General features: G+C 44.0%; 1 protein-coding gene and 2 pseudogenes across 1 annotated transcript; 2 read left to right on the top strand and 1 right to left on the bottom strand.

The window, feature by feature from the left end:
* The first annotated feature begins 1,274 nt into the window (after positions 1-1,274).
* On the top strand, positions 1,275-11,021 carry LOC110304483 (small ribosomal subunit protein uS5 pseudogene; annotated as a pseudogene).
* A 3,269-nt stretch (positions 11,022-14,290) lies between these two features.
* Positions 14,291-68,754, bottom strand: Rad50 (RAD50 double strand break repair protein). Its single transcript, XM_021177827.3, has 25 exons — positions 68,388-68,754; positions 67,462-67,545; positions 63,604-63,755; positions 60,519-60,704; positions 59,825-60,029; positions 56,780-56,908; positions 56,398-56,563; positions 54,043-54,236; positions 53,455-53,661; positions 52,021-52,203; positions 50,050-50,207; positions 48,036-48,211; positions 47,117-47,354; positions 43,712-43,901; positions 43,059-43,185; positions 42,533-42,726; positions 39,860-39,970; positions 38,848-38,940; positions 38,632-38,745; positions 35,287-35,414; positions 33,693-33,917; positions 20,348-20,433; positions 19,694-19,836; positions 17,091-17,224; positions 14,291-15,509 (listed from the first exon to the last, which is right to left on the bottom strand). The coding sequence occupies exons 1-25, from the start codon at positions 68,514-68,516 to the stop codon at positions 15,323-15,325; spliced, it is 3,939 nt and encodes a 1,312-aa protein (XP_021033486.1). The 5' UTR covers positions 68,517-68,754; the 3' UTR covers positions 14,291-15,322.
* On the top strand, positions 25,527-26,070 carry LOC110305745 (small ribosomal subunit protein eS10 pseudogene; annotated as a pseudogene).
* Positions 68,755-71,653: the final 2,899 nt, after the last annotated feature.

Genomic DNA, 71,653 nt, shown 5'->3' with positions numbered 1-71,653 from the left:
CTGGGCAGCCAGCCCAATACTGACCCCTTGGTCACTAAGTACTTGTCACCCTCTGGGCAGGTGAGTATCAGTCTATTAGCTGTGAGAATTGGGGAAGTTTTCTCCTTTCTTTCTTCCTTTCTTCCTCCCTTCCTTCCTCCCTTCCTTCCTTCCTTCCTTCCTTCCTTCCTTCCTTCCTTCCTTCCTTCTTTCTTTTCTTTTTTTCTTCTTAATTTCAACAAACGTATCTGATAAATCACCAAAGCAATGCATGGTTTGGATACAAAATTTAAATAGGACAGAGAGACTAAGAAGTCACTTCCGACCACACTATTGTTCCTCAGCTGCACGAGTGGGAGGGATATAGACGTTTGTACTGCCCAAAGGTTGGCTGAAATGCAGCCGGCTCAGGTATTCCCCTGACCTTTAAGGAGTACATCTCTTCTGATGCTAATTCTGCCAGTAGGCAGCTTGAACACGGGCCCACCAGTGTCTTCTCTTGATCCTTTTGTTGGGACACTATACCTGGGTTGGGCCAGCAGCAGGCTGCCCAAACTCCAGCCCAGGCCAAAGAGCATTAATGCTGTTGATAAGTCCGAGACCGTGGCCATCACACTTCCCCAACTCCCACCCCTACCCCAACCTCCACGTCTCCGCAAAAGCTGCGCAGGTCCTGCAAGGGCCTCAAATTTCCCAGAATGTTGAAAATGATTGGAGCTGCAGCATCTCTGCTGCTGGGACACCCGCACATAGCCTTTTCCCTACTCTTTCCTCATACTGAGCCACCCACCCTCTGCAGAGGCCGCAGCATTTGCCTATTGGGTAGTGATGTCAAGATGCACCCTCACCCACTTCCTCCCTCAGGCCAGCAGCGGCCCCTCCATGGCCCCTCTTCTTTCTCAGACTCTTTCCCCACCCGTTTCTTCTCCTCAGCCAGACTCCATCTTCTCACAAATTTCCTGACGCCCTCACTCTTGCAGGGCCTAGTCCTGCCCAGCTCCCTTCCCACTGGGCACAGCATGACAGCTTTCTGTCCACAGTGGAGGTGCCCCCCTCCCCGACCCTCTACAGATCTGGGAACTGGAAATCTGTGTCTGTCCCTTGTGCCCTCCCGGGATTTGAAGTGCCTTGCCCAGCCAAGTGACCCCTGTGGGGCCTCAGTTTCTCAATCTGGAGGACAGGGCAAGGTGGCAGATCCCTTGGAGGTCTCCTGGGGTGAGGAAAGGCTTGGGGAAACACCTTGGGCGCTGCATGGGTGAGTCAACCGCCCCTGCCCCTCAAGACAAGCAGAAGGCATGCGGGGAGCAGTAGGTAGGCGCCCCCCCCCCCCGCGCGTGGGAGAAGGCGCACTGGCGCGGCGATGGCCCGCGGAGATAGGGGCGCGGCCTTATGTAACGGGAGATGGGGTCGATAAGAGGACGCCCGCGCCGCCTCCTCCTTGGTCTCCGGGAAGGCGCGGCCAGAGCTGTCCCCTGGGGAAGTGGCCACCACCCCGTGTGCGAAACGGGACGGTCCCGGCTGGACCGCTGGATCAGTGTCCCAAGCGCCTTTGCGCACCCTCGAACATCGCGCGCCTGCATCTGCCCCTTGCCTCTGCCACCAACACGCCACCAGGAGAGGGGCCACCGCCCCGCTGCAGTGGGAGAATTGAGAACTCCCCTACCCCCGAGGTAGAGTTTCCCTGTGTAGCCCCGAGTATCCTAGAACTCGCTCTGTAGATCAGGCCGGTCTTGAACTCAGATCCACCTGCCTCTGTGTTCCAAGTGCTGGGATTAAAGGCAAATGCCACCACTATTCAGCTTACCCCACCCCACCCCACCCCCACCCCACCCCCGCCTTTGATTTTTTTTTTTTTTTTTTGAGACAAAAGCTAGATTTGCTTAGCTTGCTGGCCTGCAGTTTTAGTATGTCCAACTTGAAGCTACAAAAGCAGCCATGCACACAATCTTAAACATACTGAAACGTGACGATTTAAACACAAGACCCCCCACCCTGTGTGTGTGTGTGTGTGTGTATGTGTGTGTGTGTGTCTGTCTGTCCGTCTGTCTGTCTGTCTTTCTCTGTGTGTGTGTGTGTGTGTGTGTGTGTAAAACTTCATTTTTGTTCTTGAATGTGAACTTTGTAGATGACAATGTCAAAAGGTTGGATGCCCTAAAGTTGGGGCCAGCCTGCTCCAATTATCTATTACACCACAGGAAACCAATATACACAAACTATTGGTGGGCGTGGCCTGGGCTCAGGACACTCATGAGCCCACAGCCTGCAGCTGGGCAGTTTGCAGGTTTCCAAAAGTAACTTGATCGGGAGAATGTTCCTGCCTGCCCCTCTGCTCACCTTGGAACCCGCTGGAATTTCAGGACAGCTCCTGCTGTGTTTCTGGATTGCCCCAGGCACTGGGTCTCTTGCAGAGAAAGGGTGGTAAATTGGCAAGAATGCGGACAGTGTGAGCTGTTTGATTAAGTACAACTGCTTATTCGATTTTCAGAGACGTTTTATTTGCCATGAATTTCAAAAGAAAACCCCAGCAGAGTGGCTCTCAGTTCTCAACAGGGTCTCCCACTCTTAACCCCGGTTGCACTTAGCTTTTAAAGGTGTCTGCAAAACACAAGATCCAGGAAAAGATTCCGCCTTCCTCAGAGCAAAAGGCAGGCAACTGACTACTCAACAGAAAAGGCCAGGTCCCTAACCTGCGGCTTTCGCTTTCCTGCTCCAGCCCACCCTGTGCACTGAATGGTCTGGCTCTGCACCTTGCTAGGACTGGGATTCGGGACATTCAAGGACAGGGCTGGCATTCTACCTCCCTGGCTGTGGCAGATACCTCTCTTCTGCTGGCTTCTGTTAGTCTGTGGCAGTGGGCTTCCTTAGCTTGCAAGTAGGATACAGATCTCAGGTACTACAAGATTTCTTATTATCGTTTGTGTTTTTGGAGTCAAGGTCTCCCTACCTAGACCAGGCTAACCTCAGACTCAGTTCCTCTGCCTGTCCCGTAGTTTCCCTTCCTCCTCACCTCCCCCCTTGCTTCCCTCCCCGCTCTCTTCTTCAGTGAATTTAACCCCAGATTATCCTCCCCAGAAGTCTATCCCGTGGCCTTGGTAGGGAACTACACACTCTGTCCTTGCAGGGCACTTGTGCGCATGCGCACGCGCAGTGCAGGGGCATGCCCTTGTCCCACCCTCTGTTCTCCCAGTCCTTGCTCCCAGCTTTTCCTTTGTCTCTGCGAGAAACCTGTGGGAACTTTCTTTTAGGTTTTTAATTATTTTTGTAGTTAATTTTTTTGGGGGGGTGGGGGTCGAGACAGGGTTTCTCCGTATAGTCCTGGCTGTCCTGGAACTCACTTTGTAGACCAGACTGGCCTCGAACTCAGAAATCCGCCTATCTCTGCCTCCCAAGTGCAGGGATTAAAGGCGTGCGCCACCACCGCCCGGCTCCATTACTTTTTTGAGACAGGGTCTCTCACCGACATCGGACCTTGTTGATATAGGTAGTCTGGTTGACCAGGAAACCCTGGGGTGCAGGCACGCTCCGCCGTGCCGTGCCCAGCCTATAGACGTGAGTGTGGAGGATCCGAACTCAGGCCCTCGTGTTTGCAAAGCAGGCATTTTCCCCACAGTGAGCCACCTCCCCAGCCTTCTGAAGCTTTCTACTGAAAGGTGTATAAAAGGTAAAGTTTGTCAGAACTCATGCATCTAAATATCTTTTATTAATATCAAATAAGTATACAGTTTAGCTAAATATAAAATTTTAGATGGAAATTTTTCAGAATTTTAATCGTCTGTCTTTCTGAGACTCCAGAGCCCAAGTCCTTTTGAATCTATGTCTTCCCTCAGCCTTTCTCTGGAAAGTGAATGGATTTTTCTTGGTCTTTGTGCTCTAATTATCAGTGAGGTGCTTTGGAGCAGCCGATGTTATTTGTTATGATAGACATGAACAAGATCCCTCCTTCCCTCCCTCCCTCCCTCCCTTCCTTCCTTCCGCCTTCCTTCTTTCCTTCCTTCCTTCCTTCCTTCCGCCTTCCTTCCTTCCTTCTTCCTCCCTTCCTCCCTCTCTTCCTTCCTTCCTTCCGCCTTCCTTCTTTCCTTCTTTCCTTCCTTCCTTCCTTCCTTCCTTCCTTCCTTCCTTCCTTCCTTCCTTCTTCCTCCCTTCCTCCTCCCTTCCTCCCTCTCTTCCTTCCTTCCTTCCTTCCTTCCTTCCTTCCTCCTCCCTTCCTCCCTCTCTTCCTTCCTTCCTTCCGCCTTCCTTCTTTCCTTCTTTCCTTCTTTCCTTCTTTCCTTCTTTCCTTCTTTCCTTCCTTCCTTCCTTCTTCCTCCCTTCCTCCTCCCTTCCTCCCTCCCTTCCTTCCTTCCTTCCTTCCTTCCTTCCTTCCTTCCTTCCTTCCTTCCTTCCTTCCTTCCTTCCTCCTCCCTCCCTCCCTTCCTTCCTTCCTTTCCTCACATGTATATACTTTAGAATACACACACGTTGGGCTGGGGGCAGGAGACAATGGACGACCTTTCTCCTCTATTCCCTTTTCTAATTGAACTGCTGTGGGTAGGCTTGCTTGTTTGTGACAATCTAAGAATTTATGGATTGTTTATTTTTTCTCCATACTTAGTCTTTGTTGCCTCCAATATTGATTGATTGTTTGTTTACTGGTATTCATTGACCCAAAGGCCTTGCACATGCCAGGTAAGCACTCTGCTGTTCAGCCATACCCCAGTCCTTTTCTGCGTTTTTTGTTACAGACTTCCCTTGGATTGTAGGTAAGAATGCATTACTAGTTCTGATTGTTCCACCCTTTGTCTGTGTGTCTATAGTTGGAGCTCTGAGGCATATATAGCCCTGTGTGTGTGTGTGTGTGTGCATAGTTGTGTCTCTGAGGCATATGTAATCTTGTGTGTGGGTGGGTAGGTGGGTGAGTGTGGGTGCACATGCACACGTGTGTGGATGCCAGAAGTTGATGTTAGGAGTCTGCAAGGACTCTCGGTAGGCTCTCTCTCTCATTGACACTGAGGCTGGTTCCCTAGAATGGCTGCCAGCTAGCCTGAGGTTGTCCTGCTTCTGCCTCCACAGCGATTGATTAGAGCCACACAGGGACACGCTGGTGATTTACCTGGGTGTTGTGGATCTGACCTTGGTCTTTAGGTTTGTACAGCAAATGCTTTGATTTACCAATAGAGCCACACCCCCAGTTTTCACTGTTAGAAATTAAAGGTTAGGTCCTGTGAGGTTTTTGGTTTTTTGGTTTGATTTGGTTTGGTTTTTTGTTAGTTAGCTAGTTTGTTTGTTTATTTGTTTGTTTGTTTGTTTGTTTGAGTTCCTGGCTAGCTGGAACTCAAATGTTTAGACCATGCTGGCCTGGAACTCAACAGAGAACTACCCACCCTCTGTCTCTTGTGCACTAGAATTGAAGGCATGAAGGCCAGGCGTGGTGGCGCACGCCTTTAGAAGTCATGAGCTACCACGCCCAGGGAGATCCTTTGATTTTTTTTTTTGTTTTTTGTTTTTCTTGTTTTTGTTTTTTTTTTTTGATAAGTTGAACACTTTTTATTTAAACTTATTATAATTTTCTGACAGCAAGCCAGGTAACATAGCCACACCTGTATCTCACCACTCAAGAGACTTAAGGAGGATGGCCATGAGGCTGAGGCCATCTTGTCCTGCCTATGCTGTGAGTCTGCATTTCTGCCTCACTGTTGGGGTGTCAGAACGCCTCCATCAAGCATCTTGGGGAGGTTGAAACACAGGGCCTCAGGCTGCACTTCTTCCTTGCTGCTGGGGTGCTGGGGTGCTGGGTCACTGACACACTGCTCAGGGAAGGCATAACATAGTTTAAGATAAGGGGTTCCAGCCTGTGTTTCTCTGGGTAAGAAATGGCAGAGGCTGGGGCTGAGGCTGTGGTTCTCAAACTCCTGTATACCCAAACAGACTCTGTTGGGCTGAGGAGTTGAGAATGGGGCCTACTGGCCTGCAGCGAGCCCCGGGTGGGGGGTGGGGATCCCGATTAGCTCTGAGTGAGGGCTAGGAGTATGGACAGGCTTTTAAGGGAGACTTAGGTGTGGTTCTGTGTTAAGCACTCATGCTGTGTGACTGAAGCCAGAACTCTCTATCCTGAGAAACACCCCCCCCCCACCCCGGCTTTCCAGACCCCTACTTCGCCCAGGCTCTGGGGGAGCCCTCTATAAACTCGACTTTCAGGGAGTCCTGCACATGCACTCAGGCGGTAGTTTCCGTTTTGCAACTGGCTTCATGACTTGACCTAATGTTCTCAAAGCTTACCCATGCTGCTGTGGGCATCAGAAACTCCTTCCTTTGCCAGGTCAGTATTCAGCAGTATGAAGATCTGTGTGAGTGTGCTCTACTCCTGCCCCTCGGCTGCTGTGCCAACCCTAGCTCTTTGAGAGTGCTTTCAGTTGCTTTGGGTATATTCCAGAGATGCTAATAAAAGACTTATTTGTACTGTGTGTCTGTGTGGTGCATGCCTGTGGGCACCCATGGCTAGAAGAGCATGTCAGGTCCTCTGGAGCCAGGATTACAAGGAGCAGTGAGATATTGTGTGGGTGCTGGGAACTAAGCTTGGTTCTTCTAGAAGAGCAATACAGGTTCTTCACCATCAAGCCATCTCTCTAGCCCCCAAAACACAATTCTTAAGAAATTTTGCCTTTAACTCCGGCTGCTCCAGAGGATCTGATACCTCTGGTCTCTGACGGGACTGGACTCATGTGCACACACCCTCACAGAGACATGTGCACAAACACACATAGGTAAAAATAAAGTATTTAAAAAAATTGTTCTAAATGTCATCATGGTTTTGAGAAAGCAACATTGTTTTGCATTCTACTAACAGTACATGAGAATTCACATTCTCTATACCTCACCCATCATGAGTGTGTGTGTGAGTGTGTGTGTGTGTGTGTGTGTGTGTGTGTTAGAGAGAGGGAGAGGAAGAGGGAAAGGGAGAGGAAGAGGAAGAGGGAAAGGGAAAGGGAGAGAGCAGTCATCCTAACTGTTGTGTTGTGCCTTTGCATATATATGCATATATGTATGTACACCCTACATTCCTGGTGCCTAAAAAGGTCAGAAGAGGGCATCAGATCCCATGAAAGTGGAGTGAGAGACAGTTGTGAGCCAGCTTGGGAATGCTGGGAACCAAACCTGGGTCCTCTTGGGAGTGCGTCCAGTGTATTAACTACTGAGCCATCTCTACAGCCCCATGCTGTGCCTTTCATTTGCACGTCCCTGTTATTTAAGGATGTTGAAACTCACTTGTGGGGTTATTAGCCTCTTTACTTATTTAGATAGGGTTTCATATAACCCAGGTTGCCCTTGAAGTCACTATGTAGCCCAAGCTGCCCCTGAATTACTGACCCTACTTTTTCTACCTCCCAAGTAATTGCATTACAGGTAGAAGCCACCAATCCTAGATTTTATTACCCCCTCCCCCTTTTTATAAAATACAAATTCAAGTTCTTTGCTCACTTTAAAATCAGTTTTTAAGAATTGCCACATTGTGGAGGCTGGCAAGATGGCTAAGTTAAGAACTTAGACATGAAAAAAACACTAGCTGTTCTTGCAGAGGACCCAGGTTCAGTACCCAGCACCCATATGGATTACAATGATCTGTAACTTCAGTTCCAGTAGATCCAGCGCCCCCTCCTGGCCTCCATGGGCACTGCATGCACACGGTGTACACATGAAGGCAGTCATGTACAGAATGTAAAGCCTCATTTTAAACGTTGCTGTATTGTAAGGGTTCCCTACTTATTTGGGCTTCACCTCACGTCACGTGGCTGATTCACTGATGTTTCTCCCCGTGCTGCACATTTCCTTTCTGTTCTATTGACCAGGTCCTTTCATGCACTGGTGTGCTCTGTGTATCTGCATTTCCATTGGCTGCCCAGGCTTCTGGCATATATCTGTTTTTAGATATTTGGCTTGCTAGCACATTTTCATCAGATAGTGCACTGCAGGAGAAGGAAGGGTAATGGAATTTATGAGATAAGGAAGCAGAGGCGGAGTAACTGGGGCAGGAGGGGACCCTCCAGAGGGTCAAGGAGCATAGGGAGGTCTAATGCCACAAGTATACAAGTGTCCTGGAAATACCCGCTACTGTCTGCTGGCCGAGTGTATTAACAGAAATGGGTTGATTTCTGGTTTCCTCAATGCTATCCATGGAAGAGTGACCTTGCAGAATGACCTTGACCGTGTTCCTTTCTCCTTTTCTGTTTTTTTTGTTTTTTGTTTTTGTTTTTTCAAGAGAACGAGACTAAGTTTGGGGGCTGGGAAGATGAGATGGCTCAGTGGCTAAGAGCACTGGTTTGTCTCCCATAGCACCCCCATGGCAGCTCATGTTGTCCAGTTCCAGGGGATCTTCATCTGGATTCAGAAAGCACTGATACATACTACACATACAGGAAGGAATGGAATATCTATTACAGTGATTGCTAGGGATCTGTGAATGGTGCCCACAGGAGTCCTTTTCTGTTTTCTAAAGAAGAGTTTGAAAAAATTGGCGATACTCTACATGCCAGCCAGATATCATGAATGATGACACTGGCCCTGGGCCTTTCTCTGTGGGAAGTGTTTAACTCTTTCTATCTCTCTATCTAGTTACCTACCTACCTGTTTAGAGACAGGGTCTCATGTATCCCAGGTTGCCCTGGAATGTACTATGTGGCCAAGGCTGACTTTGAATTTTCAATCTTCCTACCTCCTCCTACCTTCCTACCCTCAGCCAGACTGCCATGCTTGGCTTATATATATGGTATTTAGGTTGGAACTCAGGGTTCTATGCATGCCAGGCAAGCCCTCTACCAACAGAGCTCTAGCCCCCGGCCCTTTAACCACTGGCCTAGCATCATTACACGTGACCTCTGCGGTGTGTCTGGCTTTGGCATGCATCACTGAGCACTGACTTAGGGTTTTAATTTTTTTTTGACTTTGTGATGGTATAAAAAGCTCCACGTGTGGCATAGAGCTTTCCTTTGTCCATTTACGGTTTGTGTTTTTACACACTTACTGTGTGTGCATGCACATGTGCACATGAGAGCTCAAAGGGTGACTTTGTGGAGTTGGTTCTCCACCTGTACGTGGGTCTCAGGGATGGAACTCAGGTTGTCAGGCTTGTTGGCAAGCCTTTGCCCACTGGCTCATCTCACTGGCCCTAGGAATTACTTCTCATCTTGGATCATGAACTTTTCCTAGGCCAGTCACACTATATGTTCCAATGGTGCAAGCCTAGATGTGGAAACAGCCTTCGCTGCACTGCTGAACAGGACAGCCAGTAGGGCAGGGGTAATTGTTGCCTCTCTGATCGCTATTTCCAGCTCATAGTGTGCTTACAGGGCCATAACTGCTGTCAGCTCAGGGGCATTTACAAGATCACTGCCTGCTGCCGGGACAGACAAACCTGAGCAGGAAGCTAGGTGGTTACTTGAACTACCTAGGTTAGAGACTGTGAGGCCTGGACCAGAGTGCTGCTGGATTTGATGGTAAGGAATGGCTAGATTCTACATGACTTTAAAAAGTAATTTAGCCGGGCAGTGGTGACACATGCCTTTAATCCCAGCACTTGGGAGGCAGAGGCAGGAGGATTTCTGAGTTCAAGGTTAGTCTGGTCTACAGCATGAGTTCCAGGACAGCTAGGGTTACACAGAGAAACCCCGTCTCAAAAATCAAAAACAAAAATAATTTTAAAGTACATTTTATGTATTTCATATGTCCATGTGTATTCATATGCATATGTGGCAGTCAGAGGACCGTTTGTAGGATTTGATTCTCTCTTTCTACCACATTGGGGCCCGGGAATGGAACTCAGGATATCAGGGCGTGACAGCAGGTCCTTTCACCTGCAGAGCCATTTTGCTGGGCCTCTGGAAACCCTCTGAGAGTTGAGTTTTAAACTGAGGGAATGGATGTGAACTGTAAGTTAAAACAAAAGATGCTGGGCTTGTTGAAGAAGTTGGAAGAATGTGCTGTCATTTGGAGTTTCTGGAGGAGTCGTGGGCTGAGTCGTAAGTTTCAGATGTTCGTTAGATAGTTGAGTGTGTTTGGATGCCCAGCTGTCCACAGGCTGCTGGGTCAATCAGTTTAGAAGAGATCTGGACTGCAGACAAACACTGCCGAGCATCAGCATAGAGACTGCTAGAACAGGAGTTCTGGGCCTGCTCACATGCGAGGGCCTGTCCACTGAGCCATCTCTCCAGCCCCTTGTTTTCTCTGAGGATGTAGCTCTGAGGGTCCACACAGCCATGTTCCCCACTAACTGCATAGTCATGCATTCAGGTAGTATATTGATGTGCATCTTACCATGTCTCAGGGGCTCCTTGTGGGATCAAGCCCCCACTGCCCACTGTGGGGGGTGGGTGGGGGGAGGCTGGTTTACCAGTTGGCTCTCACCCTGGCTGACTGCTTTCATCTGAAGCCAGTTCAGGCTTGGAAGAGAACTACCTGTTCTCCCTGACATTAAGGAGTCTGAGATCAATGACTTTTCCCTAGGTGCATCCCTAAAAGATGGAAATCATGCCAGTGCAGAAGCAGACTCGGGCTGGCCAGCAGACCAAGGCATTTGTCGCTATTGGGGACTACAATGGTCATGTTGGTCTTGGTGTTAAGTACTCCAAGGAGGTTGCCACTGTCATTCAAGGGGCCATCTTGGCCAAGCTTTCCATTGTCCCTGTGTGGAGAGGCTACTGGGGGAACAAGATTGGCAAGCTCCACATTGTTCCATGCAAGGTGACAGGCTGCTGTGGCTCTGTGCTGGTGCGTCTCATCCCTGCCCCCAGAGGCACTGGCATTGTCTCTGCTCCTGTGCCCAAGAAGCTACTAATGATGGCCGGTATAGATGACTGCTACACTTCAGCCAGAGGCTGCACTGCCACCCTGGGCAACTTGGCCAAGACCACCTTTGATGCCACCTCTAAGACCTACAGCTGCCTGACCCCAACCTCTGGAAAGAGACCATGCTCACCAAGTCTCCTTATCAGGAATTCACTGATCATCTTGTGAAAACCCACACCAGAGTCTATGTTCAGAGGACCCAGGCTCCAGCTGTGACTACCACATAAGGGTTTTTATACAAGAAAAATAAGTGAACTAAGACTGTTAAAAAAAAAAAAAAAGTTAGACTGAGTTATATTGTGATATTATTGTGAGGTCTTAGGAATTAAAAAGGAAAACTTCATAGCTTAATAGTGTTAACTGACAAGGTTTATTGTGCTGGTTGGTTTGTGTGTGTGTTTCCAACACAACCCAGAGGTGTCTATGAAGAGGGACCTTCAGTTGAGGAACAGCCTCTAACAGAATGGCCTGTGGGCAAGTCTGCAAGGCATTTTCTTTTTTTTCGTTTTCTTTCTTCTTTCTTTCTTTCTTTCTTTCTTTCTTTCTTTCTTTCTTTCTTTCTTTCTTTCTTTTTTGGTTTTTTGAGATAGGGTTTCTCTGTATAGCTCTGGCTGTCCTGGAGCTCACTTTGTAGACCAGGCTGGCCTCGAACCTGAGTTCGAAAATCTGCCTGCCTCTGCCTCCCAAGTGCTGGGATTAAAGGAGTTTGCTGCCACGCCCATCGCGAGGCATTTTCTTGATTCATGATGGATGCTCAAGAATCCAGCTCACTATGGGTGGTACCATCCTTGGTAGAGGGGCCCGAGTTGTATAGGAAAGTAAACCGAGCAAGTCATGGGCGAAAACCAGTTGTGTTTATCCTTGCAGGTCTTCTGCCTCAGTTCCTGTGGTGAGCATCTGTACTGGCTGTCACTAGGAAGGGTAAGTCAAATAACCCTTTCTTCCCAAAGTTGGTTTTGGTCAGTGTTTTATCACAGCCAGAAAGGGAACTAGGACCAAGGGTGCGAGCAAGCCAAAACTGAGGCTAAGGAATACTGACTGAAGCGGGACGAGACTGATGAACGAGGACTTCCATGTGCCAGTGCTTAGCTAGTACTGACTGCTGTTCAGGCTCATAAATATGAAATCACTGATCTTTTGGCACAACCCTACAACACAACCAAGATTTCCTTTCACAGGTGGGTGACACAGAGGTCAGAGGGTGACTATTTTTCCCAGGGCTGCTCAGCCATCAAGCAGTGGCATTCAGGATTTAAGCCCGTGGGTGACTGACTAGAAAGGCACCCATTCCACTTCAAAGCATGCTGGATGGGGGTTGAGTGAAAGCAGCTCTCAAAGACTCGGTATCCTGTGTGCTGAAATCTGAAACTGGGTGCCGCTCTCATTTCATACTTCGCTTTTTCTCTTCTTTCTTTTCTTTCCCGTAGCCTTGCGTATCTGGGAACTATGTAGACCAGGCTGACCTTGAGTTCAGAGACCTACCTGCCTCTGGGATTTAAAGGTGTGCATCTCTCCTGGCTACGGCCTTTTCCCCATCACTGCAGTCAGGGCCTCTATAGCTTACTGGCAGATGCTACCTGGCTTATGTGTTCTATTACACACTGTTGCCTTTATGTTCAGACTCCACGACAAGGAAATATTTGTTAGGTATCTGCCCGGTGGACCTGTCTTCAACTTTGCTGTGGTGGTTAATGGGCAGTCTTATTTTCTGGACCTTCTTGTGTTCTTGGGATAGACAGTCTGGTCACTGATTAGTCTAACCAGAATCAATACTTCTTGAATTCAGTAAGCAAATCTTTGCCCTGTGAGAATGGCCCTCTGTTCTTTCCTTCAGTGTTAGAGTTGCGTGAATGAACCTTGTCACAGGGGCCTTGAAGGCACAGAGAGTACCTAGAGAGTTGTGGGCCCCTGGGTGAGAATTGGGACCCTATTTTCTCAGCCAGGCCTGAAGTCCAAATAAGCCACACTGGTCTGAGTCCAGGGGTCAGCAGGACCCAATCATTCTATACGCTCAGAGGGACAAACGTTTCTGTCCTTCTTGGCTCCTGGCAGCTGTCTGCTCACTCTGCTTGAAACCCTTTCTCATTTCCAAGTACACTGCACTATTCTCTCCACATCCCATTTTCCCTCCACCATCTTATTAGGATGCTTAAAATGACACCCGGGACCTTTGTGGGACAGCGTCTCTAAGTTAAAATATCTAGCTTTCATCATTGCTGCAGAGAATCCTTTACCATGCAAGGAAGCTCAGCTGTAATGACAATCTGGGTATCATGGCGGCTGAACAGATCCTGAGAACTGTATGCAAGGCAGCCTATCCCTCAGCCTGTTAAATGTGGGCCACAACTCCAGAGCGTCAGTCACCAAAAATTAAAACCCAGTGTCTTACTAAACCAAGGTCTTCCCAGCAGTGCGTCCCCACAATGCAACCTTCAATTTCACTCCAGCCCTGGCTGTGGACACAGTATGTCCACTTTGTACTAGGCACAGCTACAGCACACAACGGACCCTGCATAAAATATCCCGTCTCAAATTCAAGACTGCTCCATGTGATACATTAATGGCCCTACTCTACATACTTGCACTCTTAAAGTGTGTGGTTCAATTATAGAGTGAAGATGTTCCCGCCATCATCCTTCAATTGCTGAGGTATCCCACCACTCCCAGGGTGTCTCTCTCTGCCATCCTGCTTGAGATGGAAGCTCTCAGCTGTCCCTGCTGCCTTTGTTCCAAATCATGACGCTAACCCCCTGGAGTTAAAGGCCTTCTTTTTAAGTTGTCTAGGTCATGGTGTTCTATCTCAGCAATAGAAAAAATAACTAAGGTTGCAAATATCAAATTAATTGGCTTTGGCTATGCTGTGTTGGAAGACTTGTTTTAAAATTTCCTAGTGTTGATTTGAGTTTCATAGCGGAATCCATCATTAAATGACTTGGGGTCAGGAATGTGGTCCAGGCAGTGGTGTGCTTGCCTGTTGTGTATGAAACCTTGGGTTTAATTCTAAGCACTATGTACACTAGGCATAGCAGTCCGTGCCTGCAATCCAAGTACCTGGGGGCAGAGGATCAGCAGCTCACAGCCAGCCTGGGCTAAAGGACTTTTTTTTTTTTTAAAGATCTATGTATATGAGTACACTGTAGCTGTCTTTAGACATACCAGAAGAGGGCATCAGATCCCATTACAGATGGTTGTGAGCCACCATGTGGTTGCTGAGAATTGAACTCAGGACTTCTGGAAGAACAGACGCTACTCTTAACCACTGAGCCATCTCTCCAGCTCCTAGAGGACCTTTCTCACAGTGTAAATAAACTTTGGTTTGGAAGTGACAGAATTTCCAAAAACTTTTAAAATTGCCATAAACCTCCCTTACCATTTGCATAGTTGTGAAAAAAAATTTGTTGAGACAAGGTCTTGTTATGTATACAAGGCTAGCCTTGAATCACAAAGATCCACCTGCCTCTACTAGGATATCATCCCTGGCTATGTGAAGCAACTTTAAAAGGGATTAGAAAACTAACTACTAATCAACTCTGAAAAATGTTTAAGATGTTTTATATCCTCCTGAAGTATCAAATATTCCATGAACATTAACTCTGTATGTAAAACACCCACATCCATGCCCCAAATACACAAATTTTTGTCTTTAATAGATAACATTGTATAACAAAGAATTATTTTAAAGTAATTTTTCTTATGATCTATTCTCAGTATGCATTTAATTGACATGTTTTTATATTCCTGAAGGAAGACGGTGGGAAGAAAAGACCTTTGTTCTAGAGTTGACACCCAGCAAATCTGCAGATGGCACAGAACAGGCCAACCAGCGGAGTGAGAGAACTGTTAGTGGCATCTGGAAGTGTGTGACTTAGATGTGCCCTGTCTGCACAGGAGGCTTCAGCTGGCAATGTCGTGGAGACGTGTACTGGACTTCAACAGCCAGCTCAGCCTCTGGAGTGAAAATGTGGTTTGCCTTTGCAGGTCTGTGTGTGGGAGCAGGCTCCAGCTGTGGCGAGTCTCCTTTCCACCCACATGAGAACCTGCTATTGAGAGTAACTGGGGTTTATGGCCAGGCCACATAGATATACATGACAGACACAGAGGAGAGTGCCAGGCTTCTGCATGATGGGCAGATGAGGTCAGGACTAGGGAAATTCTTCTCTAACAGCCTGCCAGGTATCCATCTGGTAGGGCTGCATGGGGAGGGAACTGGGCATTCCACTAAATGATCACCGATGGCTTCTGTCACATGACTGTGGTTTCAGGGGAGACCTAGACTCAGACAGACAGGTCGTGTGCATGGATTCATGTGACAGCAGTAATGTGTTTAAATGCCCACCCCTCCCGTCAGCACTGTTTATCTGGATGACATTCAGTTGGCAGGAAATGAAAGGCTGAGCAGAGCTGGGAGATTGCTAGGCCTGTGGGAACTGTGTTCAGTCTTCACTCAAGGCAGCCTCCCGATCTTAGGGACTCTCACACCTGACACACATGGTTCCTGTCACACCATCCATATCCCTCCCAAGACAAGTTAGTGGACATAAGAGCCCAGGGAGCTGATGCTGCACTTGACAATCTCTGAGCACTGGTCCATGTTCTTCTTCACCCTGTAGAATTTCTCCACATACTCAGATCGCCCTAAGAGCTCCACAAAATCTTCATCGTGAGTGATTACCAGAAGCTGGAAGTTGCGCTGCTGTGAGCGACTTTTTATGATCCTGAAACAATACATCGAGAATTCGTTTTTTACTAACGGACATAGATTAGGAAAAGCCATTGGAAATCCTGTCAGATATAAGAACAGCTGTGTGGCATCCAGGCTTTTCCTGGGCCTTTGGCTGCCCTGCAAACAGAGGAGAGCTGAGGCCTTCAACCTAGGCAGGCAAGAGTCCTATCTCCTCCCACACACTGGGATGTGTAGCTCATTCCCCACCCATCTGGCTAAGAACTAGGTAAAGAATTTGGACTAGTTTCCCAAGATCCTAAGCTGCTACTGATGCAGGGGAAAGTCTTCTAGGAAAACTTAAAACATCAACCAGAGCCCAGCTCGCTCCTCTGCCCAGACTCCCAGACTTCTCTCAAAGTCTCAAAGTCATTCTGGCAGACGACAGGCAGTGAGGGGAATAACACTACCTTCTGAGGAGCTGGGTCTACCTAGAATTCTCCCTCCCCCAGTCACTAGATGCCTCAGTGCAGTGACACACAGGGCCTGAGTGGGTGTATGGGGACATTTTTGCTCATCCTCAGCATGCTGAGGTATCGGCTATGAGTGAGATGCAACAAGAGTTTGAACTCAAACTTGTTTCTCACTTGCCCAGGACTGGATGCACTTCATGTTTCAATACCACAACCCTCTTGCTGGTCCCCAGGACAATCAAGACCTGGCTGGAGGGCACAAGTGCCATCATCGTCCTGGAGTCAGGGGTGCACAAAAATACAAGTTGTCCTCCCTGGGGGCTTGCTGACATGAGTGAATGGTGTCACATGAGTACAATTTAGCCTGGGCACCGTCTAGTTACCAGTACTCTTTTTCCATATCAGCTCTAAGTGTCTGGCCAGGGCAAAGGCACCCCTGTGCTTGACATGAAGGATTCACAGGAGATACAGACACAGCCCAGAACGCCTCGCCCGCACTTGCCCTATGCACACTTGGGGAGAGGCAAGATATGGCTGTGTCTCAATACTCCAGCTCCTTCTATTTGATAAGCACTGGTGTTCTAACTGCATATGTATCTGTGTGAGGATGTGAGATCCTCTGAGCTGGAGTTACATACAGTTGTGAGCTGCCATGTGTGTGTTGAACACAAGTCCTCTGGAAGAGCAGCCAGTGTTCTTAACCACTTAGCCACCCCTCCAGCCTCACGAATTCTGTTTTGTTTTGTTTTTCAAGATAGCGTTTTTCTCTGTGTACCCTTGGCTGTCCTGGAACTCACTCTGTAGACCAGGCTGTCCTCAAACTCAGAAATCCGCCTGCCTCCTCTCCCAAGTGCTGGGATCAAAGGCGTGCGCCACCACTGTCGGGCACGAGTTCTTTTTCAAGAGAATCTGAAGAACTACTATTGAAAAGCAAAGTGCAGAGCCTGGCCTCAACTGAATTCTTTTTGGTTTGGAGTTTTGGTTTTTTGTTTGTTTGTTTTTGAGCCCGGCCTAGAATTCACTATGTGGCCAAGGCTGGCCCTGAACTCAGTAACCAGCCTGCCTTTGCCTCTAAGTGCTGGGATCAAAGATATGTGTCACCACACCTGGCTCTGTATTTTTAAAAAAATATTACAACCTGCCCCTAAACTTGAAATACTTACTCAACCAAAGCATGTGCAAGAGACTCAATGTTTTCTCGGTCGAGATTTGTTGTCGGCTCATCCAAGGCAAGGATGCCACAGTTCAGACAGAAGGTTTCCGCCAGGGCCAGCCGGATGATGAGAGACGCTAACACCTGGAGAAAAGTTGCATAACAGATGTGAGTACAGAAGGGCATGGTGGATGAACCGAGCATGGTGGTGTACACCTTTAACCCCAGCACTCAGAAGGCAAAGGCAGGGAGATCTCTGCGTTTAAGGCCCTCCCATGTAGTAAGAGGTGGGAAACGTCACAGACGGCTGAAGTCGAGGACAGTTCAATGGAGAGACAAGCTTTTCTGGAAGGTGGACCATTAACCACATTTCTCTGCCTATCATTTGTGCTGAAATAAAATACCGAGAAACAGCCTGTAAGCATTCCAGATCTACTAAAGACTGGCATCACAGGCTAACGGTAGCTGCATACAATTTGTAAGCAGTTGATAATATTAATGGAAGTCTTAGGAGTCTCCTGTACTTCACTACACAGAGCAGACTAGCAGCAAACCCAGAGATCTGCCTGCCTCTGCCCTCTGCGCACTGGGACCAAAGGTGTATGAAACCACACCAGGCCTTACAGCCCTCAGCCATGAAGCTGACTGGAAAATCCAAGGACACCACATCTTCCTAACCTCGCGGGCACTTTAACTTCTAGAGATCTTTAAGACTCCATAATTCTCTGGTCCAAAAGAGAAGCCAGGCAGTGCGTTCCAAACCACACCGTGTCTGCTTGTGTAATTGTGTCAACGAGGAAAACAACTCCTGTGTTGGCGTTACTAGAATACGGCTCTATTTGCATCTATCAGCAGGGAGCCTACTAAATACATTCATGGTTATTAAAAATCAGACATTAAACCCTCAGATTCAGCCCCGGCCTCTCAGGGTTGAAGGGACATAGCAAAGGGACCCTGCTGAGTTTCTGGGCTGCTGAATGCAGGGCAGTACACACCTTCCCTCTGACTCCCCGAGCAGGTCAGCAGAGTGCAGGAGATTACTGTCCCTTTGAGGGGCAGACACTTCCTGCTTCTGAACCCTACTCCTGCCCGTTCACCACTACCCACTCACATGCATGCTGCAGCTTGGCCCACAGCCTCTATACCTGACATCCATCTGACACCTCTCCTTACACCAGGAAGCAAGCCCTGCCAGTCTTCTCAACTTAAGAGCAGCTCTAGGAAACTGACTTTTGTTCACAAACCATGTTTCAAACTCATTTATAGTCAACATTAGACATCAGCAAACAAAGCAAGCAGGGATCCTGTTTATAGATTACAAGTTAGTCATTTCTTCAGACTATGGTCTTGACAGTAACCTTCATTTGCCTGAAATCGGTGTTAGCTGACTGGGTTGGTAATAACTGGGATAATTATGCCAATAATGTGACATCCTTTCTTAAGCCTGTGAAATTTTATGAAAATGTGCTTTAATCTGAAAGTTCAGAATCCACACTCTGTATATGGTTAACAGAAATCAAACATTCATGACCTTCCTGTGCTCCTGGGATGCAGGTCTCATGCTTTAGCCTTATTGAGACATCATTTCTCATCCTGACTTCCCTCTGTACTCCAAACCTACATATTGCCCCTCCTCCAGGAGCTTCATGTAGCACCACTGAGTCTTATTTATGTGGTAAGGGTTTGCAGAAAGTCCCTATGATACCAAAGCTCTGACAGCAGATCTCTCTATTCAATGGTCTGAGGCCCAGCCCAAAGCTATGCTGTGGTAACGGAGCTTGAGGCCTATGCAGGGGCTATATTCTCAGTGACACAGATTAGAATGTCTTATCTGGTTCAACTCAGGCTCTAGTTTGCTGTGTTTGTTTATTTGAATATGGTCCTCTGTAGCCCAGGCTGGGCTAAACTCACTCTATAGCCAAGGATGACTTTGAACTTCTGATTCTCTTGTCTCTACTTCCATAGTGCTGGGATTATAGCCAAGTTTAGAGAGTAGTGGGGTTGACCTGATCATGCTGGTCAAGCACTCTACCAACTTAGGCACGTCCCTCCCCCTACTAGTGTTATTTATGATTGGCAGTACAATTACTATTACTTCTGAGGTTCTGAGATGTTCCTGCCCATTGTTATACCAGAATGCATCTTTGGGGGCCCATGAAACAGTGACTTTACTTTGAGGAATGCTGTGAAGTGAAAATGGGTTTGAGTAACTTTGACCCTTTTCCTTTTAAATATATTTATATATATGAGTGTTCGTCTTCCTGTACGTCTGCATGACAGAAGAGGGGATCAGAGTCCATTGTAGAAGGTTGTGAACCACCATGTGGTTGCTAGGAATTGAACTCAGGACCTCTAAAAAAACCAACCAGTGCTCTTAATCGCTGAGCCATCTCTCCAGTCCCTGACCCTTTTTTCTTGAAAGTGATCTTCAGAGTGCTACAGGGCATGTTGGCGGGCACCAGGACGGTGCACTGATGGTAGCCATGTCTGTCTCACAAGGTGGCCAGGAAGCTGTAGGAGCTTCTCGTTCATTTAATGGCCCTCTAAGACTTCTGCCACATCAGGGCCATCTTCTAGGGAGCTAAGATGGCTCCCTAGACTGCTGATACCTGCCTTCTGTCCAGCACTGCATCGTCCGCGCATGTCCAAGGCTGTGTCCCCCTTCAGCATCACCACTCGGTAGTTGTAATTGCGCCTTTTATCAGAAGCCGATACATTTTCATCAGCATCAGATCGAATTTCTATGTATTCAATATCTGAGACAGTAAGCAGAGTAATTTAGAGAACCTACGCTACACCTTTGTCACACATCATCATGGAAGCCTGGGATGACAGTGAGTCTGATGTCCTTAGGAGCACTGACTGGCTGCTTTGCAAACTCTCTGGCCAGGAAGACTCAGATCATGTGGTCTGCCCAGATGCAGCCTGGATGGCCCACCCCCGCCTGGGCCCAGCTCTTTTCTAAGAGTTTCCTTTGGGTACTTTTCTTATCACACTTGGGCCTATCCCTATCTGCGCTTTCACAGAACCCATTATGTCATCAGCTAAATGTGTCTGCTGCAGCCAATATGAGTCGTACAGGGCTTTGGAAGAGAAACTGCATTTTCATTTTGTTGTAAGATGTTGCAAAGATAAGAATTCTTAGAAAACTCTCAAAGACTTGCTCAGGAAGGGGTTTGAGAAGGCAGAGCTGGCAACTAAGGTCATGCAAGAGAGGCTGTGGGCAGAGCTTTGGAACAAGCATTTGGGACACACCATGTTAGTTACCTTGCCCACGATAGGTACTCCGCCAAAGATCACGAATAATTTTGTTGATTTCTTCCATTTTCATACTGTGAAATTTCATTATTGCTCTGGAAAAAGGAAGTCAGCTTTACTTAATACAATATGTACTACTTATATGAAAGACATAACTATGTAGTAGTATATGCTAAATTATATATGAATATGTATACTAATAATGATAAAAATAATGTCACTGCCCTAGTACTTTTTTTTAAAAAAAGATTTATTTATTTATTATATGTAAGTACACTGTAGCTATCTTCAGACACTCCAGAAGAGGGTGTCAGATCTTGTTAGGATGGTTGTGAGCCACCATGTGGTTGCTGGGATTTGAACTCAGGACCTTTGGAAAAGCAGTTGGTGCTCTTAACCACTCAGCCATCTCTCCAGCCCCCTAGTACTTTTAATTAGAAAAGTAGACTATGGAAAGGCCTAGAAAAAAATTAAACAGGACCAAGCAGTGCCATTTCCCTGGTATTGAGAACTGCCAGGTCCCAAGTTGTCACGCATCTCCTTTTCCTCTGGCATCCAAGGACGACTTAAAGTACTCAGAAGCTGCAAGGGTTGAGGGTGGTGGTACATACACACACAGACACACACACACACACACCCCTTTAATCCTGCACTCAGGAGGCAGAGGCCAGCCTGGTCCAAACAGTAAATTCCCTAAAGCTATACAGTGAAACCCTGTCTAAAAACAAATCCCAAAAACCTTTTAGAAAATAAATCTTTAACAGACTTCTTTCCTAGGCCCTAAGATCACAATGGAGAGGGGTTGGGGGGCAGCCTCTCCAGAACCGCAGGGGGCCTGTTTGCTGGCAGACCTATGTGCTAAGGCTGAGGGTGTAGCTAGCCAGAGGTTCTTGTCACAGAACAAAGTAAAGTCTCTGGAACTGATGTCTGGCCATTCTAGAATTTTTATTTCTTTTTGAGACAGGGTCTCTACAGGTTGTTCTCTAGATCAAGCTGGCCTTGAACTCAGAGATCCACCTGATTCTGACTTTTGAGTGTTGGGACTAAAGGTGTGTGCCACCATGCACTGTGGCCAGGTTTTTCTAGAATTGCTAAGGTTCATCAAAAGCCAGCCCCTTCTACCTTTTATTTTTTAGATCTGTGAATTTTACCAACCCGGAGGCATCTCTGGCTCAAAAGGAGGCCTTGACTTAGAAGCCTGACTCTCTTATCAATCACCAGGGCTAGTACCAGTGTGCACTAACCTCCATAGGCCTGCCCTTACTTCCAATTCTCTTTTAAAGCAGTAGTCTCTAGACACTGAAAGAAGAAATGTTTGGGAAAGCCGAAGCTTCCTGTTAAGCCTGGACACCATGCCTGCCCTAGCTACCTCAGATCTCAGGAGACAGGACTAACAAAGTCACTCTGGTGGTAGGAAGGCAAGTTTCACAGCTATCACCATGCAAAGGATGTGTGCGGACTCCCTTCCATTTGCTGGCCTCTTATCTGATATATACAAAAAAAGAAACTAAACGTAATGCCGCTGCCTCTGTACAATCATTCCGTGATCTTCTGGTCACCAGCCAAAGAGAAAGAAATGACTCAACATAAATACGTCTAAGTATCAGATGCAGGCTGCTGAAACAGTAAGCCTGGAGAAGCCTCTCTGCTTCACCAGGTCTCCATTTTCTAACCCACGCTCATCTCGGCCTGATACTTTATGCTTCTTTCATAAAGAGTAGACAAACCAGCTATTATTTTCTTAAAAAGGGAAAATCGTAACAAAAAGTATTTCACAGAACGTTTCGGGAAGCAATCATATGTGAAGACTACTTTTCCAAAGCTTTACATGCTAGGATCCTAATTTTATAAATGGCCTTTTAAAATGTTATTTTTTCCCTCTGGTTGGTAACTAACATACATAAGCTTGTGAATGGAGAACACGCACCCACTAGGGTAGAGAGTCAGAGCAGAGGGAGAGGGAGCCTCGTACAGAAAGGCTCAAGTGTCACAGAAATGACGACTGCTACTGCTGGTCGGTCGGCTGGCCTGGCAGCTGAAGTTGGGTCTCTCTGGGAGTTAGCAGCACAGCGCGTAACCACTGGGGATGACCGAGGTGACTGCAGTAGGTCATCTAAAGAAGCAGCCACTGATGTGAGTGGTCACCACTAAGCTTCACCTTCTGAAAGACAAGCTGTGCTCCAAGTCACATAGCATCTCTCCAATCTTCAATTACTATGAAAACAGATCCTATAAAATTTGCCTGAGATACCGAAAGTGGCTAGGAAACTAGCAGCTTTAATCATGATACTTTTGTTGTTGTCTGTTTTTAAGGGAGTAAACAGACAAGAGTATTATCAACTCTTCAAAGCATGTCTACCTTCTGGGTAGACCAAGTAGTAGAAAGCAAGGAGAAACTGAAAACAGCAAACACTTTTTGGGCTTGTTTTTCCTGTGATGAGAGAAGTATCCTAAATGCGTTTAGTCACAAGGGCACTGAATAGAACACGTGACTGTGGAGCCAGCCTTTCCTGCTGTACATGGAAACCAGGATAAGCACATCTTAGGCAAGCACACCGTCTACCCCACCCCAGCCCCCTACCTCAGTTTCCTGAGTAGTAGTTATCCCTAGAAAGCAAGAACAGTCCAGCAGGAAGGAAGTTGTCCAAGGTAACACTGCATATCACACTAAAGAAAAACTGACGAGCCAGTGAATATAAAAGGAACATTTGCTGCACTAGCACAGAGTTTTGGTAAAAATCACAAGTAAATGACAAATGGAAGAAAATGTCTTCTCTTTCATAAAATGTCTCAGTCGGGCATGTATAGCAAGAGCAAAAACAATCTAACACAGACATAAACACTCTTCCCACAATAGCCAGGGAAGGTGCTGAAGCCTGTAAGACAGGAAAGAGAAAGGAGTGAACTGACAGGCAGTCGTGGCACCTGCCACTGTTTCTGCAGGTAAGATTTGACTGGATACCTAAACATTCAAGAAAATCAACTGAAATATTAAGATTAACCAATTAAGCAGAAATGAGCCTAGGTATAGGTACAGGCCTTTAATCCATCATTGGGGAGATGAATACAGGAGGACTTCAAGCTCACTGACCATCTGAAGTGATGAGCCCTAGAAACCCTCTTCTATAGAGAGACCCTGTCTCAAAAAACAAAACAAAAAAGATGAAGAGCTACTAGACATGTTCTCTCCTATGTCTGTCTGTCTGTCTGTCTATGTGTCTGTCTGTCTGTCTCTCTCCCCCCCCCTCACCCCCTCTAGTTAAAAGTAACCAGAGGCTGGAGAGATGGCTCAAGTGCTTTAGAGTAATAACTGCTCTTCCAGAGGCTCTGAGTTCAATTCCCAGCAACCACATGGTGGCTCACAGCCATCTGTAATGAGATCTGACGCCCTCTTCTGTGTGTCTGAAGACAGCTACAGTGTACTCATACATAAAATAAATAATTCTTTAAAAAAAAAAGTTAAAGTAACCAGTGTAGTGGCACACACCTGCTACCCAAGGCTGGTCAGGAAGATTATTGGAGAATAACAGAAGAAAGAAGTTTTGTAATCTTGGATTTAGAAGCTCTGACTAAGGTACAGAACTATGAAGATATAAATTAAGTCATCAATGGTGTTGTGAACAAAGTTAAAGGACAAGTGAGAAATTAAAGTGAAAGAGAAGGAGCAATTTCAACCAGAGCATTTTCATGCAACAGTGGGTCATGGTGACACTGACAGTCATATTCATATACTGCAAGTGGAAATACATACTTTACAAATGCTTTTGGTCAGGTGTTGGTGGCATACATCTTTAATCTCAGCACTTGGGAGGCAGAGGCAGGTGGCTCTCTGAGTTTGAGGCCAGCCTGGTCTACAAAGCAAGTTTCAGGACAGCCAGGGTTATGTAGAGAAACCCTGTCTCAAAAACAAACAAACAAACAAAAAGTGCTTTTGGGAACCAATCTGGTATTAAGTTAAAAATGATCATACCCTCTGACCTAGTAGCTTCATTTCTAAGAAGCTATCTTTCTGGTCTATCTGCACAAGTATGCAAAGTCATATATACGGTGGCAGCAGTGGCCAAATTTTAAAGTGTCCTAATGTCATTGGTTGAAATAGGTAAAATCTATTTTATGGATTATACAAAACATTAAAAGCAATGAAGCACACACACCTATGAACATAAAAGAAATTCATGGTTATATATATAAAAAAACAAAACAAAACAGTGAGTTGGGAGGTGAATGCGCACATCTTTAATCCCACTACTTGGGAGGTAGAGGCAGGTGGATCTAGGACTGACTCAAGGTCAGTTTGGTCTACAGACTGAGTTCTCGGACAGCTAGGACTACACAGAGACCTTGTCTCAAAAATAGAAAATGAAAAAAGGGAAGAGAGTGATACCATTCACACTGTGCTAATAATGCACTGTGAGGGAAGCAGGTTAGCAACGCAGGAGCTCCTAGGTGAGTAGCACTAGGCAGGCACTGTCACCAAGTACCAAGTCTACCCTGACCTGTGTTCTCAGACTTGCAGATGTGCAGTATGGAGAAGCATAAGACACAAACAATATGGACCGAAAGGGAGGACCCAACATGTCTATTTGTGAAGGGCTTAAGGGAACATTCCAAGAAGGAGAACTGCACAGGGAAACAGACATTAAGGGAACAAATTGTTCAGCTTGGTGAGGGGCACTGTGAGAAGAGATCAAATGGAAGGCAGGGGTGACTGAAGTCTTTCCTATCATGACAAAAGGAACCACCTATTAGCCTAGAAGAAAAACAATGGGGCATGTAGGGGTGAGAACCACAGGAGCGTGTAGAGGTGAAGCAGCTACCGCAGAGGCAGGTGAGCAAGTGCTTGGGAGAAGTTGATGGAAGGAAGGCTGTCCTGCAGCACTGCCACGCAGAAACCTGTGCAAACTGGAGCTGTCACTGCACTGAACTCCATTACTCTCTACACTTGTTACAGCACTACACAAAACTATCCCTTAAACCAAAGAATGAGCCGAAGAATCTTTGCCGTCTCTTGAGGCAACAATTTAAAAAGACATGAGTTTGAGGAGACAGTTAAGGACTAGTTATTTGGCAAGTACATAGCCCTGCTGTGGCCCAGAGTGCCGTCTGTCAGCTAAATGAATGCATTAATGTGTGGGAAGTGGAACGCTTTCCTTGTAAAAACTGGCTCTCAAAAGACCATAAGAGGCACATGCCCCTTTCTTTCCAGCCTCCACCTCGGACGCTGCAGCCGCCGTGATGTTGATGCCTAAGAAGAATTGGATTGCCATCTACGAACTCCTTTTTAAGGAGGGCGTGATGGTCGCCAAAAAGGATGTCCACATGCCTAAGCACCCCGAGCTGGCAGACAAAAATGTGCCCAACCTTCATGTGATGAAGGCCATGCAGCTCTCAAGTCTCGAGGCTACGTGAAGGAGCAGTTTGCTTGGAGACATTTCTACTGGTACCTTACGAACGAGGGCATCCAGTATCTCCGAGACTACCTGCACCTACCCCCGGAGATCGTGCCCGCTACCCTGCACCACAGCTGTCCCGAGACTGGCAGGCCTCAGCCCAAAGGTCCAGAGGGTGAGCGGCCTGCAAGATTCACAAGAGGGGAGGCTGACAGAGACACCTACTGAAGGAGCGCTGTGCCCCCTGGAGCTGACAAGAAAGCTGAGGCTGGGGCTGGCTCAGCAACTGAGTTCCAGTTTAGAGGTGGCTTTGGTCGTGGATGTGGTCAGCCACCTCAGTGAAGTTGGAGTTTATGTTGTATTGAATAAACTTAAAAAAAAAAAAAAGACCATAAGAATGTCTAAGAACTAAGGAAACAGCAACTTATAAACTTAATCAGTTTTATAATTAACTCATTAATAGCTTGAAAGAGTACTTTAAAGACTTCTCTAATACTTCACGGCATTTTGTGTGGATGAATGGTAGGTAGTTCTGGTGGCCCTGAGCCTTAGAATGTGATTTGCGAAATGACAAAGTTTCCCATCCAGAAGGCAGCATCTTGACGCTGGCCAGAGCAACACGTGCCATCTGAACTCTGGATGGCAGTGACATCAACTCAGGCTCGCTGCTAACTCCAGCAGAGGCAGCAGATGGTGGAGGCAGCTGTGCCTGTATGGACATGGTGGGGATATAAGAAATCTGTGACCTTCTTTCTGCTTAGCTTTATTACAGAACTAAAACTGCTCTAAAAAATCAAGTATTAAAAGAAAAACAAGGGGGCTGGAGAGATGGCTCAGAAGTTGAGAGCACTGACTGCTCTTCTGAAGGTCCTGTGTTCAATTTCCAGCAACCACATTGTGGCTTGCAACCATTCATAATGAGCTCTCATTCCCTCTTCTGGTGTGTCTGAAGACAGCTACATTGTACTTACATATAATAAATAAATCTAAAAGAAAGAAAGAAAGAAAGAGAGAGAGAGAGAGAGAGAGAGAGAGAGAGAGAGAGAGAGAGAGAGAGAGAAAGAAAGAAAGAAAGAAAGAAAGAAAGAAAGAAAGAAAGAAAGAAAGGAAGAAAGGAAAGAGAGAAAAAATCAAACCCAGAGGTCTCAATGCAGCATGCAGAGCTATTCTAGCCTATCTCCTCTGCTCCTTCACACAGGTACCCTTTGGGTGCCAGGGACTGGACTGTTCAGCAGGGGGCTGCTCTTTCCTTTGCATCCAAGATAGCCAACTGCCTCCCATGCTTGCACTTTAAAGGAGAAACTTGTGTGAGCCTGAGTTACTCTCTTCGGAAGCACATGTGGTTTCCAGCCTGATGTCACGAATGGAGAGACATCAGGCCTTTTGTTGTTACTTTAAAGATTACTTTCCCATCCCAGCATCTGGCCACTACTGTAGAATCAAACACTTAAGATGCAGCCATGAGAGAGCAGGTGCTTAAGAGGTTAGAACAGAATCATCCAAAGAGACCCAAGTTTCCTTCCTTAAGACCCATCCAGTTTTTGCTTCCTTCCCTGTTCAAACTATCTAAAGGACTCAAGCTGAGAAGACAGATGATTAATGCAAAATTTGCATTACGGCTCACAATAGCAAGTGTCCAAACAAAGGCAAACCCTGAACCAGACTTCCCATGTCTCAAGCCATCTTGCTGACTAGTAGTAACTAGAAAGACCAAACACGTATGAACTATTTCATAATTATTATTTTAATTTGAAAGCATAAAAACTAAGTTAATGCAAATCAAGTTTGAAAAAAAGTAGCAAAGATACTTTCAAAGGCACTGTCTGAAATATACTTTCTTCTTTGTGTTTAAAGTTGTGCCAAACTTGATACATGGGTTGCCAAAAAAATAAAAACAACAACAACAACAAAAAAAAACCCAAAAATGCAAACCTAGCTATGGTTTATTGATATTTAAAAAAATTATGTTTAATTATGTGTATATATGGATATGTCTTTGTGAGCCTGCATACATGAATATAGGTGCCCAAGGAGCCCAGAGGCATAGGATGGATGCCCTGGAGCTGAATTTCAGGCAGTTGTGAGTCTCCTGGTGTGGGTGCAGGGAACTGACTTGAATGCAGATGGAGTATAGGTTTGTGACTGCTGACCCATCACTCCCCCATGATTGGCTTTTTAAATGATCCTACTGCCCCAGAACTCAGTACCAGGAGAACCTTCTGACTCCTTATATTTGGGTCAGCAGAGTCCTCCTGCCCAAAGAAATGGTACCATGTTCTAAATAAATTAGGATTTCTTCTTGGTGAATGCAGAATCCTTAATTTGGCAAATTTAAGTGACTTCCCCCAAGTTAAAACTATTATGACTTGTAATCAATCTCCTACAGCATGCTACCATATAAAACTATAATGCATCCGTAGCCAGCACAGGACGAGTCCTGAATGAAGTTCTCCGTCAGAGCTCCCCTTGAAGGCAGCGACCCAGGCTTTCAACAACCTGGCAGAGACCTGGCTACCTCAGATACAAAGTTGTGGGAATTGCATGTTTCCCAAGTCTCAGAAGCAGAATGATGTAACACGTTTCACATCTGAGCATTTTGGACAAGTGACACATTCTAATTTTGTTGAACTGTAGCGCTGTGTATAGGGTCACATCCTGAGCATGTTCCATCCTCGGCCAGCACCTCTGCCAATGCTTCTGCTCACTGCTGCTTTAGATGATTACTAATGACAGATGCTAATCAGCTCTTCTCGAAAATGCACTGTTAACTTCCTGTGTTACCTTAAATAGACGATGTGCAACAGTGACACTACAGTGTGCTTTACTCTGAGATGACAAACAAGGAGGGAAATTTTAGACCTTTTTTTTGGCAAGGAGAGAAGGCAAATTTAGGGATCACATATGAATCTTAAGACATCACTGTTTGCAGGAGAAACCCCACAGACTCCATTTGAAGGAAATTTTACTGCTATTTTTCTCCTTATTTAGAAGAATGCATCTGATTAGCAGATAAGATACCTCACTGAACAGTGTGGCAGTGCTCCTAAGTGAGCTAGATTTCTGGAAAGCACCCCTGCATCTCCCTACCTCAGCCCACTCCTGCCTGACTCCAGAGAGCTCCCAGCTCCTCCTTGCTTACTCAGTGTGATACCTCACCTTCCTCTGTGGAAAGGCCCTTCCTCCCCAGGCCAGACAAGCCCGGTGGTATCAAGGCATTCCCCTGGCTGACCAGGCAGTTTAGGGAAAGAACAGGTATGGCAGTCTTTATGACCTCTGTAATGCACATGTACCCATGCGGGCAGTGCCTTACTGAGTGACAGCGGGAGGGCTCCTGGACATAGTATTCTATGTTACACAGAAACAAGGAGCCAGGTACCATAAACAAGGACAGAATTCACAGCAGACCTTTAGATGCAGCACAACCTCCCACCCTGTCACTGGTCCCCTAGGTCCCTCATGATCCCAAGTTCTGGCTCCCTTTACAGCAGGGTATGTCATCAACATTTCTCTCCCACCATTTTCTCCTAAACCAACTCCAACTTACAACTGCTGGCTTCCCAGTCATACACCTCCAACTTGTCAAATTCACTCCATCTTTGAGTTACAACCTGTCCACCTCCCCAGCTTCCTACCCACTTGTAAACTAGTCTATACTCTCCTCTTCTCTAGCAGTACCCTTTCTATATGGAACACCACTCCAGCTTCAAATGCCATAGGTATGTCTAGACCCTGTATTTAATTTCCTGCTTGAATTCTTTATTTGAAAACCTACATAAACATTAATGTACCCAACAAAGAACTTTTCCTTTTCTCTCCCAAACCCCTCCCTCCCCTTTCAGGAATAGCAACTTGTTCCGAGAGCCCGCTGCACAAGTGAGAACATGGAGAAACACCCCTCCCCTTCCCTCAACTTAGAAGTAAGCTGCATCAACTCCATCACCATCACTGTTTCCCATTTCTATGGCTACACCCAAGTCTTTTACCATCATCTGTAGGGAACAGAGTTAAACTTCAAGATGGGAGAATGGAGCCAGACCCAGATTAGCACTTGGAAGGTCCAGGCCAGTCTGGGTTTCAAAGTAAAAGGTCCAAGCCAGCCTGGGTACGATGTGTACCCAGTACCCTATCTCAAAACAAACAAACAAATAAACAAACAAACAAACAAAAAAGAGAGAGGAATGTGGCTTTCTGAGAGTTCAAGCCCAGCCTGGTCTATAGAGGGAGTTCCAGGACAGCTACAGAGAAACCCTGTCTCGAAATAAACAAATGAAAAACAACAAAACAAAAACAAAATAAAAATCCCCAAAACAAACAAACAAAAAGAAAGAAGGAAGGAAGACTATGAAAAGTATCTATATACAAAATCACTGTTTTCATAGACCAACGACAAACTATATGAAAACTATCATTTACAACAGCTATAAAATCAAAATCCTGGGAATTAAAGATAAGAAAGACTACTACAAAAAAAATTAAGAAAACAGACTCAAAGAGAACAGTGACAGACTCAAAGAGAACATAGAAAAGTTGAAAGATGGCCCATGTCCACATCCATGGAATGGGAGTAAGTATCACCCACCTGTCCCCTTGCTACCCAAACTGACCACAGATTTCATGCAATCCATATCAAAATACCAAGGATAACTTCAGATAAGTAGGGGGAAAGTCAGTGATTCATATGGACCCATAAACAAGGAAGCAAGCAGACAAAACCCAAATAGTCAAAGTAATCTTGGACAAAAAAGACAACAGAAAGTTATCACATTACCACAGAGTAGTCTAAACACTACACCAATCAGAACAGCACAGTACTGACCAAGAAATAAGATACCAGATCAGTGGAACCAAATAGAGAGCTTAGGAATGTAAGCATGTCTCTACTGCTCCCTGGTTTTCATGAAGGGGCTAAGGACACAGTGGGCAAAGGACAGTCTCTGATAAATGGTACAGGGACAGCTGAGAATCTAGATGCAGAGCATGAAACTAGACCTGTCTCTCTATATACACAAAATGCAACATGGGTAACATTTAACATCTGAAACTCAGACTGCAGAAGGGAGCTCCAGAGCAATGCTTCACAATTCTGCAACAGGCTAGGGGTTGTTTTGAGGGGGCAAGATCCTAACCGCCCTGGGAACAAACCCGAAAGAGACAAAGCTCCATCAGATTACAAAGCTTCTGCCCAGCAGAGGAACCAGATGAGTAGAGAGCCTCAGACTGGGGAAAGCGTCACCTACTCACTTGGCTTGGTGAACATCCAGAACATACAAGGAACTTAAAAATGGGTATCCACTGTGCTGTGGTGGTACGTGGTCTTAATCCCAGCACTCGGGAGGCAGAGGCAGGCAGATCCCTGAGTTCAAGGCCAGCAGGGTCTACATAGTGAGTTCCAGGACAGCCAGAGCTACACAGAGAAACCTTGTCTCAAATAACAAACAAACAAACAAACAACAACAACGACAAATGAGTGGTTTAATTATTGGGGTCCAGAAGTTGTCCCATAAACCACAGGTACACAGCATTCAGTCAGACATAGTTTATTGAGCTTTCACTCCAGGACTGATCAATTAGGGCTGCAAACCAGACTCCTACAGACCTTTTAAGCCTGAAATCCACAAACACCTGTGCCAAGTTATTTCACCAATCAGGATGCAGGGACAGGGAACTTCCTTAGGAACACGTCTTTGTGGTACACTTATCCTGTTTCCATTGGCTGGGGTAGTCAACTATGGCAGGGGACTTGCCTTGCCTAGCATTTATGTCTTACCTCGACAACCAGGGTGTCAGTTACCCACATACATGTCTCTCTCTACCAAGCAGGATGCCAGCTCCCAGGGAGGTCTTAGAAACTCAAACTTTACTTGACTCTTACTCAAAACGAAATCTTACTCCAAATGGCTTCTTATATTGATGCAGGTGTCTCTCTTATGTTGGGGTGCATCCCAGGGGCAGCTTATAAGCAAAAACCATAAAAACTCATACACAGGTACAAGGGGTGCTGCTGGGCGGTTGGTTCGGGTCCTAGTTTTATTGTGGTTAACGAAACAAAGCAGTTCTAACTGACCACTATTGGGATTTGTTCCCAAGAACACCAAGCATAGAACACAATATGCAATCAACCCTGGCATGAGAACGTTTCCTTGTAATATTAATAACAGCAAGGGGCGACAGTATTAACATAATAAAGAAGAGGCAAGTGAGCTGCACAGGAACTTCTCAAGATACACATGATCAGCAAACACAAAAACACACTGCTGCCAGGCGGTGGTGGCGCACGCCTTTAATCCCAGCACTTGGGAGGCAGAGGCAGGCGGATTTCTGAGTTCGAGGCCAGCCTGGTCTACAGAGTTCCAGGACAGCCAGGGCTACACAGAGAAACCCTGTCTCGAAAAACCAAAAAAAAAAAAAAAACAAACAAACAAACAAAAAAACACACTGCTATCATTTGCCATCAGTGACATACACATAATTCGTATAATGAGAGATCATCTCACTTCACTTAGAATGACTACTATAAAGCAAAACGCTGGTAAGGATGCAGGAAAAGGAGCTCTCACACACTTAAAAGGATCTCTGTGATTCTGAGGCCAGGCTACACAGTTCAGACCCCAACTCTAACAAACTAGCTCAGGGCTCAGCAGTTGCTGCGCAAGCCTGATGACTTTAACTCAATCACTGGAACCCATGCAAAGATAGGTGGGAGCCAACTCACAAACCTGTTCTCTGACCTCCACAGAGCTGCCCTGGCATGTACACGCACACACACACCCCTCTCACAAGCATACAAAAGCAATATACTTTTTTGAAGTTTAAAAAACATACAACTCTGAAACCCACCAGGAAATATATTTGCCATACTATCCAAAGTATTACATGTTCCTAATATACACAGTTTAAAAACTACCCTGAAAAGGCTGAGGACAGTGGCACATGCATTTAATCCCAGACCTTGGGAGGCAGGAAGTGAGCTTGAGGCCAGCCTGGGTTATGTATCAAAGTTCCAGGCTATCCAAGATTGCATGGTGAGATCTCCCCACCAAATTCTGAAAATAAAATATAACTAGAGAAGGGGGTTGTAATATCTAATCAGTGCCTATTGAATGTATGTGTGGAAATATCTTACTGGCCCCATTAATATATAATTGATAAGTTAATAAAATCAACTATTCTGTTTTCTGGGGAGAGAGAGTTTCAAGTTTCTCTGTGTAGCCCTGGCTGTCTAGAAACTCACTTTGTATGCTGGCCTCAAACTCAGAGATCTACCTGCCTCAGCCTGTTAAATGCTGGGATTAAAGGCCAAGCTACAAAAATACTCTCTTCTTTTTTTTTTTTTAAGATTTATCTATTTTATGTATGTGAGTACACTATCCTTCCCTTCAGACACACCAGAAAAGGGCATCAGATCCCATCACAGATGGTTGTGAGCCACCACATGGTTGCTGGGAATTGAACTCAGGACCTCTGGAAGAGCAGTCAGTGCTCTTAACCACTGGGCCATCTCTCCAGCTCCAATACTGTAGTCTTTAAAAAAAAAACACAAAACACAAACTAACTAACTAACTAAACAAACAAACAAACAAACAAACAAACATCAGAGGAGTGTCCATGAGGGCCACAACTGTCTCTCCCTTTAAACCCATTACATTAAACTCACAGCAATTCCCCTGCTTCAGCCTCTCGCCTGCTGCGATGATAGGTACTGAGCCACAATATTGGGCTAGTAAAATCATCTTAGAAAACCAATCTGTGCTGGAGAGATGGCTCAGCCAGCCAGTAGTTCTTGGACTGGTTAGGGCAGGTATGCCTTATAGTGTAAGCACACATGCAACATGCAAGTACTTTTTTCATTCCATAATATATATAAAATGCCATATACTTAAGGAGACAAAAATGGGAAAAAAAAAGATAACCACAGTGTGCTAGCTGCTACCATTGCAGAAAACAAACCCTACCCAAGCACTTACTGGTCAAGAGTCTTGTAGTAGATGTCGAGGTCCTTGTTCACCAGCTCTGTGGTCCTCATGACAATCATCATTTCTCTGTACTTTTCCTCGGCATCCCGGAACTGAGGCTCTCGGAGCTCCTTCTTAAAGTGAAGAATTTCTTCTTCATAGCCTTTCTGACGCCCCAATGCCAAACTGTGATTTCTCTTTATAGTGTCTATGTTCTCTTCCAACTTCTGATGCTCACTAGAAAACATTAGTGAGGACCACTGTTTAGCTCTTTGGCAATCTAGCAGAAAGTCCCTTCAGACAGCTCTCAGTCTCCTCAGAGACAGGCCTGGGACAGCAGCTCTCCTTGTTTCCTAAGACTTTGAGCTAATTCTCTTCCTTCCAAACTTCTGCAAGATTTAAGTTTCTGAGCAGCAAATTTATGTACACCAAATAACTCTCCTAACACATGAGCACCACGGAAGCCCCTAGCCTGTAGGCACTGACAAGGCAGAGGAGTGCTGGGGAGTCACACACTTAGAACCAAGAACAACTACCAACTGCCAACCACGAGAAGTTACTGGGTAACAGGTTTCAATTGGTTTTATTTAAAATGTCAAAGACACAGTACAATTTTATCTGCAATAAATTACTTTTTATAGTAAAATTCATTAAAAAATTTCTGTTGCAAAAGTCTAAAAATCATAAGTATGTCCCAAAACAAGTAAAATATTCAGAAAATTTTGGTATCCTCACATATTATATAGACTTCAATGTATGCCTTAAATTCATTTATTATTTATCAACTGCTTAATAAGTCCCTGTTGTCATGTGCTAGACATGACTCACAAGTTTAGGGAATTACTATATAGCTGCCCTGGTTATCTACTTGGTTGATACTTGTGCCATATCCTATAGTGAAAAGTCTGTTAAGGAGCAGATGCACTAAGCAGTCTGAAGCGTGCTCAGCCAGGTGTGGAGCTGCATACCTTTGATCCCAGCACTTAGGACACTACCCAGGGCGATCTGGTCTTTAAAAATAGCTGAATTTTAATCACAGAATAATTATTTAAAAAAAAAATCTAGCTTGGGCTGGAGAGATGACTCAGTAGTTAAGAGCATTGGCTGCTCCTCCAGAGCACCCTGGTACAATTCCCACAACCCCACATTGTGGCTTACAATCGCTTAAAGCCAACTCCAAGGGATCCAACACTGTTTTCTTCCTTCTACATGCTCTACATGAATGTGATGCACACACATACATGTAGGTAGGCAAAATACTCACGAAATAAATTAAAAGCAAAAGGAGAGAAAAAGAAAATATTGGGGGGAAAGGATCTGGGAGGATACTTCATTGCAGAATACTGGGCACTGGGAAGCGAACCTAGGTGCTCTGGAAGAACAGCCATTACTCTTAATTACTGAGCCATCGCTCCAGCTTCTGGTTTCCTTATATTATAACAGTAAGAGCCATCACTGAAACACAATTTTATATTGGGTGCACTAATCACATTTATAATTCCAGCCCTCAAGTGGTGGAGGCCGGAGCACTATAAGTTTGGGGCCGGCCCCAGGTGTACAAGGAGACCCCCCAAATAAACAACAAACACTATTTACGAAAACCTACTTTTTCATTTGTAAAACTTGCATTTGTCCCATCTCCTTCAAGTGCTGTTTTCGTTCTTCTTCCACTTCTTTTAGTTCATCTCTCCTTTTTCTTAGTGTAAGGTTATCCTGTAGCCACCTTTCCTGTATCTAGACATAAACATTGTTATCCGTTAACAAAAATAAACAAGCTAATGACATTATATCCCTAACAAGCCACTAACAGGCACATGCAGACAAATTTTTAACAAATTTTGAGATCAATACAAACTAAAGTCTCCCTAAGACTTTATACCCTAGTCTTTTCATCTCCTACGTGTGCCCAGACTATAAGATCCTTTTGAGGACATCAGATGCAATCTCGGCCTTCAGGACGACAAATACAAGTTGAGTGGCCCTACTCTGAATAGACAAACCCCATACAATGGGTTTAATAGCATTTCAGAGTTTTGGATTAGAGATGTTCAACTAGTAATGTAATTACTACAAAATCCAAAGAACTACAGGATATGAAACACTGCTAATGCCTAATCCTCTGATGAATGAAACCACAAATAATCTCACAAAGGAGTGGAAATTACACACAGCTGTGCACTTGAGATTATTCTGCCAGTTGACCTAGAGTACTAAAAACTGGCTATTGATTCTAAGTAGTCTTAATCCTTGAAAAGACATTCAAGCCAAGCATAGTGGTGCATGCCTTAATTCTAGCATTCAGGAGGTGGAGACAGGTGCATTTTTGTGAGTTGGAGGCCAAAGCTGGACAGCTAGGGCTGTCACACAGAGAAAACTTGTCTCAAATAAACAAAGACAGAAAAGAAAGATACTCAATCACTAGGCAAGAGTGATAAACAACTCCCTGGAGAGTTTTCCTGGCGATTACAATGAATTACAAGAGAAAAATATTAAGAGACAATTTAGAAGCTGACATCGGTAGGGAAAACTTGTAGCAACTCAGTGACATGGGAGCAGAGGGAAGAGCAGAGCTTTGACTGTACTTGCTTCCAACAGTGAAGGACCTGGGAGCTAGGGGGGGAGACCTCACACTTGCTGAAGGTTTATAGCCAACTGTACTCCTGACAACCACTATCTTCAGATTTTTACAAGATTATCAGTAAGTATGGTAAGCTGAATGTAGTGGTGCAGAAGCCGGACAATCTGAGCTCAAGGCAGGTCTGGTCTACATAGTGAGACTCTCAAGAAAGAAAAAAAGTTAAGACACCATTATGCAAATTCTTTTTTTTTTTTTTTTTTTGAGACAGGGTTTCTCTGTGTAGCCCTGGCTGTCCTGGAACTCACTCTGTAGACCAGGTTGGCCTCGAACTCAGAAATCCACCTGTTTCTGCCTCCGGAGTGCAGGGATTAAAGGCATGCGCCATCACTGCCTGGCAGCTATGCAAATTCTTGAAAGCATTGTTATAAACAGCTTAAGGTAGCCAAAGTGACATGATTGTAAGTGTTCAATGGCTGAGGCAACCCAAGACACACTGCAGGCAGCTGTGCTCTCTGAAGCCTTGCCATGGAGAACCCAGCTTAGAGTTTTCCCTTACTAGGAAAATGGAAAGGTTGCCTTCATCTGGTATGATCTAATATGTGAATTAACATTTGTGACTACGTGAAAGAGCTCTTTATAAAGTGCTATCACCCTGCAGCTAAGATGGACTATCATGGAACATGCCTAATTTGGCCGCACACAGTCCTCAGAAAGACAGGACTTTCTTTGAGGTTAACTTCTGTTCTTACTTTAATTGGAAAGCACGTAGGTAAAAAGCAACAGCTGGTGAAGTCAGGTGATGCTCTCAGTTTAAAACTGGATAATTTTAGGCAAACCTATTTAAATTGTCTAAGTATCAGCTTGCATGGGATGTGGTTATGATGCCACCTACTGTAAACTTAACCCTGTGAAGGTTAAGGCAGGCAGGAGAGTGCTTGACTTAGTAAGTGCTTAGAAAAGCTTTGGGCTCCAATTGTCCTTTCTATTGTAAGCAGTGGGAGTTCTAACAGCACCTCACAAAATATAAAGAATAAGATAATGACAGGAAGATCGGTTAGCACTTAAAGTTCGTCAGTACTGTTTGATGCTTTGCGCCTGCCTGTGTGCGGCAGTCAGGACAACCTTGAGGGACACTCCTCAGTCTACTTCAGTGACCCTGAACTCACCAGTAAGCACTAGGCACAGCCTGTCTCTGCCTGTGTGCCACACTGCTTGGCTTTCATCACTGCTGTTTCATATAGTATTCGGAACTTGACAAAAGAGGGTGAACTTATTATAATTTTATGACTTGGGTAGGTCAGATAATCTCTACTTTCCCTTCATACATATTCCTTCACTGAAAGAAGGGAGGTAGAGTAGACTTCAAATTACTTCTTTAGGATGAACTTTTTTTTTTTCTGGAAAGGAAAGGTTTTACTTGGCTTACACTCCCACGGCACTGTTCACTATCAGAGGAAATCAGCACAGAAACTCTAACAGTGCAGGGACCTGGAGGCAGGAGCTGATGCAGAGGCCATGGAGGAACACTGCTTACTGATCTGCTCCTCATGACTTGCTCAGCCTGCGCGCTCGCTCTCTCTCTCTCCCTCTCTCTCTCTCTCTCTCCCTCTCTTTCTCCTTCCTATTCACTTTATATCCCGCTCGCTGCCCCTTCCCACAATCCTACTCCCTCCCCTTCTCCTTTGATGTGGGGGCCTCCCTGGGTATCTTCCCACCCTGGCACGTCAAGTCTCCATTAGGCTAGGCACATCATGACTTAAACAAGCACATATCGAGTTCCCAGCCACAGAGCTCAGCTGATACAGTAAAGCACACACAGTCCTATAGGCATAGACTTAGTCCTATGCCTAGCCTACATAATGAGACCTGTCTTTAAAAAAAAGCCTGTAAGTTAATATGTAAGAGCAAAACACATTAATTGAAAAGACAGAAAATAATACAAATGTAAGATACATATATATGTACACTTAAGTATATGTGCAAATATAAACATTTATCTCTGTGTGCATCTGCTGACACAGAAGTAAAACATTTCTTCAAGACTAAACAAAGATCTAATGGAAACAACATCTAGGAAGAAGACTGGGAGTAGGAGGAGGTAGATACTTAATTGTAGCCCCAGCTGGCCTTGAACTCAAGCGATGCAGCTGCCTCTGCCTTCGGAGGCTGGGACTAAAAGCATGTGCTGCCATCACCATGCCTGGCCTTTATGTTTAAACTTTTACCACCCAAGTCCTTTCCTAAAAATAAAAGTAAAAATAAAAAATAAAGAAGAGAAATGACAAGTTATTTCCTCTATTGGCCTTTTGTCCAGTTTATCTTCTATTTTAATGACAGACAGTGCTGACAGGCTCCTTTGGGCAGCAAGCCTACCTTCTGTGTGTCAATGTCTTGTCTCATGGTTCCCATCTCTTTATTTATCTTTTCTTTGTGTTTCTCACATTCATTTAGTTGAACAGCAACTCCATTAAGTTCAGTTTCTTTTTGCTAAAATAAATAAATAAATAAATAAATAAATAAATAAATAAAAATAAAGATCATTAAGTGCATGGAATAAAAACAAAGAAATATTAATTTTGTTTTAATTACCTTCTTGTAGTCATCTTTTCCATCTTGAATATAATTCTCTATGTCTTTCATGTAACCATGAATATTTTTAACTTTCTCTTTGATATCATTGATCTGTGGGAAAACATTTATAAAACTGAAACACATACATACAGAAACAAAAGCATTCACATTAGATGAGCTGAGCATGGTTGTCTATGCCTGGAATTAGTACTTGGGAAGGAGGCTGAAACAGGAGGATCGCCATGACTACAAGGCCAGCCGGATCCATATATCACGTGCCAAGGCGGTCAGAGCTACAGAGTGAGACTGCCTCAAGAGGCAGAGGCAGGTGGATCTCTGTGAGTTGGAGGCCAGCCAGGTCTACAGAGTTCCAGGACAGCTGGCCACACTCAAAAATTTGCTAATGTCAAAAATTTAATCACAGCTCAGTGGATAAAAGCCACTTGTTATGTTAGCCTGAGGGCGTGACTTCAAATTTCCAGCAACCATGTTAAAAACAAAACAAAAGGGCGGTGGCGGGCGGGGGGAGGGTAGTAGGGGGCTTTGGGAATAGCATTTGAAATGTAAATGAAGAAAATATCTAATAAAAAATGCCTTAAGCCAGGTGTGGTGGCTCATGCCTTTAATCCCAGCACTCGGGAGGCAGAGGCAGGTGGATTTCTGAGTTCAAGGCCAGCCTGGGCTATACAGAGAAACCCTGTCTCAAAAAAAAAAAAAAAAAAAAAAGCCTTAATTAAAAACAAAAACAAAAACAAAACTGGGCATAGCTCTGTGTGCCTGTAACCTCAGCACTGAGGTAGGGGAGAAAGGAGGACTCCGGAAGCTCACCAGGCAACTCCAGTGAGACTCAGGTTCAGTGAGAGAGACTCTGCCTCAAGGAGATAAGCTGCAGAGCAACCGAGGAGGACTTCCGGCTCACAGGGATCACAAACCTGAAGATACTCTATCTTAGCAGTTATTTATATGAAATAATAGTGCTATAAAGGTTTAACACAGACATGGGTAATAAAATATAAAACCAAGAACTTACTTTGTCCTGAGCCATTTTGTTACTTGTATGTTTTCTGTGGATTAATTCTTCTTTTTCCTGCTGCAACTTTTCCAATGCTGTCTCCAAAGGGCTTATTTGTTCTTTAGCATCCTAGACAACACACACACAAAACCTGACTAGTCAGGAAACACTCGGTTATCTTATTTCAGATGTTCTATAACCTTAATAAAATGGGTCCCAGATTAATGTCAACTTCTTTTTGTCTCCTGACAGGGTCATGAAGATGGCACCATTACTTTATCCACACATTTCAGAGAGGCAAACAGGCATAAACAGGAACTTGTTCAAGGTCATAAAAGTAGATGAAGTAGGTAACAACCATAAAGTAATAGATAACCATGCTACGATCCACAGACCCAAAGAAGCTAACAAGAAGGGCTCAAGGCGGGGGGGGGGGGGGGGGGGCAATCTGAATCTGAGAAAGGAAAATAGAATAGACATCGTGGATTAGGGGCTGGGGGTAGGAGAGATTATGTTGGGGGAGTACAGAAGGAGACAGAGTACTGGGGGAGACAACTGGAATGGGGGGTGACGTGCAATCTCTGGGATGACCCAGACACCTAGGGCAATGGAAACTCCCAGGAATCTACATGGGGACCCAAGCTAAGACTTGTAGTAAAGGAGCCTGAACTGGCCATCTCCTGTAACCAGGCAAGATTTACAATGGAGAGATTGGGACACCAACCCAGCTACAAAACTTACTATTTGCCCTGTCTACAAGATGTGCAGGGATAAAGATGAAGCAGAAATTGAGGGAATGGCCAACCCATGAGTTCCCTCAGTTTGAGACCCATGCCATGAGAGGAAGCCCACCCCTGACACTATTAATAATGTTCTGCTACACTTGCAGACAGGAGCCTAGTGTAACTGTCTTCTGAGAGCCTTCACCCAACACTCTGAAACATGCAGAGACCCACAGCTAAACATCCTAATGTTTGGAGCTTGGGGAATCCTTCGAAAGAGGGGGGAGAAAAGATTGAAGAAGCCAGAGAAGTCAAGGACACCATAAGAAAAGCTATAGAATCAACTAACCTGGGCCCATAGGGGCTCACAGAGACTGAACCACCAACCATGGAACCCCCATGGACAGACCTAGGCCCATTGCACACGTTACAGTTCTATCTTTATGGGGGACTTCTAACAGCAAGAGCAGGGGCTCTCTCTGACTCTGTCACCTGCCTTTGGGGCCCTTTCCCCTACTGTGCTGCCTCTTCTAGCCTAGTGTTACTGCAACTTGATATGTCAAGGCTGGTGATATCCATGGGAGGCCTCCCCTTAAGTGAAAAGAAAGGGAGAAGGAATGAATGAAGTGGAGGAAAAGTGTGTGTGTGTGGACTGGGAGGAGAGGAGAGAGGGGAAACTATGGTCAGGATGTAAATCAAATAAATAAAATAATCAATTAAAATAGCTAAGAGTATAACCTAGTCTGGCTCCAGAAATGACTCTACCAAAAGTAGATTATTGATCTAGGCCACGTGGTCCCAATTATGCCACACAGTTTTATGCATGAATCTTCAAGAGCACAATAGGAACCTATGGCCCTATATCAGCTCTATGTGATCAGAGACTAGAAGGTCATTCAGCCCAACATTCTCTCTTACGTGCTAACTAAGCAGTTATTCTCATGGTAATAACAACATACTCACTAATGGTGGAGGACCCACGCCTATTCTGGAAGAAAGAGGACTTTCAAATGAGAAACTATTGCACTAATCAGAAATCCCTTATAACACTGCTATAACCACAGTTTAAAACAATGAACCTTGAAATCTTGAACATGTTTTGAACCTACAAGGTTACAGGTAGACACAGACATACAGTTGTGACTTCAGCACTGACTGGTGTTTTCTCATGCTGGGAGACAGTGGTGTGGTGGAAAGCCACAGGCCTCCCTGTCAGATCTTTCTGAGAATCAGCCTTGCTTCCTCTGGTCAACCGTGGGGCATTCTAAAATCTCAGTTTCTTTTTTTCTACACAAACAGACTTGGTTATGTATTTCAACAGGGCTGGGAAGCATTCAATACTTTAAGTAAAAATCATTTGTAACCAGCCAAGACTAGTGCAAGGTAATACTATTTTGTATTATAAGCCCAACCTACTTAATCCAAAAATTATTTAAGAAATAATATTTATAGCAATGACTACTAAATAAACTGGGTAACTTGTGTAGTGCTTACTGAGTGAGTGACCCTGATTAAGAAACCCTGGGTCAAGACCTTTGCTTTGATGCACTTAGAAAGCCAGTGGGTACATTTCGGTATCCGTGGCATGTCCATGCCTGCTCACTGTACTGGCAAGCAGTCTGAATCACACATGAGGTGAAAGAGAAGCACAGCTGACACACAGGTATCTGCCACGGATACAATACTTAGGGACAAGAATTCACATACAGTTATGCAGCCATCAATGGGCCACTTCCAGGAACATAAGAGCCACCACCTAACCAGAATCTTGGTTCTTCCTTACACGCCCCGACTCTTTCTTCCCGAATCTTTACTTATGAATACCTACTCTGTCGCTCAGAAATCCCAGGAAGAAGCATTGTAACACTTAACACTTGATTCTCACAAGAACTGAAATTATGTCTGTTAGATTAATAACATGAATTTTGTCTGAAGTAATTTAAAAAACAACAGGTATGCACATTGCTACCTTTATTTCTCTGTTTAAAGACTGAACTTCAGTGGATAATTCCACACTCTGCTCCTCCATTTGCTGGCGCCGTTGCAAATTGGTGGCTATCTGCAGCTTCTCTGATTTCAGCTCATTTGTTTTACTTTTCAGGTGTTGGATTTGTTCCTGCTGGTCCTGTATAAGCTTACGGTTCAATTCAATCTTACTGGAAACTGCACAGAAACATAATGATACAGTAGCTAAGGGGTGGGTACAGACAACACCACTATTATCCTTTTTGAGTTCTCGAAGTGTACACAGTTCAAAGGCTGAATTCCAGGGGCCTCCACTGCACGCGGCAAGGGTATCTTGCCTGCAGTCCCCACCCTGGCCACTCTTGGGTGAAGCTCACAGGGCAGGTACCACTGGGAAAGAACACAGCTCATCTGACCATGTACAATTCCAAGGCAAAGAAGCCAAGCAGTGACACTTGGAGGGAAGAGAGTGAGTGCACAGGGCTCCTCCAAAGAGCAGGCAGTGAAGCCTGTGAACAAAGACACAGTACCTGTATCCAGCCTGTGCTGCTTTTCCTGCTTTTCCTGGTTAACCTGCTGGACAGTCCGATCCAAGTCTACTCCCTGCAGCTTAGCTGCCTGCTGCGCAATTTTCCTTTCAACATCTTTCAGCTCCATCTTAAGAACAGAACAGTTATTTCTAAGAGACTTATTCATGATTCAAACTCTTTTAAGGCCAAGTTTAATAGGATAAAAAGTAAAATTAAGTTCTAGTCCTGCAAATAAGGTAAATGAATTATGCCTCAATTTCCATAGTTTATGAATACTTTAATGCTAGGAATGCATACAAATCAGCTGTCTGCACCTGAAAATTAGCTACTGTGTGTGTGTGTATACATATACACATGTATATAATCTATCTATCTATCTATCTATCTATCTATCTATCTATCTATCTATCTATCTATCTATCTAGGGGGATAAGGGGAAGACATGGTTTCACTGTGTAGGCCTAGCTGACCTGGCACCTGCTATATAGACCAGGCTGGCCCTGAATTTACAGAGATCCACCTGCCTCTGCCTCTCCAGCGCTGGGATTAAAGGTGTGTTCCACCACGCCCAACTACTGTTTTTAATGCACTTACACTTCACATTCAAGAACCCACAAATCAATCTTATTCTGCTTTGAATGACAGCGGCTTACCTGGAACCTCTCCATGATTGTAACATCTGTCAGGCACACTTTAGCACTTTCTTCTTCAGGCATTATTGTACCCAAGAGTGTTTCCTGCTCTTCTATGTCATTCTTTAGGCGCTGTATGTCTCTATTGACACTCTGTAGTCGGTTTCTTAATTCTGGTATTTCCTTTTCCTTCAAATCAATTATGCTTTGCCTTAAAAGAAAACACAACGAAAGTCAATCTAGCTGACACTTCCTCATAATTAAAGTGGAACTATGTGTTTCTGGCAAGAACAGCACAGAAGAGCTGTCAACTCTTTCTCGGACATCCTGTCAATAGCTCAATGATGTCAGCGTGTCTGTTATTTGTGATGTTTACCCTATTCATTTGGGTATGGTGGTGTTAGCCAGGTTTCTAGACTGTAAGATGACTCCTTTTTCCCGTTTGTATTTTAAAAAATACATCTTGAGAGATATCACAGATCTGAGAATATGTCAATGTCCTGTTTTCAAACATCTGCCTACTGATACTAGTAGCCACTGTTAACTGTTTATAATAATTATTACTGGGGTGTTGCCAAGCAGAGATAATTTTACAAACTGACTGATTGCACCATCAAAAGTTTCAAGATGGGCTGGAGAGGTGGCTCAGCGGGTTAAGAGCACTGACTGCTCTTCTGAAGGTCCTGAGTTCAGTTCCCAGCAACCACATGGTGGCTCACAATCACCCGTGATGAGATCTGATGCCCTCTTATAGTGTATCTGAAGACAGCTACAGTGTACTTACATATAATAATAAATAAATCTTAAAAAAAAAAGTTTCAAGACCATGACAGAGACTGAAAGGTGGATGCACTGTTATTGCTGAGTCTGCAGGAGCCTCTGGAGAAAGAGTCAGATGCAACGTGGGCTTCTGAAGACAGGCAGGGATGTGAGGACTGCCGGGCTGCAGTGTGGTTTGCAGTCAGCAGGGCTGCCTCAATGTTACTCTTCCTGGTTTCAGTAACTGTACACAGTCACACCAACTGTTAAGCTCAGCATAACAGTGTGTATGTATTCTCTGTACTAGTTTGCTAAGTTTTTTCTATGTAGAAAGTTATTTCAAAATTAAAAGTATTTTAAATTACAGAGGAAGGGAAGAAGTCAGGCACTCAGCCAAATGCTATATGGGCTCAAGGTATTTATAAAAGGTATAAAAAACATCAAGCTTTTTTCTGTTTTTGTTTTTTGGTTTGTTTGGTTTTTTTGGTTTTTCAAGACAGGGTTTCTCTGTGTATCCCTGGCTGTCCTGGAACTCACTTTGTAGACCAGGCTGGCCTCGAACTCAGAAATCCACCTGCCTCTGCCTCCCGAGTGCTAGGATTAAAGGTGTGCGCCTCCACGCCTGGCTCAACCTTTTTTTTTTTTTTTTTAAAGATTTATTATATGTAAGTACACTGTAGCTGTCCTCAGATGCACCAGAAGAAGGCATCAGATCTCATTACGGATGGTTGTGAGCCATCATGTGGTTGCTGGGATTTGAACTCAGGACCTTCAGAAGAGCAGTCGGTTCTCTTAACCACTGAGCCATCTCTCCAGCCCCTGGCTCAACCTTTTTTTTTTTTTTTTTAAGATTTATTTATTTATTATTATATGTAAGTACACTGTAGCTGTCTTCAGACGCACTAGAAGAGGGCATCAGATCTCATTACAGGTGGTTGTGAGCCACCATGTGGTTGCTGGGATTTGAACTTCGGACCTTCGGAAGAGCAGTCGGGTGCTCTTACCCACTGAGCCATCTCACCAGCTCCTCAACCTTTTTTAATATCACTATTTGAATCTCACTTACTGTCTCAAAGACAAGTACTGGCTCTATAATTATCAATTATAAAGCAGTAACACATATTCAATTTTTTTTTTTTAAATTCAAAGTTTAGGGGCTAGAGAGATGGCTCAGTTAAAAGCACTGGCTATTCTTTCAGAGAACTGGGGTTTAATTCCCAACACCCATGTGGTGGCTAACAACCGTGTGTAACCACTGTTACATGAGGTCCAATGACATCTTCTGGCCTTCATGAGCAGTGCATGCATGGAGTGCACAGATCACACAAGAAAATAAAACATCCATACATATAAACTAAAAATAAACTTTTTTTTAAAAAATCAAGTTTATTTCTGAAAAATTCCAAATTCTTACTTAAAATTAAATTAATATGGTAAGTCTAAAAGGGACAATAAATTAAATTAGCTGCTGATAACAAGGAAAAAAACAACCCAAATGTTGGCTATTGCATGCTATAACTGTTACTAATTTTTTAAAAAGTATACACTATGACCAAGAAATGCCAACCTTAAAGTGCTGTGGTAACAGACAAGTTCTTGGGGGGCGGGGAGAAGAAACAATGAAGTGTTCCTATTTCATATGTATATTAACATGAACAATCAATTCCATTTCTTATTACTTCCAAAAACTGTGGTCACAGACAGACCTGTTACATGTAAAAAGGACAGTTATGATGACGGGATGATGGCTAAGAACCAGGAGCAGTCACACAGTGCTAACCCTGCTTTCAAAGTCTCACACAGGCAGGGAGTGGAGGCGCACGCCTTTAAACCCAGCACTTGGGGGGCAGAAGCAGGTGGATTTCTGAGTTCGAGGCCAGCCTGGTCTACAAAGTGAGTTTCAGGACAGCCAGGGCTACACAGAGAAACCCTGTCTCAAAAAACCAAAGGGAAAAAAAAAAAAAAAAAAAAGAGGCCTCCCTCCTGTCTAGGGAACAGACTATTAAGACGTCTTTGGAGCAGGACATGGTGGCACACACCCGACCTTGGGAGGGAGAAGCATGAGGATAGGGAGTTACCGGTGAGAAGATCATACCCTTAAGGTTGTCTTAGGGAATGACAAGATTGCTTAGTGGGTAAAGACGCCAGCCACCAAGCCTAAGGGCCTGAGTTTGAACCCCAGGACCCACATATTGGAAGGAGAACAGACTTCTGAAGGTTGTCCTCTGACGGCCACATGAATGGCACTGCACGCCCATACCCACGCCAAATAAATAAAATGTAGTGTTAAAATTTAGAGGGGTTTTTGGGAGCGGGGGGCTTAGCAGTTTAGCACTGGTTACTCTTCCAGAGGACCAGGATTTAGTTCCCAGCCCTCACAGCCAGCTCACAACCATATAAAACTCCAGTCCCTGGGGATCTAATACCCTTTTTGGGCTTCTACAGGTACCAAGTACCCATGTGGTGCACAGACATACATGTAGGCAAACATCCACACACATACATAAAAATTTTTTAACTTGTTTTTTAGAACTTTTCATATTTTGTTTGTGGGGTTTGGAAAATGACATCAACAAGCAGTTTAGAACTGTCTTAACTATGACTCAAGCCAAGTCTCAGGAGACACACAGAGTGAAGACCACCTGAGCCATGACTACTCAGGCTTACCTCACGGGCACAAGTCCAAGCATTTCATCACGGCGCCGTTCTTTTTTCTTCAGTTCCGATTCTGTTGACTTGAGTTTATCTGGAGCAAGCCTCAGCTTGGACTGCAAGTCGCTGATAACTTCCTGTAACTCAGCCTCTGTCTGAAATACTCTCTGACAGACTGGGCAGCAGGACTGGTTTTCATCTGTCAGCTGCGTAATGAACTGGGAGTAAACTGCTGTGGCGCCTGCCAGCATGGCTGTTTAAAAGGTTAGGAAATCCTAGTCAGATAGACACGCATTTCTTCCATAATCATTATTCCTGCTTTGTAAGTATACCCAAACGAAATAAAGATTTTGACATTTAAATCTTCCTAAGGATATTCTATATTCTATTTGCATAATTTCTGGCATCTAACATTTTACTGAGATCTTCTATGTGCTAGGCATTTCTTACACACACAATCTTATTTGCTCCTCTTACTGTACTATATAATGCAGTTTTATTTTTATTTTATAGATGACAAATCTGAAGCACAAGAAAGGTTCAGCAAGTCCCAAAGCTACTTGTATAGTGAAGCTATACAGCCAGGAACAAGTTCAAGTCGTTTGGGTCTATGCAAAGTTTTAAATCTCCAGGATAGTCCTTGGGCTGGAGGGGTGGCTGAGCAGTTAAGAGCACTTGCTGCTCTAGCAAGAGAAGCTGAGTTGATTGTCAGCACCTACACTGGACAGCTCACCATCATCTCCAACACTAGCTCCAAGGACGATCTGATGCCTCTGGCCTTGGTGGATACCTGACTCACATGCACATACCCCTTCAAACACACAATTATAATTAATTTTCAAAGTAAGTCTTAAAATCTCTGATCCTTAGCAGTTACCTGTGAATGAAATTTCAAAAGTCAAAGTGCCTTGATGATCTATAAACTGTAACTTACCTCGCTGTTTTGAGGACTTTTCAATTTCTTCTTTAAGTCTGCCCAAATCACTTTCCAAATCTTGGCTACCACAAACATCAAATAGCTTATCTTCATAACTGGACAACTGTTCTTCCTTTTTCTTTAGCTCATTATTTATATGATTTTTATTTTGTTCAGCTGAAGCTAGTTCTTTGCTAAAATAAAAACAAATGTGGGATATTTGAAAAAATTTAAATTATTTAGATTGAGTTTATGTGTCGGAATGCTTTGCCTCCACATATGGGCATGCACTATGTATGTGCCTGGGACCCAAAGACATCAGAAAAGCATATCAGATGCCACAGAACTGGAGTTACAGGTGGTTGTGAGCCACTGCGTGCATGCTGGGAACTAAACCGAGATCCAATGCAAGAGTAGCCAGTGCTCTTAACCACTGAACCCTCTTCTCCAGCGCCCTAGAAATTTGAAAATTTTGGTTAAAGAGCTACTAGACAAACTCTGCCAAAAGTTGTTAAAGAGATATGTACAATTACTTTCCTATATTTTTATTTTCATAGTTTTGTGCTGGGAATAGAACAAAGGCCCTCAAGCATGGTAAGTGCCCACTCTACCACAGTCTTTCTTTAGAAGTCAGAGGAACAAACTGAATGTTCTCATTTAATCTTCTAGTGGAACGTTCCTCCTAGGACACTGACATCTGCTAACCCTGAGCATGGACCCATTCCCAGATAAATAAATAGGGGCAGAATTCTGCTATATTTCTGGGGCTTACAGCCTCAGATCCCAGATTATGGGATAGAACAAACAGCAGCCACCCGCTGCTCTCCTCACAGCACTTACTCCTTACTCACCTCCAAACACCTCCCCTGGCCCTTTCTGTGACAGCTCCTCGCCTCGTGGTCACTCATCCCCCTCATTCATCAAAAATGAGTGCAGCCTTCATTCTACCCAGTCTCCAAGAAGCCCCAGACCCTCCTGGCCTCTCCTTGAGGAAACACCTGAGACACCACTGCAGCTGCCTCATCCTGGTCCCCAAGCAGTCGTGGCTTCCACTGACAGCTCCTCTTCCTTAGCATGCAGTGGCGCTTACCCCTTTCATTTAGCTGTGCACACCTTCTCTTCTCCACTGTGGAGGCCATGCACGCCCTGGTATGCATGTGCAGGCGAGAGGATAACTTGCAGAATCAGCTCTCTCCCACAACGTGGGGTCCCGAGAATGAACTGAGGTCATGAGGTTTGGCAGTAAGGGTTCCTTCTGAGATAGCTTTTTTTGTTTTGTTTTGTTTTGTTTTTTTGTTTTTTGAGACAGGGTTTCTCTATGTAGCCCTGGCTGACCTGGAACACACTCTGTAGACCAGGCTAGCCTCGAACTCAGAAATCAACCTGCCTCTGCCTCCCGAGTGCTAGGATTAAAGGCGTGCGCCACCACGCCTGGCTCCTTCTGAGATATCTTACTTGCCCCTCTTTGTACAATTCTTTCAAGGTGACATGGCTTATACCAATTACCTTATCTTTTTAACAAACTGCAACAACTTGCGATTTCCTGAACTTAAAAAGCCTATTTACTAAAAGACTCTTCCAAAAGAGGTAGAATATTTGAGCCAGGCATGGTGACATACACTTTATAATTCCAGCACTTCAAAGTTGAGACAAGAGGATCTTAAGTTGGAGACCAGCCTGGACTACATTGTGAGATGCTGCTCACACAAGGAACAAAGCACCATTAGTTTAATATAGCAAAAGTCAAATCTACGATCTCCCTAGACGCTCACTGAGAAATACCTCTCATGTAACCAGCACTTCAGAGAGCACGCGAGAAAGTCTGAGCAGTGTATGTTCAGACAGAAAACAAACTCCAGATGTCAATCCTTTTTCTACAGTTTTACGAAACAAGAGGCCCCAACGACTCCCATTACATTTTACTTAAATATGACATACCATCTCATGACAATGAATACTTAAAACAATTAAAAAAAAAAAAAAAGCACGAAATAAAGAGATCTGTATCCATGGTAATGTTTTAGCAACTCACTTCAGTTTGGCAAGTCTGTCCCTGGTCTGATTAATTTCTTTGGATTTAGAATGAAGCCAGTCTTCAAGCTGTTTTTTGTTAGGAAAGTATCCCAACAGTGAAGTTAGTTCATCACTGTGCCTAGACTTTATTTTTCTTATCTGTTCATCTTTGTCAGTCTATAAGGAAAATACAAAACAAAACAAATCAACTTTTAAAAGTCAAGCCTGTTAATGACAAAAATAAATTCTGGGGATGGGAGCAGTGGCTCAGCAGGTCCAAGTATTTGCCATAAAAGCTTGACAACAGAGTTTACCCCTGAAACCCACAGGAACACGGGAGAGAACCAGCTCTCCCTCTCTCTAAGGTTTCTGAGAAAGAGTCTCACTCAGTAGTCCTGACCGGCCCGGAACTTGCTATACAGAAGACTGTTCAAAAGCTCAGCCATCCCTCTGGCTCTGGCTCCTAAATGATGGGATTAAAAGTGTGCACCACCTACAGATGACTAAAAAGCCAAGCGTGTGCTAGTAAACACACACTAAGTAATAAGTAGAACTTTTTAAATGAATTAATTAAATTGGATAAATAAATTCTAGAATGCCTAAAGTTTCCAATTTAAAAATGAGAAATATACAAATTCAGGCAAAACATATAAAATGTGTAAAGGCTCAGAGAACTGCCTTTAAAAACAAAATGAAAAAAAACCGAAGGCCATTCAGAGACTGTGCCATCTGGGGATTCATCCCATATACAGTTACCAAACCCAGACACTATTGTGGATGCCAAGAAGTGCATGCTGAAAGGAGCCTGATATGGCTGTCTCCTGAGAAGCCTGATATGGCTGTCTCCTGAGAGGCCCTGCCAGAGGGCCTTACAAATACAGAGACGGATGCTCATAGCTACCCATTGGACTGAGTGTGGATTCCCCAATAGAGGAGTTAGAGAAGGAGATGAAGGGGATTGAACCCCACAGGAAGAACAATAATATTTAACCAACCAGTCCCCCAAGGGCTCTCAGGGAGTAGGCCATCAACAAAGGAGTACACATGGCTCCAGCTGCATACGTTGCCTTGTCAGACATCAATGGGAGGAGAGGTCCTTGGTCCTATGAAGGCTCAAAAGATGCCCCAGAATAGGGGACTTGAGGGCGGGAAGGTGGGACACCCTCACAGAAGCAGGGGGAAGGCTGACGGCATAGGGGGTTTTCAAGGGGGGAGGGACACTGGGAAATGGGATAACATTTGAAATGTAAATAAAGAAAATAATCCAATTAAAAAAAACATTTGTGTGTATATACTCTAACCATGGCACACACAAGTAGATTGGAGGACAACTTTGGAGTCAGTTCTTCTATCATGTGAATTCCAGGGACTAAACTCAGGCTTGGCAACAAGTATCTTTACCTTCAAGACATCCCCATGTTCCAGTCTTTTAAAGTCAGAGTAACCAATTCAATAGCATAAAAAAATTAAACCTCTCTGTTAAAAGTTACCAACAGCTGAGCAGGATGGTACACACCTTTAATCCTAGTACTTGTTATGTAGAGGCAGGCAGATCTCTGTGAGTTCAAGGCCAGCTTGGTCTACAAAGGGAGTTCCAGACAGACAGCACCACACAAGAAACTCTGGTCTCGAACCATGTTTTTGTGTTTGTATTTCTGGGATTTTTGTTCTTAAAACATAGCTTTTCCCAGGTACAATGGTATATGCCTATATTTCCAGTTAGGAGACCGAGGCAGGAGAATCATTTGAGTCCATAGAGTCAGAGGCCAGCAAGGGCAACAGGGCTACAGCCCATCTCAAAAATAGTAATAACAATTTTAGAAAAAAAGAGTTTTAAGTTAAAACTCTATTTTATAAGCCTATTTTTAATATTAAGTTGTAACCTCTAAATACAAAGACAATACCAAATCAATACTTCAGCCTACTGACTAAAAATGGATAAACTGTTTTAAATACCCATCAGTATAGATACTACAGAAAGAGCTCATACTTTGTCTTTGGTGAGCATCTCCATCTGTGTGCGGGTTGTTGTATGATGGTTTAACTGCTCCATCTCCTGGTCCAGCTTCCGCAAGCTCCTGTCCAGGTCAGCTCTCTCATTTTGGAGGTTCATTACTTCTGCTTTTAGGGTTTCTATGCTGCTATTTTTCTCGGCCTTGCTTAGTTCACGTTCCTAATCAACAATTCAAACAAATGTACATTTATATATTTTGTGCCAGAATTAAGATAATAAGAAAGTGTAATTATTGCTAGCTTTAAAGCAGCTCTTTCTACTGTTTGAAGAATATATTTTTTCTTTTAGTAAGTTTTCATTTTTTCCACTAAAACCAAAAATTATTCCTAAGAGAAACAAAATACTACTTTCTGCTCATATCCAAAAGAGAAAAATATAAACTCACATATGCTTTGGGAAAAATCTTATTCAGGGTACTGTACTCTGCTGTAATGATAGAGAATTAGTAAATAAACTTCGAAAAGTCAAACAGAAAGGAGAAATAAAAATTAGAAAAATATTAGGAGAGGCTAGAGAGGCAGTTTAGTGATTAAAAGCACATACTGCTTTTCCAGAGGACCCAGGTTCAATTCCTAGCACCCAGGTCAGATAGCTCAGAACTACAGATCCAATGCCCCTGTCCTTTTCCAGCGCCTGGACTCCCACGTATGTAACTACACAGACACATGGACATATATGCATAAATAAAAATAAATTTTTAAAGAAGAAAAGGAAAATAATTAAGAGAAATGTATCTTTGTAGATGGATGAATATCTCTTACTCCCCCTACTTAGGTATTTATTAAGTTCCCATGTAACTTACTCTACTCCCTGGCTGTGATGTGGTCCCTCACCCGCACATCCCCATCCTGACAACACTACGATAAACTGGGAACTGATGAAAACGTACTCTGCAGTGGCCATAGCTTCCCTATGTTATGGAGGTGGGACACGGGTGTCCTCTGGTTTTGAAGAGGAATGGAGATGTGAAGGAGGACAAAGCAAGGAGGAAAGCTCAAACCTCTTAAAGAAAATGGCGTTTGTTTACCACAGGAAACATGGTGACAAGTCGGTCACATAAAAACCTCAGGTGTGCAGACTAACGGGAAAGTATTTGCCTTTTAATTTGGGTCAGATACGAAGATATTTGTGATAATCACCCCACTCTGCTGCGTTTGGGACCCACGTCTGTGATCCACACAGAGGGAGAGTCGAAAGCTTGAAAGTCTGAGCACGAGTTTCTTTTTTTAAATTTTCTTGGTGATTCTAGTTTTACCCCATCAACTTCTAGAATCAAAGAGCTGATCATCAAGATATCTGAATAAGCTCACTTTACATGGGATTACTAACTGAAGTGCTACAGTCTCAGGGTGAGCGATGGGCCTTGAATGTGAGGTGGCTCAGTGGTCACTCGTTAGGTGGGCAGCTTACAGCTTTCGTGAGCTCCTGGTCCAGTTCCAGAATCCTGTCGGAGGAGCCCTCCAGCTGCTGCAGCTCGCTCCTCACGTGCCGCAGCTCGCTCTGCTTCTTTGTGAGGATCTCCGTCTTCAGCTCAATCGTCCTCCCCAGTCCGCTCTTCCTGTCCCTCAGCTCATCAAGCTGCCTCTGCTTCAGAGCCTCTTTGTCTGTCAGGTCGCTCTAAACGGCAACAATGCACATCACTGATTCTGTCATTAAGCAACTAGGGAAACTCCCCCTTTTAAAGTAACACACAATGAATAAAATATAAGAAATCATTTCTAAAACTGAAAGCATCACCCAGAGGTGATAATTAGTAACCGAGCAAACTTTTTAGCAATTATCCTCAAAAATTTATTTTTCTTAAAATAAAACCATAAATCTGTACTATGCTCCTATTTCATCCTTATGAATTTAAAAAAAAATTCTAAGTTTTTTTTCTACTTAGTAGCCCAAGACTCAGTTAAAAATGTGACAACATTGGGTTCGCTTTAAAAGTTTATAGGATCACTTAGTGAATCTGACACAAAAGACAGCAAATCTGGATTTCAAGATATTTACCAAGAGCTGGCTGGCAGTTTTAGCTTCTCTTTCCTGTCTCTCTTTCACAAGTTCATGAAAATTCTTAATCTGTCTTTCACTGAATGGTCCACGCTCAAAACCATCCAATTCAAGATGTGTTGCCAAAGACTGAATTAATGAGTCTCTGGCTCGGATGTGCTCTTGATGGCGATCTGCCTGTAGCTGTAGACGACCTTTATTTTAAAAAATAAATTAAAAAACAATGTTGTGGTAACAGTAGATTTATATGCAGCTGTAAAAAATAACAGTATAATCTTTTTCTATTCTGCCCAGTTTGCTCTAATGAACACTGTGTAAAACTGTCATAGAGTCTAAACTGGTATACTTACACTGTATAATCCACCAGGCCTATCCTAATTCCTCTGTTATCTGCATTCATTTGTGTATATGTATTAAATTTCATATAATTTTTTTTAAGATTTAAATTTTTTGTTTAGGTGTATGTATGTGTTTGTGTCTGAGTCTGTGCCATACCTGAGAGAGCGCCTGTGGAGAGAAGAGGGCACCAGATCCTTGGAACTGCAGTTGCAGTGACTGTAAGCTACTTCGTGTAGGTACTGGGAACCAAACTCAAGTTTTCTGGAAGAGCACAAAGTGCTCCTAACCACTGAGCTATCTCCAACCTCAAGTGCTACATAATTTTACCCCATGTTATCTCATACATCTAAACAGCAGTATAGATAATAAAGTTTCAATACCATAAGAATCTTTTTCTGTAACCATAGCAGACCCATCTTCTTCCTGTCCCTTCTTTTATCCACTCCCCCTAGCAACCATGATTTTGTTCACTAGGTCCTCAATTTTGACATTTCAGAATATCATTAAAATGGAAGCACACTCTATAGCCCTGTGGGTAGCCTCCGGCCTGGAGCGGGTTGAAATGGGACACAGAGTAGGGCTCTGGTGTGGCTTTAAAGACTGATGGTCTCCAGACATCCCAGCTCTCTAACTATATTGAGATGCTGATGATAACTTCTAAAAAGTCCTAAAAACTTTCTGGCTCTTTTTGAGGGTTAAAAGCTGCTGGCTTAGGTGATTAACACCTGTAGCCTAACAGTGAGGGACTAAGTAATGTGGCCTTTCAGCCTACTAGCTGAAGTTACAGGAAAAAAAGGAGACACTTTGAAAAGTGAATTTAATGTTTATTTCTAAGTTGTAAAAAGTTCCCTATGAAAGCTAAGAAAAAGGGGAAAAACAGAATGAATGAAGAAGGGGGATAAGGGAAAATTCGTCCTCTGCTCTTTGTCCTCAGCACAGATGTTTATCTTTCAGAATACATGATCACGTGGTAAAAAGTTCATCACAGGTTTACACGTAAACTCAAATCATAAATTGAATAAGGAGTTTACAACAGAGAATGTTTCCATGCGTATCCATTGGGAGTAATTATCTGACTAAACATTCATCACCTGTCACAACTTCACAAGTTAAAAAAATCATAACCAAGTTATTAGTAAATTTTTGTATAGATAAACCCAGTCAATCTTTGCTCTCCCATCCTAGCACCTATAATAAACCATTAGTTCTTTTTCATGACCCTGGTTCACAGTCTTAGAGCCTCTTGGAAAGTGCTCTGAGTAGAAAGCCTGCTCACTATCAGAACAAGTAACTGTTGACACGCCGGAGACTGGCAGAGTTCCCATTGCAGTTTTCACTATCAGAAAGGACCTAACAGCAGTCTCACTATAAAAGACCTTAATAAATACTGATACAATTTTAGGAATTCTTATAGGATCATCATTAAGAATTAAGAAGTCGGGGCTGGTGAGATGGCTCAGTGGGTAAGAGCACCCGACTGCTCTTCCGAAGGTCCGGAGTTCAAATCCCAGCAACCACATGGTGGCTCACAACCATCCGTAAAGAGATCTGACTCCCTCTTCTGGAGTGTCTGAAGACAGCTACAGTGTACTTATATATAATAAATAAATAAATCTTAAAAAAAAAAAAAAAAGAATTAAGAAGTCATCTACTTGTCTACATAGCATCACTATAAGACAGTACCTCTTCATAGATCTACAGAGATCTGCTCAAAAGGGTGGGCTAATCCCTAGTGATTGTCATATAGGTAATAACAGCAGAAAAAGCATATTAATAGTGGGAATCTTTCCTAAAATGATTTTCTCCTGGGCATTGCCTGCTAGAGTTCCGTCATAGACTAATCTAAGGCGGTCGTCTCAGGAAGAGCACCTGCTAGTTATTAGCTTGTCGTATGATGGCTCCTGACACAGCCCTTTGAGACTGCAGGCTCTTGGTGGTAATTCTGTGGCGAGTCTTCATTCATGCAGAAATTGTATGTTCTGGAAAGGAAAAGGCCACGTAAGGTCTGTGTCTCACCCTGCTCCACAAGCAGCTCTGCTTTTTCCTGGTTGAGGAGCCGTGCTTCTTTATTCAGCTTCTCCAGCTCTCGCTGGCAGTCTAACAAGTGCCTTTCCTTCTCCCTCACTGTCCTCTGGTGATTGTGATACAAGTCATTTAGTTGCTCATCAGTCCCTTGAAAAACCTGTATCAAACCAAAATAGGTAGCTTTAGTGTATTTATATGACAACCACCCTAACACAATAATAATTTTATTCAATACCCATTTTACTAGAGGTATCATAAACGTCAGGATTCAGGTTTACTTTTCACCAAAAATGTGGAGATGAAAGGGCTTAAATGCAATTCATTATGATCATCCCTGAATTTTCAAACAGAACAAAATTTATCACCCACAAACCTTTTCCATTTTCTGTTCTAATTCACTGTTATCTTTCTCCATTTGTTTCTTTCGGCTATCCAAGGCTTTAATTTCATTGTCAAGTCTCATTATTTTAGACAGGTTGTGTTCAATCTCTTTCAGGCGATTCTGAAAGTAAAGGTATATTTTACATGAACAGAATCCATTCTGGTTTACATCATTGAGAAAGGGACGTAAGTTATACACAGACCAATTAACACGACGCCACTGTTCAGTGCTAATACCAGCCTGTGAAGAGTCACTAGAAACACTCTGTAGAGCACGCAGGACACCATAAAGCACACACCTTGCTTTCCACAACTTCCATACAAGTCGTCTGTTCAGAAGGCACTGACAGCTACGATGTGAAATGCCACATTTTAACTATGCTAGCTGGATAACAGATGCCACACTTGATCTTAGAAGACCGAGGTGATTTGTTATTACTCATGTGTTTGTGTCTGTGTACAGGCCCAAAGAGCTCAGACAGGTGCTAGATCTCCTGGAACTAGAGTCAAAGGCAATCGTGAGCTCTCTGATAGGACTGTTGGAATTGAACTTGGATGTTCCACAACAACAGTGAGCCCTCTTAACTGCTGAGCCTTCAACCCAGCTTGTGAAATGCCACATTTTTAAGAACAAAATTCTTAAATGGCTAGTTTATTTCTTTTGTTTGTTTGTTTTTTGTTTTTTTGTTTTGTTTTGTTTTTCGAGACAGGGTTTCTCTGTGTAGCCCTGGCTGTCCTGGAACTCACTCTGTAGACCAGGCTGGCCTCAAATTCAGAAATCCGCCTGCCTCTGCCTCCCGAGTGCTGGGATTAAAGGCATGCGCCACCATGCCTGGCCCTAGTTTATTTCATAATGACAACGATGATGATGATTAAATGCTGAGGCTTGGTCCTAGGGCTTCATACATAATAGGCAAGCTTTAACACTGAGCTACAACCCAAGCCCTAAAGTCTTGTTGTTGTTCTAGTTGACACAGGACCTCATGTAGCCTACACTGGCTTTAAACTCATTATATTGTCAAAGACAATGCTGAATTCTCAGTATTTCTGCCTCCCCTCACCAAGTGCACCAGGCATGCATGTGGTGCACAGATATACACACAGGCAAGACACACCCACACATAAAAATAAAGGAAAAAATAAAGCAAATGATGCCAGTAATGTATGCTCTATACACTACAGGGTACTACGTAATCACCATACAAACAGGAACCTCCCTTACTGTGTTTCCGCCTGTATCCCCAGAAGTGCTAGCTAAATGAAAGAGAGTTGAGCAAAGTAATCTTACAAATAATGGCCATATCACTGATGAAAGTCTACTGTGTTCCAGGCAGCCCTAGGTGCTACTCTAAGTTCTCTCTGACTATAAGACCACAGCTAAGCAGCACAGTCAGAAGACTTAACCAACTTGGACAAAGCTGAGTAGACCAGGCTGGTGTGGTGCTATATACCTGTAATCCCTGGGCTCAGAAGGGGAGCAAGAGAATTACAAATTGTTTATTGTGGGTGACAAAGTGAGAGCTCATCTCAAAGACTCAAAGCAACAAGAATGGAGCAAACAAGACTGGGAGGTACGCTGGAATGCTGATGCTCCTTGAGCCTGCAGACTCAGGTGTGCATACTCAACAAGGGAGGCACTGGGTAAGTACTACTAAATGCATGCACTCCCGAAGGCTTCCTTATAAACCACAAGGTTCAGCTGCTGGCCTCCTCCAGGCTCTGAAAGGAGGTAGGGAAGAGGATCCCTTGATCCTAGACTAGGATTCTAAGGTCAGCCTGGGCATATGGCTAAGATCCTGCCTCAGAGATAAAAATATAAAACCCAGAAGGTAGGAAGAAGAAACAACCCAAGCCAAGTATGCACGAAAATGCCTTAAGAAAACCTGCTAATTTATAAGCTGGTTAAAACAACAACAGCACAGGGCTTAGAAAAAAAATGATACTAATTTACGTATGTATGGATGAATTCCAAATTCTGTACAATGTCAAGAACACCCTTAAAATTATAAAAATTCTCCACAAAGACCTGTCAATTTGAAAACTTCAAAAAAGAAAACCTCTCAAGTCAGGTGTAGCTACGCAGTGCTCAGCAGCTAGGACCTGTGCCAACCACTCACTCAAATCCATCCTCTCTGGGCAATGTAAAGACCGACTGACTGTTTACGCTGGGCATGGTGGTGGCACGTAGCTTTAAGCCCAGCACTGAGAGTCAGAGCATAGAGGCCTGCAAAGGCCAGCCTGGTCTACAGAGCAAGTTCCAGGACAGCCAGGGCTACACAGAAAGAGCCTGTGTCGAAAAACCAAATAAATAATAAATAAGACTGACCATCTAACACAGACTTCAGTCGAAACTTAGTATCTCATAATTTTAAAGAAACATACATGTTCTCAAAGTTCATCTAAAATAAGGTACTTAATGGGGATGGAGACGGGTTAGTGGTAACGGGTAGCTCCACTCACACAGGGACTGCCAATGTCCGCAGCGCCAGTTCTAGGGAATCAGACGCCCTTTTCTGGCTTTCACAGGCACTGCGTGTACATGGTGCACAGTCATTCACGCAGGCAAAACACTGATATACACAAAATAAAAATAAATGTTTTTAAAAGGGACATTGGGCTGGGAAATGGTGGCACACACCTTTAATCCCAGCTCTTGGGAGGCAGAGGCAGGTGGATCTCTCCAGACCAACCTGGTCTACACAGTGAATTCCAGGACAGCCAGGGCTACAACCAAACAAACAAATAAGTAAACACTTTAGGGGTAAATGATACAACAGTGAGGGAGGGGGTTTCTTCTTAGTGTGCTAGATGACAGTTGTTGTGCACTATGGTAAATAATATCAGTGACTAATTGTTGTATACGTATAAATTGCTGAGAAAATAGATTTTAGGTACTCTTACCACACAAAAGAGGTGTGCCATAACGAGAATGTTAATTAGCTGGTGTTACCCATCCGTGAGCAAACACTTAAATTAAGTCATAGTACACATCATAAACACAGTTTTAATTTGCCCACTTAAAAAAATCAATAATTACCTTCAATGGCTCAAGTTCATCCTCATAGGACCTGACAATTTCCTGCGAAGATGCTAACTGGGCTTCCTTACTCGTAATCTGGTCTCGGATCTCACACGCTTTCTCCTTATTCTGCTTCAGATATTTCAGTTCCGTTTGACACTCTTTTACTTTCTGACCCTGTGTCTGACGCACCTGCCGAAGTGTATCTAAGGCTTTAATGTATCTTTGAAGATGTGAAAAAAAAAAAAGAAAAGTAAAATTTCTGGCTAAGTAAATTAAAGTAGAATATTATGCAAACATTAATATTACATTTAGAGTTAATGACCTGGAAAATGTTTATGACATCAGAACTAAGTGAAAAAGAAAAATGACATTTTTTTCTCTCAGATAAACTTTCACCGCAAGAAAACATAAAGGAAATAAATACGCCTCGTGGTTGCCACTTGGTGGAGTAGTGAGTGCTGACACTTTGCTTTCTAACTTTTTTTTTTATAGAATAGCATCAAGTTGGCCATGGTTCACCTAAAGTTCCAGATGCTGGGTGAACCCAGAGTGTGAGGGCAACCTGGCCAATAAAACCAACAGAAGCAGTGGCCCAGACTGGGGCTGTAACTAAACACAAGTTCCTGGCACAAGGCCCTGGCTCAAGCACAGCCTCACAAATAAAACAAGACTAAACAACTTCACAGCGACAGCACTCACACTCACAAACCTTGTTGCCGAAAAAATTTCATCAAATTTTTGCTTCAAAGCCTTTCCTTCACTTAAAGGCCAGTTGGAGTCTTCTTGGTGACAGAAAATCACATTGTTTAGCACAGACTTGGAAACCCCAAGACAACTTATCATTTCTCTGTCGATTTCTGCACATTTGGAGCTGAGACTGACCTTTTCACCATGCCTACAGAAAGTGAGAATCAAGGCTATTAGTGAAATGACCTTCAGAGGTCCCTACTGCGTTGTTTATAGTCTTTCAAATATTTTAAGGTCTTATCTGTCTAAGACTTGCTGCAAACTCACTATGTAGCCAAGAATGCTCTTGAACTTCTGATCATCCTATCCCCGACTCCGAAGTGCTAGGATTACAAGGGTCTGCCCCCACCCAGTCTATGATGTGCTTGGGATCACACTGAAGACTGAACACTAGGCAAGCACTCTACCAACTGAGTCACACACTCAGGCCATGCCATTCTTCTACAAAGAAACAAAAGTGCCCTTTACATGTCTCACTAAATAGTCTGGTGCTAGGGAGGCAGACTGAAGTGTTTGCCACCTAGTGTGACCACTGGAGTTAATCCTTAGCACCCATGGAAGAAGGCTCGGATGGTAGCATGCACTTGTAACCTCAGTGGCTCCTGAAGAGCCATAGCCAAAGCCAAAGCTGAACTTTAGCTTCTTCAAACACATGAACACAGAAGGGAAAAAAGCTAACCCTTCTATGGTCAAAAGTGCACTGATAAAGCCATTTATGCAAAACGAGTAGTTCAAGAAAGAAATCAAGAATTCGAAAAACCACAGTAGGATGCCTGTATGCTTGTGTGTGTAACATGTGCCCATCCGTGTGGGGGCCAGAGGACAATGCAAGGCGTCTTTCTCAATTCCCACCTTTCCCACCTTTCTTCTTAGACATGGGCTCTCTCTACTAAATCTGGAGTTCACTGATTCAGCTGAGTGAGAATCCCAAGATTTTCCTGTCTGTTTCCCCAGAGCTGGAATTACAGCCACACATGACCTCAACTGACCTTTACATGGGTGCTAGGAATCAAACTTGGGTCCTCATACTTGTTTGGCAAGTATCTTCCTAACCCCCACATTTGGACTTTTAAACAATTCACTTCAAGCACCCGGAGTGGAGGAACTTGTGGCTGCCAGCAGATGGTGCACTAGGCAAGTTAAGGTGATTCTGAGCAGCCTGATGCAGGTGCTGAGAACCTAACTTGGGTCCTCTGGAGAATGCAAGCACTCTTCACCAGAGTTTTCTCTCTAACAACTGTCTACACTTCATCATCTTAGACAAAAGGCTGACAAGTGATGAAACCCACTTTCTAACCCATATTACATGTGTCTCTGATAACTCACCTTTCTCCGTCTGCTACTGACAGGCAGTACAACTTTGTACGACTATTTCAAACTAGTATATTTAAAAGTCCAAGTAGGCGAGCTGGTGTGCTGACTCTCACGCCTATAATCCTAGCATTAGGGAGGCTGATGCAGGTGGACCGTTTTGAGTGTGAGGCCAGCCTGGCTGTCACGAGGCTTGCTAGATGTAGTGGTGCATGCCTCTAAGGTCTTCTTGGGAGGTGGAAGCAGGAAGATCAGGAGTTCAAGTCATCCTTGGCTTGAACAGGAACACAGAAGTTTGGGACCAACCTAGACTACACGAGAACCTTATCTCAAAAAACAAAACAAAACAAAAAGCCCTCCAAATATATAAAGCAAACCTTTGGCATTCTTTTCTGATAAAGCCGACCTCCAAAACCCATACCCATTACAAGGTAGAATGTAACTACCTTGTTACACAAACACAAACACACACACACACACACGCACAAGCACATGGCATATCCAGTTACATAGCCTCTAACTCTAACACACTGACAATGGTCAAAAGGGAAATGACTAGTTCTCCCACCTTGTCCACTTTTTACCTCACCCTTCTCTGGATGCAGCCACCATCTATCCAACCTATACTTCAGCAATTGTGCACTCTCAATTACAGCATCTATTCACAAATGACATTAAGGCAATGGAATGGTATCACTCAATCTTTAACAAGAGCATTCTGCATCTGGGATGCAGAGACAGCTCAGTGGTTCAGAGCATTTGTTCTTGCAGAGGTCCTGAGCTGGAGTCCCAGCACCGACATGGCGGCAACCATTGCAACTCCAGCTCCAGCTCCAGGGAAATCCTCCAACCTGCTGCACATACAGACATACAGGCACAACATTCATACACATTAAATGTATAAATGTAAAAAAAAAAAAAAGGCATGGAGTCGATGGGAGCTCTACTCTAATTACACTAGGAGGAAGGGAGGACAATCTGGCTGTGACATCTGCCACCCAGTTGATCACCAGGATTGATTCGGATGATCTGGCTGGCTAGGAGGGTGTCCCCTTCCCCCTCACTGCTCCATGTGCGTCCTCCCAAAGCTGCACTCAGTTGAAGAGGACGACCTTCCCGGAATAGAGGAGGGCTGGTTTTTAGTCAACAATATATATGTAGCTGCACTCCCCTGCTAGAACCTCCAAACAAGCTCTCAATCACACTGAGAATACAAAATTACTCCTGAAAAATAAAGTCTGGCCTGGTGGTAGTGGTGCATGCCTTTAATCCCCACACTTGAGAGACAGAAGCAGGTGGATCTCTGAGTTTGAAGCCACTATGGTTCCAGGACAACTAGGGCTATGCAGAGAAACCCCACCTCAAAACAAACAAACCATACAAACAAGGAAAGGAAGAAAAAGGAAACAAACAAACAAACAAAGAACAAACGTACAGAAGTCTGTGATCAGATGTGAAGATCTATCCCTGTAACCCCAGGACTCAGGAGGCTGAGGCAGGTGCATTCCTATGAGTTTGAAGCCAGACTGGGCTACACAGTGAGTTCCAAGCCAGGCAGAGCTAAAAGAATGAGCCCTTGTCTCAAAAAGAAAAAAGGACTGTATCAAAAAGGAAAACACAATTCTACTGAAAGAAAATTAATACTCTCCCCTAAAATAAAAGTAACAGTTACAGAAAGGCTTCTAGGCCTAGAAGACCAATGTGAGTAACAACAATCCAAGAAGATGAGTACCTACTTCATTCTAGTAATGACTCCTTCCAGGGTTTTAAATTCTGTTTTTTTATTTTTCTGACTGCAAAGCATAGACCTGTGCACAGCTACCATCTCTCCATTCACATCTCGAAACTGCAGGCGAATTTGGGCCCGCACGTCTGTTTCTTGAGCAACCTTTGATGGATGGTAAAGAGAAGAACACCGTCATGCGCAGCATCAGCACGTTTTTATCAAGAGAGAAAGAGCACCAACAACCTTACTTATCCAAAAATGAGGGGGAAGCCACTAAAGGATCTCATTCAAAACGAGCCCACTTTACACATCTTTCAAGATATGGGAAGTACACCACTCAACTGATTTTTTGAAAACCATGCAGTTTAAGCAGCCCCCTGTGTTCAGTGTTCACTGCCCCTCTAGCCATTCTGTTTGTACACTGTAGCATATTCCACTTTTATAAGCACTAATAACAGTATCTAATACAAACCCTCCCTTATCAAGAAAAACTCTAGCTATTGTATTGCCCTCTTAGTTATAGAATATATATATATAAAATAATGATTGGTTTTCTGATCACCGAAGCTGGCTTTGTCAAGGGCAGTGAATGGCTCCATGTACCCCAACTCCCCATCACTTAACATGGCGAAGTTGATGGTAGCTCCTCTTCCTGATATATAAACACATTAGCTCTAATGCACTGGCTCCAGGCCTCTTTTACTCATTTCCTATTTGATCCCCTAAGGCTTTAAATAGTAATTCTACTAAACTATGTGTCGCTCAGTAATTCCCAATTTTCTTTTTCTTTTTAAGACCTAATTTTCTTTTTGTAATTCTAACCTCTGAATGGCACAAATATTTATTTTTTATTTTTGCCAACTGGATATTGATTATCTATGGAGTAACTCAAACTTACATATTTAAACCAGACTCGACCAAATTTCCTTTTTGAGTTCCTCTGTGACAATAAAGGGCAAAATGACCTCAGTAACTTGTTCAAGTTACACTCCAAGCTTCTGCTTCTCAACATCATCACCCAGAATAGCAGCTCAGCCGTTGGCTCCACCCTCAGGTCACACCCAAATCTAACTATCACCCTTTCTACTTCTTTAATGAGGCCACCGATGCGTCTCACTGGTTTATCACAGGCCTCTCGGTCTCTGCCTGCCTTTGCCACTTACAGAAGCCTTCTGTCAGCTAGACTGAGTCCTTAAAACATAACTCAGATGGTGTGTTTTCTCTGCTCAAAATCTTCTGTCTTTTTGTATTAGCAACCGGTGGGAGATACAGGTCAGCAGGGACGCATTTGCCTGGCATCTGAAACCTAGCATCTTCTAACTTTAACTGGGATTCCTAGTTCTCTCTTCACTACTTTGTTCCTCTGAGTCCTTGACATACTCAGCATGTTTGCATTTCAGGGACTCTGCATCCGACTGACACTGAATGGAAGCCTTCCACAGATTTCAAGCAACTATCTTCCTCTTGAATAAATACTTACAAGGGTTGTTTACTGTGCAAAAGAAAATAATTGTGTTTTGTTTTTGAGACTGGGTGTCTCTATGTAGTTCTGGCTGGTCTCAAAAATACTTCAAGAGTGCAGATAAAAAAAAAAAACCAACTTAGGGGATCACTGTCACTCAAGTTACAGTTAGAATGGACAGGACAAGTCCTCGATCCATTTTAAGGGGTAGCAAAGGCTGGCTTATGAAATAGAAAAATGGGGTAAGATAAAGAAATCAATAGAGGCCAATCCACAGGTTTTGGCATGAAAAAAAAATATTGGCTGATCATATCTATAATTTACTAAACTCAAGTTCCGGAGGCAGAACCAGGCCTAAGAGCAAGGCAAGGATCTGCGCGTAGGGAACCTCTCCTAACTTATGCTAGACCCAACGAGCAGTATGCACTCAGGTGCAGCCTAGTTTGGTAGATTTTATTATTAAAAACTGAATTTCATCTGAGTCCTCTTATTTCTCAATAAAGTACAAGCCAAGAGCATTAACTAAACAGAGTAGCTTATAGATTTAGGAATGAGAAGGTGTGAAACAGTCATTTTACAGAGGGCCCAATAAAAGTGTACTAAGCAGTATGACTATTTTCAAGATGAAATTCGTAATTACTTTTATAATTCCAGCATTCTCTCTAGTCACAGGAAAGTTTAAAGTTTCGTTAGGTGTTTTTTGAGGTTTGATTTGTGTACTAGTTAGGTTTTATTGCTAAAACACTAACCAACAACAATTTTGGGAGGAAGAGGTTTATTTGACTTACAAGTTAGTTTCATTTCAGGAAGCCAGGGCAGGAACTCAAGGCAGGAATGTGGAGACTGGAACTAAAGCAGAGATCATGGAGGAGTGCTGCTTCCTGGCTGGGTTGCCCTGGCTTGCTCAGCTACCTCTCTTACACAGCTCAGACCGACCTGCCTAAGGATGGTACTACCTGCAAGGGGCTCAGCCCTCCCATATCAATCAGCAATCAAGAAGACAGCCCTTGCTCGGACAGCCTCCCAGGCCAATCTGTGGAGGCAATTCCTCAAATGAGGTTCCCTCATTGCCAGTTTTGTCTAGGGTTGTGTCATTTTGTCAAAAATATGACAAGCTGGCTTTGTTCATCTGAGACAGGGTCTCATACAGCCCAGTCTGGCCTCGCTCTCCTGGTCCTCCTGCCTCTATTTCTAGAGTGCTGGATTACAGGCATGCTGCGGCATACCAAGCTTACATGAAAGTTTAAAGTCACATTTAATGATGCTACTTAAACGACTTACAGGTGATTGGTTAAATAAACAAGGGCTGGAGGCAGACGCAAGTCAATCTCTGTTGATTCAGGGTCAGCCTGGTTCACATAGTTAGTCTCAGGTCAGCCAGGACTATACAGTCAGACTTTGTATTAAAGCAAGTAGCAACAACCCCACAGGACATAAACTCAACGAAGTATTAACAGAAACTAAAACCAGCAAGTGTGTGTATGTATTAACAGATGCACAGCACACCACCTACTTAATTTGTATAATAAACAAAATTCTGATACACTAACTGATACACTAAAATATAAGTGTGAAAGTGTAATTATAGATACACAAAGACATGGTTTTACAAGCACAGAAAGAATTTAACAATAAACACTTACCTTAATTGGGGTTCTGCGGCACTACATAAATTCACATTCTTGTTGCATATAGATATGCAAGACATGTTTATATGTAAAACATCATAATCCAAACAAGGCATTCCAAAGATTTACATCCTGGTAGACTATGGTGAAAAACTAAAAGCAATCTAACTGCAAATAATACTGCAACTATTAATGATTTTATATAGCATCACAAATTTCAACTAAAAGACTCCAGCTAAATTAAAAAAATAAAAAGTCTAAAGATTGAAACATCCCATACAGCAAGATTAAGAAATCATTATAGTGGTTTTGCTTTCTTTTTCAAAACTTCCTCTTTTATTATTTTTTATTATTATTAGAGGGGTGTGTGTGTATGTGTGTATGTGCACACACATGTCTGTGCATGACACAAGGTCAGAGAACTCACTGTGGAGTCAATTCTCCCCTTTCCCTTCACAAGTCTGACCCTGGCTTGACCAGCAAGTGTGTTTACCTGCTCTTGTCAGCCCTATTGTGTTTTAATAACTTCACACTGTATGACAGTGCTTGGGGGGAAAACTCTGAAATGTACCATTAGATAGGACTATGATCTTTGCTGGGTTAAACAGTACATAGGAAAATAAAAATGCCAACAATGGTTATCACTGGGTGCGCCCACTGCAGGTGACCATCTTCTCTGCATACTTTCCACTCTAAGGTCCTCTACAATAAGCAACCACTACTTTTAGAATTATAAAAATTTAATTCTTAAACTACAAAACTTTACAGACACCATTACCTTGGGATCATGAACAAATGTATTTCCTTTGGTTCCAGGAGGGAAATCTCCAGTACAAATATACTTTAGACATTCAATGATGGTCTAAAGAAAGAGCAAGTTGTGTGTTATTTCGTGATGAGAATATGACAAATATTCATTCACAGCCAGGTGTGGAGGTGTTTATCTACAGTTCTAGCACTTGGTGGACAAGAAGATCAGGTCAGCCTAAGCTATGTGGGATGCTGTGTCCAAAATAAATACATTAAATAATAGCAAAAAATATGTATACATGTAGCTAGTGATTATAAGCGCTTTATTATGTCTTCCTTCCAGGAGACCAAGGCTAAGAACGGACCTGGTACAATGTCATGTAACATTTCCACATAAAAGTCTATCTCCTGACATTCAACATCCAAGTTGGTATTTCTGGCTACCTTGCAACTTATTATGTAGATCAAACTGCCCTCAAACTCATAGAAATGGGCATGCCTCTGCCAATCTAGGATTAAAGGAGTGTGTCACAACGTACAGCCCAAATCTTCAGAAGTAATAAAATAATTTTCCAGCGTTAGGGTTACTCTATCAGCTTCATGTCCACAATAAGTCATTTTCTTTCCATCGTTATGTTTTACCAGTAGACGTTTTGCAACTCTAGGTTACCTATTTCTCATATTTAAAAAAACTTTTTGGAGGGGCTTATGGGAGGTCCCAGTTGGGAACAGGTAGGTGGTGAGCGATTGCTACGCTTCCGGAACTAGGGGGCGGGGCTGGGAAGCAGGGGCGTAGCCGGCCTTCCGGGGGAACGAGATGCCAGAGCGGAGCGCACGCGTGGGCTTCCGACACTCCGAGTGGCTGGGCCGGACCGGCTCTGAGGTCCCCGAGGCCCACGCACTGCGCAGGGCGACGTCCTAAACACCTTCTGGGGCCCTCGCCTCAGGACTTACCGTCTTCCCCGCCCCATTGGGTCCAACCAAAATTGTGAGGGGGCTGAAGAAAGAGATAATCTGCTTATCTTTATCCTCTATCCCAAAACTTCGCACGCCCAGAATGCTCATCTTTTCGATCCGGGACATGTTTGCACCACGTTCCTTTTCTCAGTGCCCGGGGCGAGTTTTAACCTCAAGGCGGAAGCTGGGCAAGCCGGGAAGGGACCCGAAAGTTCCGAACGCGCGCTGCGAGCAGGAGCTCCGGTGGCGAGAGCACTTCCGGCCCCGCGGGCTTCGGTTTCTCCGGAGGGCGCGGGCCGATTCGGGTCTGCACAGCCCAGAGAAGCCAAGCGAGCCAGCAACCGCAAGCTCGCACATTCCCGCCTCGCACGACCTGGGGTCACGTGGGGGCGGGCGCGTACTTGTCCACGCCTCTCGCACGCCCGGGGCATGCCGGGAAGTGGGAGTCCGGCTGTCTCTTAAAAGTTGGGCAGGGCGGCTGCTGCCACTATCACTGCTTTGACGTTTGGAGATCGGGTCTAGCTCTGTAGGCTCGAACTTGCGATTCTCCTGCCTCAGTCTTCCGAGCGTCGCTATTACAGAGCCTCCTAGCCCATCTTAAGTAGCGAAGACCATACTTTACGTCCACATTTGGATCCCTGGACCGCATGGGTGGGCTGGGGTCTCAAGTTTTATTTCCTTTCACATTCGGAGACCCCAGTTAGTGGTTTGTTAATGACAGCTACTATACGGACAGTACTGTTTAATAGCGTTTTTCACTGTCACTTATTATTATTATTATTATTTGGTTTTTCACTTTCTAGTGGCGAATAGGTTCTCTTGATCACATGACTGTGGTGCTGCCATTACAATAGACTGCACTCTTGTATATATTTTTCCTTTAGAATAAATCAGTTTTCGTTTCTACTAAGCTGTAAATGTTGCTAGTTAATGCTTACATAGGCTTGTGTTGAGATCCTTGCAGAGCTAATGGTTTTGTGAGCTGGAGAGGTGGCTCAGTGGTTAAGAGCACTTGCTCTTGCAGATTGTCGGGGTTCAATTCCCAGCACCCACATGGTGGCCCCAACCATCTGTAATTCCAGTTCCAGGGGATCTAACACCCTCTTCTGACCTCCCTGAGATCCAGGCATAGACATGCTGTAATACATGCAGGCAATACACATTTAAAGATTATATGTGTGTGTAGGCTTTTTTTAAAGTTTTGCCACTGAACTATTAGTAACATACACAATACCTTCAACCCTCAGCAGTATTTAAAAGTGCAAAAGGAGTTTAAGACCAAAAATTTGTGGACCCAAAACCAGATGCTGTTCCAAGACAGAGTTCTTATAAGTAGGAAGAAAGTCCGCTCCTGTCAACAAGGTCACAAGGTAGGAATTAGGTAGAAAGGGGTTGGTTATGGAGGCTCAAGCCTGTAATTCCTGCACTCAGATGAGTGACTGAGGCAGGAGGATGCCTTTCACTGTAAGTGTGGACCAAGAGTGAGACCCTGTCTCATACAAAAATAAAAGGCTGGCCTGGCGTGCCCAGCCATGATTCATAGATCGACAGCACAACTCTTGGACCTAAGGCTCACAAAACATGTCAGAAGAGGGGGAGAAAAGATTGTAAGAACCAGAGGTCCAGGAAACCTGTGAGATTGTGTCTCCTAGAAATGACAGGAAATTTCACACATGATACTGTAGCAATATGGCTGCCTAAACAAGACCCAGACAAGGACAGCATCAGTAGACGTGCTGACATGGAAAGCGAACCAATAGAGAACTACAATGGAATTAACTGCTGAGAAGAGAAGAGGTGGTCTTTTCTGGGGAGGAGTTGGTTATCCAATACCAAGTGGTTAGCCCTGAAATCATATGTGTACAAGTAACACTAACCGGCTCAGTAGGTTGTGTGTGTGTGTGTGTGTGTGTGTGTGTGTGTGTAAAACAACAAAGAGGCCATGAATTTGAAAGAGAGCAAAGGGGAGACAGAACATGAGAGGGCTGAAGAGAGAAAAGGGAGGGGGGAAATGATATAATTACATTTTAATTTTTCAATTGTCATTTTGTGACGTGTAATCCTGGCTGCCAGGAACTCATTATGTAGACCAAGCTGGCTTCAAACTCAGAGAGTGCCACCTGCCTCTGACTCCCAAGTGCTGGGATCAAAGGTGTGAGCCACTACACTTGGCTTCATGCTTTAATTTTTTTTTCAAGAAAAAGAAGCCGGGCGTGGTGGCGCACGCCTTTAATCCCAGCACTCGGGAGGCAGAGGCAGGCGGATTTCTGAGTTCGAGGCCAGCCTGGTCTACAAAGTGCGCCAGGACAGCCAGGGCTACACAGAGAAACCCTGTCTCGAAAAACCAAAAAAAAAAAAAAAAAAAAAAAAAAGAAAAAGAAGCCAGACAGACCTGGTGAGACGAGCCTGTAATCCCTGTTCTAGGGAAGCTGAGGCAGGAGGATCATTGCACATTCCAAGTTAGCCACAGCTACAATGAGACCTTGTCTCAAAAAACAAAAAGTGAAGGGAATATGAGGGACTCAGGGAATTCTGAATGTAAACCTTGAAATCAGGAGACAAAATGCTTATTAAACAATATTTCTATAATGATAATGCTTTTAATTTAAGAAGAATTTTGAGGGCTGGAGAGATGGCTCAGTGGTTAAGAGCACCGGCTGTTCTTCTGAAGGTCCTGAGTTCAGATCCCAGCAACCACATGTTGGCTCACAAACATCCATAAGAAGATCTGATGCCCTCTTCTGGAGTGTCTGAAGACAGCGACAGTGTACTTACGTATAATAAATACACAAATCTTAAAAAGAAGAAGAAGGAGGAGGAGGAGGAGAAGAAGAGGAAGAAGAAGAAGAGGAAGAAGAAGAAGAGGAAGAAGAAGAAGAGGAAGAAGAAGAAGAAGAAGAAGAAGAAGAAGAAGAAGAAGAAGAAGAAGAAGAAGAAGAAGAAAATTTTAGTAGCATGGTATTTAAAAATATGAACTTATATGTATGTGTGTGGTTATGTGCACATGTTGGGGGCTAAAGAGTGTGTTGGGTCACTGATGTGGGTGCTAGGAACTGAATTTTGGACCACTCTGGTACTCTGGGAAAACAGCATGTGAACCTCTCCTAAGAATGCACAAAGCTCCCGGCGTGGTGGCGCACGCCTTTAATCCCAGCACTCGGGAGGCAGAGGCAGGCGGATTTCTGAGTTCGAGGCCAGCCTGGTCTACAAAGTGAGTGCCAGGACAGCCAGGGCTACACAGAGAAACCCTGTCTTGAAAAAAC

Source organism: Mus caroli, unplaced genomic scaffold, assembly GCF_978045245.1.
Source record: "Mus caroli unplaced genomic scaffold, Mus_caroli_1 scaffold_13, whole genome shotgun sequence".
Classification (NCBI taxonomy): Eukaryota; Metazoa; Chordata; class Mammalia; order Rodentia; family Muridae; genus Mus; species Mus caroli.
The sequence above is the reverse complement of the archived record's forward strand: the minus strand, read 5'-3'. Positions and strand labels throughout refer to the sequence as shown.

Excerpts from the sequence above, each read along its gene's own strand:
- Rad50 (XM_021177827.3), bottom strand. The coding sequence starts at position 68,516 with ATGTCCCGGATCGAAAAGATGAGCATTCTGGGCGTGCGAAGTTTTGGG. Across the intron at positions 39,971-42,532 it reads CTTTAAACAGAGAAATAAAG|GATGCTAAAGAACAAATAAG; the intron begins GTAGCAATGTGC and ends TGTGTTGTCTAG. Across the intron at positions 35,415-38,631 it reads AAGACATTGACACACAGAAG|ATACAGGAAAGGTGGCTACA; the intron begins GTAGGCTTGCTG and ends GTTTATGTCTAG.